The following is a 60,948-nucleotide window of genomic DNA, read 5'->3' as shown; positions in this document are numbered from 1 at the left end:
ACGTCCTCTGGGTGCCCCAGTTGGTATAAATGGGAATCTATCAACACCCTGCCCCCACGCTAAGGTCCTGCTTGGGGAATCTATACAGTTCCTTTTTGAACCTGGGGCTTCTCCCTTCTTCCCAGTCATCCTGTTTTAAGACCAAAGGGTAACCACCCATGGCCACCTGAGCCGGCCTTCTCCTTTTTATTTTTTATTTTTTTTCGGCCTTCTCCTCCTGAACTGATGTGGCAGGTGTCCAAACCTCTCTGGAAACCTGGGAGTCAGCTCTTCAGCCTCCATTCCTGTTCTGTCTAATCCTGGATGGGTCCTTCTGATTTTTGTGGTCCTTTTGTCCCTACACGTGCCTGAGACATCTGTTTCCTTGAGATCTTTGTCTGTGGGCATCCAGGCCCATTTCATACAATCTGCTGCCCGACTAACGGATGGCAGCTGAACAAAAAGTCCTCTGGACAAAGAAGTTTAGAAAAAGCTCTGCTAAAAATGTTTTTCAGGTTTCCTTTTTTGTAGGATTATATCTAAGACTTTAAAATACTGATATGCATCTATAGAGGTGAAAATATACAATTTTTCCAAATATATTTGTTAAAGGACTATTTTTTCCAAGGATTTCTTGAAAACCTAGAACAAAGATTTACAAGAACTTTTTGGCCAATTCAGTGTTTTGGAGAAAAGTGATCAAGGTAGAAAAATTTGTTTAGTTAATTCTGTCCAACGAACAGAGAAGCACTGTATTTTATTTACTGGGAAGTTCTTTTCTGTGATGGAGCAGGGAGAAAGCAGAAAACTAACATTCTTTTATTTATTCAATCATTGTGAGAATATTTATTGAGACTACAACGTGCTAGTCATTATTCTAGATGCTGGAGTGTTAAAGGACAGATAAGATCAGTGCTCTCCCTGCCCTCGGGAATCTTAGAAACCTAAAGCAAGCCACCTAATATCTTCACTCTGAGTTTGTGCATCAAAAGTCTCATTTTTAATTTTATATTAAGTTTGAGTTCTTAAAGCTTTAAGTACATCTCTTTTTGTAATAAACTGGATTCAGGTTTGTCATTCCTTTATAATTAAAGAAAAGTGGCAAAGTACATAAGCAAATATGCATAAGCACATAAGCAAATATGCAGAAGATATACACAGAAATACTTATAAACTGTATACATAGATATGACCAAGATAATTTATCTAACATTAGAAATAAAATGCTATTATTGACACACACAACCATAAATATATATATATATATACACACATATATATGGATTCCTCAGAGAATTATCCAGAACACTTACATTAAAATAAGCAAGGGTAATTGTGAAAATGCAGATTTGCACTCCAAATATTCTGATTCAGCAGGGCTAAGGAATATGCATGTTAAACTAATGCTACATAACATACTTGTGCACACTAACATTCAAGGATTTCTGATACTGAGACTCCAGGATGGGAGAGAGCTGGAGCTTGTCACCACATGGCCCTAGATTGGATAGAGAGACTCACGTTGCAGGGGCAAGGTTGGCAGGAAAGAAGGCAGGCACCCAATCTCCCAGTGGGGTTAGGTACAGAAGGTACCTGATCAGTAAGTGTTCCAAGAGTGTTCATTTTCTTTCCTCTGACACACCTCAAATATAACACAATCAACAGCTGAGCATGCCTGGGGGCTTCTTACCGTTCCTCCTCAGTTAGTGTATTTTATTTTGTCTTCACATGACCTCGCTTGGGAGGAGATCCCTAGATTTTCTCCTAAGAGATGGGAAAATCCTTGCTGTTGTTCAGTCGCTAAGTTGTATCCGACTCTTTGCGACCCCACGGACGGCAGCATGCCAGGCTTCCCTGTCCTTCATTATCTCTTGGAGTTTGCTCAGACTCATGTCCGTTGAGTCAGTGACGCCATCCAACCATCTCATTCTGCCTAGTCTAATTTACACGTTGATTTTATTAATTGTTTTAACGTTAGTTAGGTACTAATAAAAGTTCAAATACCAGGGTACAGAGGCTTGTGGGATTTACTTCTCACGTTTCACAAAAAATTTAGCAGCCTGCTGGTTTCAGATCAAAACTCTAGAAGCCTCCATCACCACATTTCCTGTTTGTAACTGAACAAAGTACACGCAGAAGATTTTAAGAAGAGAGAAAAAACGGAGGTACAGATAAAGTTTACTGACACTTCTCACTTAACAGAGCAGCATTACTTAGAAAAAAAAGCTTGCGGGAGTATTTTTAATTCATACATTTGCCTATGGCTACATAAGGATTTCTCAAAGAAATAAAGCATGGCAGGTAAGTGGCATTTTAAATTTTGCTCAATTCGTGTGCCTAAGAATTTACATAATAATGTCTAAGCCTCTAGCAAAAAGATACTTAATAAAGGTTTGGAAAGTAATTAAGTTTACACAATTATTTTAAAAGTGTGAGATGAACTTTATAATAATTAGAATGTATTTGAAGTATATTAATGAGCATAAATTGCCTACTTTGTCTTAAAAAGTTGGACCGTATTTTATAATATAAGGTGAATTGTAGCTATTGGTATGTGTTCCTTGATGCATGCTAAGTTGCGTCAGTCGTGTCCGACTCTGTGATCCTACAGACTGTAGTCTGCCAGACTCCTTTGTCCGTGGGATTCTCCAGGCAGGAATATCCTGCAAGGGTGGGTAGCCATTCCCTTCTCCAGGAGATCTTCCTGACTCTGGGATAGAACCTGGTCTCCTGCATTGTGGGCAGATTCTTTATTGCTGATCCGCTGGGGAAGCCCCTGTTCCTTGATACTTGTCCCATTCAAAGTACTTGTTCTTTTTAGAGGGTCTTTCCTTGACCTTGCATATTCCTTTCTACAGTTTAATTATAAAGCAAGAGAAGCATCCTGGGGTTGACATTTATGCACTGCTATATTTAAAATGAATAACCAACAGGACCTACTGTATAGCACAGGGGACTCTGCTCAGTATTATGTAACAGCCTAATCAAGGAAGGAATTTGAAACAGAACAGAGACATGCATACATATACCTGAATCACCTTGTTGGACACCTGAAACTATTAATAACATTGTTAATCAACTACACTGCAACATAAAATAAAGCAGGTTAGAAGTAACAACATTCTAATTCCTTACACTTTAGGCATTATATTATCTTCCCAGAAATCCATTCAAACATCAACTTTTAGAAAGATGACAATTTGCAAAGGCCAGTGAAAATACCATCACCTTTGGGTTGAACGCACATTTATTAGCTTAATTTCTGCTCAACGTTGACTATCATTCCTCCTTTATTCTTTAATGTACTTTTAATTTCTTTAAATAAATGTTATAAGAGAAAAGTGACAGTCACTCAGTCCTGTCCAACTCTTTGGGATTCTATGGCATTCTCCAGGCCAGAATACTAGAATGTATAGACTTTCCCTTCTCCAGGGGATCTTCCCAACCCAGGGATTGAACCCAGGTCCCCCACATTGCAGGCAGATTCTTTACCAGCTGAGCACAAGGGAAGCCCCAGAATACTGGACTGGGTAGCCTATCCCTTCTCCAGCCTATCTTCCCGACCCTGGAATCGAACCAGGGTCTCCTGTGTTGCAGGCAAATTCTTTACCAACTGAGCTATTGGGGGAAGCCCCATTATAAGAGAAATATGTGTAATATATAAAGTGGGAGAAGTGTGGAATACAAATGAAAACATTTAGTTCCCATCACTTTAGGAAATATTATGCTGTGTTTCCTTCCAGCTTTTGCTTCTGTGTATTCTGCTTGGTTTGCTTCTCATAACGAAAATAATAATGTTTATAAAATCATATGTGCAGTGTTTTTCACTAACATTATCACCATCTCCATCTTCACAGTAACTTCTGCTTAGTTGTTTTACAAAGACGCACAGTGACATCGATTGAGTTATAGTTTACTTAGCCATTTGTTTATTGTTAGACATTTATGTTGCATCCAGTCTTTTTATATTTTAAATGACAGAGGGATGAACAACTCTGTAGATTTTTCTTTTCTTTTTTTTTTGGCTTTTCCTAGTTTTTTTTTATTTTTTAATTTTTTTCCATTTATTTTTATTAGTTGGAGGCTAATTACTTTACATCATTGCAGTGGTTTTTGTCATACATTGAAATGAATTAGCCATGGATTTACATGTATTCCCCATCCCGGTCCCCCCTCCCACCTCCCTCTCCACCCGATCCCTCTGGGTCTTTCCAGTGCACCAGGCCCGAGCACTTGTCTCATGCACCCAACCTGGGCTGGTGATCTGTTTCATCCTAAATAATATACATGTTTCGATGCTGTTCTCTCAAAACATCCCACCCTCGCCTTCTCCCAGAGTCCACAAGTCTGTTCTATACATCTGAGTCTCTTTTTCTGTTTTGCATATAGGGTTATCGTTACCATCTTTCTAAATTCCATATATATGTGTTAGTATACTGTAATGGTCTTTATCTTTCTGGCTTACTTCGCTCTGTGTAATGGGCTCCAGTTTCATCCATCTCATTAGAACTGATTCAAATGAATTCTTTTTAATGGCTGAGTAATATTCCATGGTGTATATATACCACAGCTTCCTCATCCATTCGTCTGCTGATGGGCATCTAGGTTGCTTCCATGTCCTGGCTATTATAAACAGTGCTGCGATGAACATTGGGGTACACGTGTCTCTTTCAGATCTGGTTTCTAGCTTTTTCTATATTAAGGATATTTTCGTAGGAAATAGTCCTAGACACAGAATTACTGAATAAGAAGTTATGAACATTTTCAGTATCATTATTGTCAAATTGCTTTTCCAAGGTTGTTGTCAATTCACTCTCACCCTAGAAGTGTGTCTCCTTAACAAGCTGGCCTCATTTTTATAAATCTTTAGTAATTTGATAAGCACAACATGCTAAGCCATTTTTTAATATGTATTACTCTGATTATAATGAAAATGAACATTTTTATATGGGTTTTTAAACTGCTTATAATTCCATCTTTTGTGAATTACCTGATTACATCTTTTGCTTTTAATTGTGCTAATAATATTTTAATATCAATATGTATGAGCCATTTGCAGAAGATAATAGATATTATAATATCTGTGAATTTGCTTCCCAGGGTTTTGCTTGATGGATTTTAAGATCGAGGGATTGGATTATTCCACAGGGAACGTAAACTGATGTACGATTTTCACAATTCTATTTATCTTTCCCAGGCACATGTATATAAATTAGCAAAGAACGAAAACAACGGTGCCCATTTTGCTAGTGCCCTGTAGAAATGAGCATAGCAATGCTATGAATAACTGCTATGAGCTGACAGTCCTGGGCAACTTGGCAAGTGTGGGAAGGCTCAGGGCAGTGAATATGACATTCAACTGTTTCCCATTAATTAACTTTAAATTTGGAGGAGAGGATAAAATTTTCTCCTTAGGATTTCATAGTTTATGTTTAGATTTTTCCAGTGTAATGCAGGAACTCCTCCATTGACAATTAAGACCTAAAATTCCACAGAAGATAAAAATACGTACAGTATTTGCCATTAAAGCCTCATAGATCTTAAAAGCCAAGAAACAAAACGGAACATGCTTAATGTGAAAAGAGAGACTCAGAATATAGTATTTTTTTTAAAATTAGATAGGTGAAAGGAGAAAATAAATGTGAACACAATGGAAAAGTGAGATGATTCCTAGTTGAGTAAAAACAATGTATGAAAAGTAAAATCCAAAGTTTCCCTTCTCTCCTACCTAAATGGCTTGTTGGTAAAGAATCTGCCTGCAATGCAGGAGACCCCAGTTCGACTGCTGGGTCTAGAAGATCCCCTGGAGGAGGTCACGGTAACCCTCTGCAGTATCCTTGCCTGGAGAACCCCCAGGGACAGAGCAGCTAGCGGGCCGCAGCCGCTGAGGTCACAGAGAGTCGGACACGACCGAGCGGCCAAGCACAGCACAGTCCATGCAGCTTTCATTTACTCCCTGCATCAGTAAATGCGCCAGCATCCAGATCCTCCCGTGCTTCTGTGTCCACACGTCAGCATCAGCCGAACCAAACAGCAAGAACGACTCCTTTGGGCTGCTATTAATTTAATTTAAACAATGATTCACTCTAGTTACACATTGCTATTTTTTGAAGGAAAAAAAAAAAGATTTTCATTGTCTGTACTCAGTTTCTTTTCCCTGGTGCCTCAGTCATCTTTTGAGAGCAATGAAAGCTTGTCTTTCAGAGACCAGATAGGACTCATTTATGAATCTTTTGAATGCAGATGTTCTTTAAAAGCAGGTCCAACACAATCATTTAATTAGGTAATAATCGACAGTGATCTTAAGAACAGTTAACCCAGCAATGATTGTCACGTAAAGCTCACAACTCTAAGAAATAAACACCTACAAATTGCTAGTTGATAATTAATAAATATTGATCTCTTTTCCAGACATTTTTTTTCCATTAAATTTTCTCAGCATTCCTGACTTAAACAGGAAAGAAACAATTAACGGTCCTTCTTAAAACATTAAAGAAATGTAGTGGTCACAGTATTTTGTTGGATGAAGTTGCACACACATATGCCATCTTCAGAGGCTCTTGCCAAAGTGGTTCTCCCATAGGAAAAAGCACATATACAAAATGGAGCAGCGAAAAGTACAGAAAAATACAGATTCATCTACAGCAGGGATTTCAGCAGACTTCAAAATCCCAATAGGTCTTCCCAAGTTTACCAATTCTGAGCTTAATTAGGAAAGAAATGATGAGTCTAATACTAGAGGAATCATAACATGCTGTCTTAAAATCTACCCTCTGTCTCACTCTGCCATGTACACGTTCCTCAGGTAATCAGTAGGCATTGGTTAAGAGGAATCATGGTGTACTAGAAAGAGGGGACCTTTGTGTCACACAGATGGTCTCTGAACACCAGATTTATAGTTGGCTTAGTATGCCGGTCAGGCTTCCCTTGTGGCGCAGCTGGTAAAGAATCCACCTGCAATGCGGGAGACCTGGATTTGATCCCTGGGTTGGGAAGATTCCATGGAGAAGGGAATAGCTACCCACTCCAGTATTCTGGCCTGGAGAAGTCCATGGATTGTATAGTCCATGGGATCGCAAAGAGTCAGATACAACTGAGCGATTTTCATTTTCACTTTATGGCGAGGGTCAGTGATCTGCAGAAAGTCACACCTTCTGCCTTTTTCCCCATACACTGTTCCAAAACAGATGCTCCAAAGCTTCATATTGCTAATGTTCCTCTTCCTGTCATGGCCCCTTCCTAACATGTATCATCCACTTTTCAAATAACCAATTCTTAATGGACACATTTAAGTTTGGCAGTTTTCAATTTTTGCATTTAAAAGTTTCTTATTTACTTGAAAGCCTGGGACTAGATTTGAGAATCTCTTCCAGTGATCCAGTCCGTGACTCTAATGCCTTTCATTGGTGGGATAACGCGTATGGACAGTAGTGGCAGAGGCTGTGTAGGCAGTGGCAGTGTGCAACAAACAGTCATCAATAATGTGCCTAGTTTGCAACCAAATGATCACCACAATCAGAAACGTTCGTTTCATGAGGAGAAGCCATGGGGACTGTAATATCAGAACTTTTATGTTGAACTATCAGTTCAGTTCAGTCGCTCAGTCATGTCCAACTCTTTGCGACCTCATGAATTGCAGCACGCTAGGCTTCCCTGTCCATCACAAACTCCTGGAGCATGCTCAAACTCATGTCCATCGAGCCGATGATGCAATCCAATCATCTCATCCTCTGTCATCCTCTTCTCTTCCTGCCTTCAATCTTTCCCAGCATCAGTCTTTTCCAAGGCGTCAGTTCTTTGCATCAGGTGGCCAAAGTATTAGAATTTCAGCTTCAGCATCAGTCCTTCCAATGAATATTTTCTTTAGGATGGACTGGTTGGATCTCCTTGCAGTCCAAGAGACTCGCAAGAGTCTTCTCCAACACCACAGTTCAAAAGCATCAGTTCTCTGGCACTCAGCTTTCTTTATAGTCCAACTTTCACATCCATACATGACCACTGGAAAAACCATAGCTTTGATTAGACAGACCTTTGTTGGCAAAGTAACGTCTCTGCTTTTTAGTATGTTAAGTTGGTCATAGCTTTTCTTCAAGGAGCAAGCATCTTTTAATTTCATGGCTACCGTCACCATCTGCAGTGATTTTGGAGCCCAAGAAAATAAAGACTCTCACTGTTTCCATTGTTTCCCCATCTATTTGCCATGAAGTGAAAGGACCAGATGCCATGATCTTAGTTTTATGAATGCTGAGTTTTAAGCCAACTTATATTTAAACTACTACTATCAGCCCCTGGTGGGTTTTCCTGCTGGCTCAGCTGGTAAAGAATCTGCTTACAATGTGGGTACCCGGGTTTGACCCCTGGGTCAGGAAGATCCCCTGGAGAAGGAAATCACAACCCACTCCAGTATTCTTGCCTGGAGAATTCCATGGACAGAGGAGGCTTGTGGGCTATCGTCCATGGGATCACAGAGAGTCCGACATCAGTGAGCGACTCACACACACACATTAGCCCCTGGTGGTTGAAAGCCAGTTAGAAACTTCAGTCACAGTTTACCTACCTGACATCACCTCACTGATAACGTATCAAAACTTTTAGTTTTTTAACAGTATAGGTAGCTAATTTAAAATTGTATAAGAGGACTCTTTAAAAAGCTATATGCAAGTAATTACAATGAATAATGGTACTAAAGATTGCATTTGTCAGGCAAGAAATTTTAGGTACTTTGCACATCCGCTGCTATAAGAAGCACTGTTAGTATTGAATAGATACCCACACGGGTATACTGCATACGGAAAGTAACTCAGTAAGAGGAGGTACAAAGTATGTGTGAGTCTGTATATGTGAACATTTACACAAAACTACCATTCAAGTTGAAAATCTTCACCATTTGGCTATTCAATATCTTCTCATCTCTGGTTTTTGTTTTGCTTTTCAAAATAGGGCATTTATTGTTGGCAATCAAAAGTTTTGAAAGATATCAAGAGTGTTATGCAATACAAAGCTTCCAAATAAAAACCTTCCTAACTTTAGCCCGTATCACATTACCAAAAAAAAAAAAAAAAATCTTGGGAAATAGAAGGGTTACACAGGATTCATAGACTCCTAAAATCAGGGGAAAACTAGAGACCATGTGAAACAAATCCCGACATATTAGAATTTAACCTGTTTTAAAATGTCTGCAGCTGATCAAAGCAAATTTACTGTTCTAGTCAATGACAAAACCCAGCCCTAAAGGGATGTACAGTGTGGTCCAAGTTCTTTCCTTGGAGTTGCTGATGTATTTCATGAAAATTATTAGTGTTTTCCTAAAGCCGTTAGTGTAAGTGTAAACTTGTGATATTGCTTTGGCTATTTCTTTGCTGCTCAGAGCAGAATTATCTTCTTGTAACAATTAATGGACTAAGGAAAGTTCATAAGTGAAATATATTTTTGTGAATGATAAGAATTTACAGCTAGAATCAGTGTAATTTTAAAATGAAATTAGGATTTTCTGCTTGCTGCTTTGAAGTACACCTTTTCCTACTCTGCTGTGTTTTATTTACACAAAGCACAACTATTTACTGAGTATATACTAAATACTAGATTCTGTGGGAAAGGGAAAGGGAAAAAAGGTAAGTACAAAGGAGACTGATTTTGTTAGTTCTCCAAAGGATGATTTTATTCGTCCTCCCAAGGGTGATAAATTGTAGAGTTATTATACCTTCAGTGTATTTATTTGCTCTCTTACCTTCCCCCAGAAAGAGAAGCACTAGTACATAGAACAGTACATGTAAATAGGACATAGAATAGTACACAAACAGCAGAACCACAGAAATCAGCGCAAAGAGAAAAGGAACAAGGGGTACAATTAATTCACAAAAGTGAGCGGCATATAATCCTATTGCGTGTCAAATGATACACAAGGTCAGACAGGTGACCACTGACAATATTGACCAGTGACAACATTCACATGGATTATTAGAGTAAACACTTATCCTTTCTCGAGGAGATCCTCAGCTTCTTATACCTTTTGTAACGTGGTCTGAGTTACCAGCAGGAAGACTTTCATTCAGAAGCCTTGTATTTCATTCCATTTTTGATACCAGTGATGTATTAAACAATATCTTCTAGTCCATAGCATCTCTATAATTAATAACTTCAGCAGCAAGTTTCATACAGTTGGTTCTTTTTCTTAAAATAAGTTTTATTTTGTCCTGATAACAAAGGCAGAAGATGTAGAAAATGGAAGAGGATAAAAAGAGCAATAAAGAGTTAATTTTTATTTTCTGACCACAACCTGAAGTTTAGCTCTGCTGCTATTTACACAGGTCATCACCTGAGATGGAAGCAAGTTCTATATTCTCTTAAGAAATCTTGGGAACTTAACTAGGACATGTCCTGGTGTAGAAATAATCAAAGCCTGCATTCAGAGGTTGACCTAGGGAAAATATGCAGGGAGAGTCAAAAAATCTCCCAAAATCTGTTTTGCACCTTTTAACCATGTGTATAAATGAATGATAAAATCCCTAAAATATATGACATGATGATTAGATGCAGTAATTCTAGATGGTCAGTGTGATCAATGCAAAGATATAGAGGAAAACAATAGAATGGGAAAGACTAGAGAGCTCTTCAAGAAAATTAGAGATACCAGGGGAACAATTCATGCAAAGATGGGCACAATAAAGGGCAGAAATGGTATGGACCTAACAGAAGCAGAAGATATTAAGAAGACGTGGCATGAATACACAGAAGTACTATACAAAAAAGATCTTCATGACCCAGAAAACCACGATGGTGTGAACACTCACCTAGGGCCAGACATCCTGGAATGTGAAGTCAAGTGGGCCCTAGGAAGCATCACTACGAACAAAGCTAGTGGAGGTGATGGAATTCCAGCTGAGCTATTTTAAATCCTAAAAGACGATGCTATGAAAGTGCTGCACTCAATATGTCAGCAAATTTGGAAAACCTAGCAATGACCACAGGACTGGAAAAGGTCAGTTTTCATTCCAATCCCAAAGAAAAGCAATGCCAAAGAATGTTCAAACTACCACACAATTGCACCAAAACCTCACATGCTAGCAAAGTAATGCTCAAAATTCTCTAAGGCAGGCTTCACTGGTATGTGAACCATGAACTTCCAGATGTTCAAGCTGGATTTAGAAAAGGCAGAGGAATCAGAGATCAAATTGCCAACATTTGCTGGATCATTGAAAAAGCAAGAGTTCCAGAAAAACGTATACTTCTGCTTTATTGATTATGCCAAAACCTTTGATTGTATGGATCAGAACAAGCTGTGGAAAATTCTGGAAGAGATGGGAATACCAGACCACCTGACCTGTCTCCTGAGAAATCTGTTTTCAGGTCAAGAAGCAACAGTTAGAACTGGACATGGAACAACAGACTAGTTCCAAATAGGAAAAGGAGTATGTCAAGGCTGTATATTGTCACCCTGCTTATTTAACTTATATGCAGAGTACATCATAAGAAATGCCATACTGGATGAAGCACAAGCTGGATTCAAGATTGTCGGGAGAAATATCAATAACCTCAGACATGCAGATGACACCACCCTTATGGCAGAAAGTGAAGAACTTAAGAAGAGCCTCTTCATGAAAGCGAAAGAGGAGAGTGAAAGAGTTAGCTTAAAACTCAACATTCAGAAAACCAAGATCATGGCATCCTGGTCCCATCACTTCATGGCACATAGATGGGGAAACAGTGGAAAGAGTGACAGACTTTATTTTCTTGGGCTCCAAAATCACTGCAGATGGTAGTCACCATGAAATTAAAATTTCACTGCAGCCGTGAAATTAAAAGACGCTTGGTCCTTGGAAGAAAAGCTATGACCAAGCTAGACAGTATTTTAAAAAGCAGAGACATTACTTTGCCAACAAAGACTGTCTAGTCAAGGCTATGGTTTTTCCAGCAGTCATGTATGGATGTGAGAGTGGACTATAAAGAAAGCTGAGTGCTGCAGAATTGATGCTTTTAAACTGTGGTGTTGGAGATCCAGCCAGTCCATCCTAAAGGAAATCAGTCCTGAATATTCATTGGAAGGACTGATGCTAAAGCTGAAACTCCAATACTTTGGCCACCTTATGCGAAGAGCTGACTCCTCGGAAAAGACCCTGATGCTGGGAAAGATTGAAAGCAGAAGGAGAAGGGGACGACAGGGGATGAGATGGTTGGATGGCATCACTGACTCGATGGACATTAGTTTGAGTAAGCTCCAGGAGTTGGTGATGGACAGGGAAGCCTGGCGTGCTGCAGTCCGTGGGATTTAAAGAGTTGGACACGACTGAGTGACTGAACTGAACTGAATTCTAGATGGACCATTTCTAAAGCAAGGCTATGCTGTGCTAAGTCACTTCAGTCCTGTCTGACTCTTTCTGACCCTGTAGACTGTAGCCTGCCAGACTCCTCTGTCCAGGGGATTTTCCAGGCCAGAACACTGGAGTGGGATGCCACGCCTTCTTCCAGGGGATCTTCCTGACCCAGGGATTGAACCCGCAGCTTTTGAGGCCTCTGCAGTGCAGGCAGATTCTTTACCACAGGGCCACTGGGGAAGCCCAAGCAAGGCTACAAGTCACCCCTAATTTTGGCCAAAGGTAAATTATTAAAACATTTATTAAATTCTTAATTTTAAGCAGTGCAGCTTTTCGGTTAATATGCTATATTCTTAGATAAGTTATACTATACTACACTATATTATTTTCTAGGCCAAAAATAAAAATAAATCATAAAGAACATCTGTCAAAAACTTATTTGAGTTTTAAATGCAGGAGTTAGTCTTCCATTATTCTCTGATAAAGAATAGACAAAACAACTATTTCATGAGGCAACTCTTGGTTTATGTAGATAGAAGCTTGTTGTCAGCTTACAGGAAGACATCCATTTTTCTGTTCTCATAGTAGGAAAGTGTACATTTGATACATAACAGTAAACATATGAAGTTTTTAAGGTAAAGGTTGAAGAGAAGAGAATGAAAGCACATCCCCATTTCATGCTTCTCAAAATGATTATGTGGTCTGTGCCGATTGTACTCACCCTGACTCGTGTTTTATGCAAGCATCCCAGTTCTATGCAAGTGTATGTGTCCTGGGTTGCAAGAGAGTTCACAGCTTAGCTCAGCTAATGGCATTTTCTAAATTCCTTTTTTCAGCAGATTTTAATGGACACTACTCAAACTCCTCAAAGACTGATTTTTTTAAACAAGAAAATAAAATATTACCTTTATAGCTGTGACCACCCATAAATCTAATCAGATAGCCAGCTGTTAGCACCAGCTTCCTTGTATCAAGTTTCCTAGGATACAACTTATAGGTAGATTTTTTGGCAAATGCAGGTTCAGGGCAAAGAGAATTAGGATGGTATATGGATGAGCAGTGTCACCAGAGCGACAATGAGTTACTCTTTCTCATGGTCTGTTTCCTAGCTGCTGGGAAATAGGTCTTCTTCTCAATAGTACTAGACAAATGTAAGAGAATCTTCAATCTGTCTTTTCCTGGGTTGTGTATGTGTCTGGAGTTCATACTTGAGCAGAACCCTTCTGCTGGCCCTGGTTATTAAGTTGCCCTCTTCACTTTACTCTTCATTTAGTCAGTTGACACATAATTAGTGATCACCTACTTTGTGCTGAATAGGAAATAGAAATAATGGTAGGAGTCTTACTATTATGTGTGTTCAGTCGCTAAGTTGTGTCCAGCTCTTTGTGACCCTGTGGACTGCAGCACACCAGGCCCCCCGTCCCCCACTGTCTCCTGGAGCTTGCTCAAGTTCATGTCCAGTGAGTTGGTGATACCATCCAACACCTCATCCTCTGTCGCCCCCTTCTCCTTTTGCCTTCAATCTTTCCCAGCATCAGGGTCTTTTTAAATGAGTCAGCTCTTCACATCAGGTGACCAAAGTAAGACGATAATAACAATAGCAATAGCTACCATTTATTGAGCGTTTTATTAGTGAGAAGCATCATTACACAAATCTCTTTATATGTCTTTACTCAATGAGTCCTATTAACAATAGGTGCATTGAGGAAATTGAAGTGTGAAGATAAAAGATCAATAAGACACTCTTTCCCTCCTTTGGGAAGTTCAGTCCAGCAGGGAGGAGTTTTCATACGTAAATGATGATTCTGATGTTTGTTGAAACGGAGAGGGATAGATGAGTTGTCACGTGGTGAGGGACAGGCAGTACTGCGTGAGTGCTTCAGAGAGAAGGCACTTTTGAAGGGAGACTAGGGATTTGTCAGATGGCCACGGAGAAAGGTATTTCAGGAAGAGGGGCAAATGTCCAGACGTAAAGTATGGTCTCTATTGAAAATTACAAGCGCTTCAGAATGACTGGAGCATGGTCTGTTATTGGGTGTGTGTGGTAGACAAGTCCTGAAAGGCAGACAGAAAATTTAAAGTAATATTCTGTAGAAATAACTGCCGACAGAGGTCTGTCTAGTCAAAGCTATAGTCTTTCCAGCAGTCGTGTATGGATGTGAGGGTTGGACCATAAAGAAGGCTGAGCACTGAAGAACTGATGCTCTCAAGTTGCGGTGTTGGGAGAAGACTCTTGAGAGTCCCTTGCACAGCAAGGAGATTAAATCAGTCCATCCTAAAGGAAATCATCCCTGAATGTTCATTGGAAGGGCTGATGCTGAAGCTCTCCAATACTTTGGCCACATAATGGGAAGAAGCCAGCTCATTGGAAAAGACCCTGATGCTGGGAAAGATTGAAGGCAAAAGGAGAAGAGGGTGACAAATGATGAGATGGTCGGATAGCATCACCAACTCAATGGACATGAACTTGGGCAAACTCCAGGAGACAGTGATGGGCTGGGAGGTCCGTCAGGCTGCAGTCCATGGCATTGCAAAGAGTCGGACATGACTTAGTGACTGAACAACAACAAAGACAAAACTCATGGTAAAGAAAGAAAAGGGATCCCCAGGCGGCCCAGTGGTAAAGAATCCACCTGCAATGCAAGAGACGTGTGTTCAAACCCTGGGTCAGGAAGTTCCCCTTAGAAAGAAATGGCAACCCACATCAGTATTCTTGCCTGGAAAACTCCATTGACAGAGGAGCCTGGCATGCTACAGTCCATGGAATCACAAAGAGCTGGACACACCTGAGCACACAATATGCACAGAAAAGTGTGATGTCCTCTATGTTTAGGGCGGAGGTAGGACCAGCCACCTTCTCCTGAAGGCCCTAAGTCACAGGCTCCAGAGAGAAAATAAAGGGACAACTTTCTCCAGAAACTCTGGAAAAGAGGAGTGTATGGGAACAGTGTGCATAAAGATAGTAGTTGGGTTAAGAGCGGTGATTGACGGAGCAAGGATTAACACCAAGAGCCACAAAGTCAGGGCCAATTGAACTAATGGGAACAGAGGCCAAACTGACCTGAGAAGGGTCTGCTTAGTACTCTGTTTTCAAACACTGGCCGTCAAGATGGCAAAATTCTTTGATCCAGTAATTCAGATTCAGGAATTTTTACCTTAAAATAAATTAAGATTGGGTGTATAGTTTTGGTTAAAGATAATCATCACAAAATTTCTTACATAACTAAAAATTAGAAGCAATTTAAATGTCTAAAAATAAGGGATTGATTAAATTACAGGAAATCCATACAGCGGAATATAGGGCAGCTAAAAGAAATGAAGGGATATTTAGCTTCTAGGAAAAAAAGCGTGCTGTATAATTATCAGGGGGAAGCAGATAACAGTATAGTCAGTATAAGTAAATCATATGCCTCATGACCAAAACAGCTTCCACACAGAAAATAAGTTTGAAAGTGCATTAACCAAAGTGTTCACAGTGACTGTCTCTTGATAGTAGGATTATAGTTGATTCTTATCCTTTTTTAGCTTATCTGAGTTTACTAATTGTTTTTAACTTTGAACATGGATGATTGTATAAGTCTGGCTTTTTTGTAGCAATTAAAGTTAATTTATTTAAGTGTCACCAGACACAGTGAGTGTAGAGGGTGATGATGAGAGTCTACATTTGGCTGAGTGAAGAACCTGAAATGATAGTTGTGACATACCGCAATAGAAAAGACTGTGTGCGCTCAACTTGCTTTAAAATGTGGAAGAATTGAGACTGTATCTAGGCTGTGGTCCTAAAGGGACATATACAAGGAAAAGAAAGGAAGAAAAATCTTTAATAATAAAAATCATTATTTTAATAACAGAAATCAGAAGTTAATAACCCTGTATTGTGACTGTGGCAATTAAAGCACGGGCTTCCTAGGTGGTGCAGCGGTGACGAATTCAGCTGCCGATGCAGGAGACATGGTTTCAACCACGGGTCGGGACGATGGCAGCCCACTCCAGGACTCTTGCCTGGGAAGTCCCCTGGACAGAGGAGCCTGGTGGGCTATGGGGTTGCAAAGAGTTGGACGCAACTCCGCACATACACACACATGTTGGGACAGCGAAGAAAGAAACTGAGAGGCATCTGGCATGAGAGAGCTTGCTGGTTCCATTGTTCATTACAGTTAAACCAACCACCTAAAAGGGGTTGTTATCAAAAGGAGGTGGGGAAGAATCAAGCTCTGAAAGTTTGCCTTAAAAATTTGCTTTAACCCAGCAATTCTACTGCCAGGAACCTTTCTGCAGATAAGCCCGCATACGTGGAAAATGTCCATCCAATCGAGTTTCTTGCATTATTGTTTATAAATGAAAAATGTTTTAAAAAAATCAGAATGTCTGTCTTAGAGAATTGGGTATGTAATTTACATTACTGCAACACTACTGAAATTCTATGTAACCACTAAAAGTAACATACTAACATGGTAAAAATCTGCCAAACACACTGGTAGGATTTTTTTAAAAGGCTACTAAGTATGATATTAGTGTCTTGCATGCATGTATGCTCAGTCATGTCTGACTCTTTGCAACCCCATGGACAGTAGCCCACCAGGCTCCTCTATCCATGGAATTTTCCAGGCAAGAATACTGGAATGGGTTGCCATTTACTACTCCAGGGGATCTTCCTGACCCAGGGATCGAACCCACATCTCTTATCTCCTTCATTGGCAGGCAGGTTCTTTATAACTAATGCCACCTTGGAAGCTCACTATTTATGTTTTAAAGCTGTTCATTTGCTTAGTCATGTCCAACTCTTTGTGATCTCCTGGACTGTAGCCTGCCAGGCTTCCCTGTCAATGAGATTTCCCACACAAGAATATTGGAGTGGTTTGCCATTTCCTTCTCCATTATGTTTAAATAGAGGGCCTTGAATATTATTCTATATTTTGATAATCAGACTTTTAAAAACTTGTACTCAATAAGCGCCTGTTTTTTTAAACCATTAGACATAAAAATCAAATGCTTCTAAAAATATATGCAGTATCATGAAATAACTAGAATTTCTAATATACTTAAGATAATTCACTATGTTATAGAATTCTATAAATATTTGTGGGATTATGTGCATGATGAATAAATTAGGCCCCTCCAAATCTCAGTGTTTTTAACCAAATTAATTTGCAGAAGACTAAGTCTATTAAACTAGTGCAGAAGACTTTGTCTTCTCAGTTTTCTGATACTTTATGAAATATAAAAGTTCCCATAAAAAAAAATGAAACCACACATTTCACTACCATTATCAGTTAACTTTTCCTATTTATCAATTCTTGAAAAGATTTTATAAATCCTATATGTACTATATGTCTGGCACAGCAGAACAGAAGACAGAAATGGCCCTCTTTTGTGAGACTTGTAATATTTTGAGCATCTAATTACATAATACAAAATTAAAGAGATAATAGACATTAGTAGACAGAGTTCCTGGTGTGCTAAAACATCTGCAGACTAGTTCAAACAAAAGCAATGTATAGATGAATAAGTGACATGCAAATTATATGTATATGTACATCTATATCAGAAATGTATATTATATATTTAATCACCTCTATGCCTAACCATTGGAGAAGGAAATGGCAGCCCACTCCAGTATTCTTGCCTGGAGAATCCCGTAGACAGAGGAGCCTGGTGGGCTGCTATCCATGGGGTCGCACAGAGTCGGACACGACTGAAGCGACTTAGCATGCATGCATGCATTGGAGAAGGAAATGGCAACCCACTCCAGTATTCTTGCCTGGAGCATCCCTTGGATGGAGGAGCCTGGTGGGCTGCCGTCCATGGGGTCGCACAGAGTCGGACACGACTGAAGCGACTTAGCATGCATGCATGCATGCATTGGAGAAGGAAATGGCAACCCACTCCAGTATTCTTGCCTGGAGCATCCCTTGGATGGAGGAGCCTGGTGGGCTGACGTCTATGGGGTTGCAGAGTCGGACACGACTGAGGCGACTTAGCAGCAGCAGCAGCAGCATGCCTAACTATGCTCATTTAAAAATAAATGATTCTGATAAATAAATAAAGCAACTCAAATACACAGAAGGCAGTTCAACAACCATTGCAAGGTCAATAATTTGAAGGAAATTAAACAATTCAAATGTCAAATCTGAGATACGAAGAACAAGTGAACTAGAGCAACACAAAGGGCATCTGTGCTTGGGAGTCTTTATTTGATGGTTTAAAGGTAGGTTCAGGGCGTAGAACTCATTTTCCTCCTATTAAGTTTTTGCCTCTACTGTTTATTGTGTTTAACATCGTGGTATTTGGATTTCTCTGAAGGGGCTTAAAATGTTCTAGGGAGTCACAGAGAGAAAGAGAGTGGGGACTATGAAGGAACATAATCTCTATTTTGCAACTGTTTTTTCACACTGCATTCCTAATTATGTGTTTACACAACCATGTCCCCAACTAAACAGAGTTCCTTGAGGACAAAGATTCTGTTTTATCTTTGATTCCATAATATAGGGCACAGTTCCTGGCACAAAGAAAGTTTAATTGATACTGAGTGAATACACAAATATGTAGTATTATAGAATCACATGCTATTTTTCTGGGGTCAGTATTCACATGGGTGTAGGACTACTAAGATAATTAGTTGAATTTTATACATGTATGTAAATATATCCCATTTATATTTTATATTTGTAATTAAGCTAATTATCTTAGTAGTTACTCATCTGTGTGTCAAGATTGGCATAAATAACCCAGGGCAGCTGATGGTCAGTATCTCACAAAACGCCCGTTATAGCTCAGGAATAAAGAAAGGCCTTCACAGAGGGGAGGGAGGAGCTGTAATCAACCCACCATTATCTCTCAGGGCTCCAAATAGTATGAGAAAACCCCTCACGACTAGTCATGACAAAACTGGGTACTCTGATTCCAGTGTTATTGTTTTTATCCCAACACACAGCACCCTGTAGTACTGGGATTAATAGAAGGTAATAAGTGATCCTCCACAGTAATGAAAGCATTACGACTACACAGAGGATTAAAAAAGGGGGATAAGTGCAGCCAATTATGATTCTGCTTAATTTGAAGTTCTTGATTTAGAACGGAATCTTTAGTAGCTAGACTAACAAATGCCAGCTTATTTCTTGACAGATTTGTCCTTTGTTCTGAATAAATACAGTGGTTTTGATTTTGGGAATACCCAGTTCCGAAAAAATGAGTAAGCAAGTATTACTAAGCATCTGTTTGCTTTTGTTTGCAGGAAGCCCTGAATGCCACTTTTCTGTCTGGGCAATTCTAGCCTTCTTGGGCTTAGCTCTGACTATATCGCTGATCTTCAACATTTTCCACTACGTGGAAAAGCAGCGACAAGGTAAGACATTGGGAAATAGTCATATGATACTTGTTTTGGAGATGGAGTCACTGGAAAACCTGTGGAGTAAAATAACTTTATGAAATGTTATTCATAATATGTTTTTATCTATAGAAAATCTATTTGATATGTTTTTTTCACGCTGAGGGTTTGCTTAAGCATGTATTCATGTTAGAAATGTAAACAGAGTCCCAATTTTAGCTCTTTAAGGTCCCACTCAAGTCTACTCAAGCTTCTCTGTATTGTTCAGGACCTCTAAAGTGCAGCAGGCTTGCCTGGAAGATCAGAAGGGAATGGAAAAGCGATAGGTTGAACCACAGGCTTGTTATCAAACACTCCCAGGGTCAGCCACCGACAGCTTCTCTTTTCAATAAACTGGGCAGAAGTTTTACCCATGTGGCTTTCACTCTCTTGTGCCATGATTGAATTAAGGTGATGCCCAGTAAGGAGCACAGTATTCGCACACAGTAGGCACTCAGTGTAGGTGTGTATGTTGAATACAAGGATGGGTGGATGGAGGAATGAAAGTTCTACTATTTCTCAGTGCTCTTGATATTCTAGAACCAAAACACTCTTGGAAGTGGGACATTTAAGTGATAAACAGAAAATGTAAATAGTTTCTTTAAACAGATGAAAATAAATAAAGCAAAGTTAACAAAACTGCAGAGAAGGCGATGGCAACCCACTCCAGTCCTCTTGCCTGGAAAATCCCAGGGACGGAGGAGCCTGGTAGGGTGAAGTCTATGGGGTCGCTAAGAGTCGGACACGACTGGGCGACTTCACTTTCACTTTTCACTTTCGTGCATTGGAGAAGGAAATGGCAACCCACTCCAGTGTTCTTGCCTGGAGAATCCCAGGGATGGGGGAACCTGGTGGGCTGCCGTCTATGGGGTCGCACAGAGTCGGACACGACTGAAGCGACTTGGCAGCAGCAGTAACAAAATTGAGTTAGACACATGTGCTCGAGGAAAAGCACATGAAGCTAATTGGGAACCGTGGCCAGTTTCCAGGGAGTCCCCTGTATTGGCAGGCAGGTTCTCTACCCCTAGAGCTACCTGGGAAGCCCACTGTCAACCTATGCAGTCCCTTATTTCAGCCCTACGACTGCAGGGCATTGTGGCGAGTATCAGTGTGTAGAATCACTTTTCATCAGCATGATAAGATCAGGACTGGTCCAGTTTTACTGACCTGTTACTGCTGCGCTGTCAGCGAACGTTTAACAGGAGGATCCCTGCGGGCTGTTTTCTGTCCCTCATAAATCCTCTGTTCCTTACCCGTTCCTGGTAACAGGAACGAGGGGAGCCCTCGCCGCTCCCAGGACTGGGGTCATAGGATGAAACACATGCGTGGATTTCCTTCAGTAAACATCTTCCTTGCGACAAAACTGCTTAGTCACGACCCTCTCTCTTGAGATATGGGTTGTCTTCTGACCTTATGACCATTGTTGATTCCTTGTTCCCTTGATAACAGTTGCTGCATGTTTGGTTTTCTGATTTTATCATTGTCGAAACAAATTCGACAGAAAGAAATTTCTATACACTTACAGAAAGATCATTAAAACACCCTTGCTCCACCAGAGACCTGGGTCCCCGTGTCTCTCTCTCCCTCCCTCCCTCCGGCTAATTCTCTGGGGCGTGGAAGCCTGCGGAGCTCACTCTCCTTCCCCGGGCTTTCAAGACCTCTTCGAGAGGGCGCCCCATGCCTCTGTGAGCGGTGCAAGCCCTGTCCTGGGGCTTTATTGGTTCTCTGCGTAACCAGGGAACGTTAGCTTCTTTCTCTTTCACTTTCTTATCGTCGGCTCCGGACCACCAGGTTCCGGTCCATTAAAGGACCCCGACACTGCCCCAGAAGTATTTGGCTGTGCTAGTCTTTTACAACATGATGTGAATAGATTTTTCCAGTTCTCATTTTTGGTTGTGTGCTGGAATTTATTAATCCATATTCACACCATTTTCCCACCATACAAACTTTTTCCAGGAGTTGTTTATGATGATTAGTTGGCCACGGTTAAAAGGCAGTTGCCTAAACTTAAAAAAAAAAGAAAAAAAGAAAGAAAAAGAAAAAAACCACAGGTTTTTTTAGAAAACAGACTTTTTTTCCCCTTATAATTGCACAATCCCTTACCACCTCAGACATGCTATAAATGGCTCTTGCCTAAAATCAGCAGAGTGGGAAAGAAACACTTAAAAAGAAACAGAGAATTGTTAATTACATTAATGTACTTTAAAAAAATCAATTTTGGTTCCCTCAATTGTTTTTAAAATCATGACTTCTGAAATCAAGGTGACCTGTATTAGAACTCTGCTACTATTTACATGAGAGATCTTGTTGGAGTAACGTAACTTCTGAATTTCGGATTTTTTATCTCCAAAGTGTAGGAAATACTATCTAGACCATGGGTTTTGTGAGAAGTACGCAGTCACCTTAGCGCGGTGCTGGGGGTTTAGTAGGTGGGTCCTGAGAAAGGCACGGCCCACGCACCGCTCTGGGGCTCTGGGCCTTCCTTCCACAGATGCTTGCTGTTTCACTACGGCTTCACGGTACCCCGCGTTTTCTCTGGGTGTAGTCGCTTTCCAGTCTTGTGTTGCTTTCTGCTGCGCAGTGAGGTGGATTGGCCACGTGCTGGGCTGTGCTGAGTCGCTCAGTCGTGTCCGACTCTTTGCGACCCCATGGATGGTAGCCCGCCAGGCTCCTCTGTCCGTAGGGATTCCCCAGGCAAGAATACTGGCGTGGGTTGCCTGCTTGCAGGCAGATTCTTTACCAGCTGAGTGAGAATCATTTATCTGGGTACCTATACCCCCGCCCTCTTGGACCTCCCGTCCCGCTAGTTCAGGCAGAGCGCGGAGCTGGGCCCCCTCGCCCGGCGGGGCGGAGCTGCTGGAAGCAGCTTCCCACCAGCTCTCTGTTTTACGCTGGGTGGTGCATACATGTCGATGCTACTCTGCCGGTACTTCGTACCCTCCCCTTCCCCTCCTGGGCTCACAACTCCATTCTATCCATCTGCATATCTATTCCTGCCCTACAAAGAGGTTCTCCAGTACCGTTTTTGTAGTTTCCACATTACATGTGAATATCATGTTTTCCTCTTTCTGACTTACTTCATTCTGTATGACAGACTAGGTCCATCTACATCTCCACAAATGGCCTAATTTCACTCCTTTTTACGACTGAGTAATATTCCTTTGTGTGGGCATACCACATCCCCTTTACCCATTACTCTGTTCAGTGAACATTAGTTTCTCTGGCTTCGTCACCCCTCCCAGCGTCCCCACACTCTCCAGCTGTCATCCCAATTCCTGCCCTGTCTCTTATTTAACGTGTCTGTACAATAACCTGACTTTTAGTGGTAACAGTTTGTTCAAATCAGATACAGGTTCATTTCAGAGAATTGTGTGTAGGCTTCTTAGAATTGCTTCCAAATATCAACCTGCCTCAAATTAATGTATTTGAGCGGTGAAGAGCTAAAGACTTCCGGAATGTGTCCCTCTTCTGTATCCACACCAGTTCCTTCATGGTGATTTCAGGCCTTGCAGATGTGTGCGGCCAGTGGGCTGCCCTGCTGCAGACTCTGTACCGCCCTTTCTAAGGATGGAGAGAAAGGGAGACCCCGGGGATGGGGAGAAACAGACACCTGGGGGGGGGGAGTGGGGCCATGCCAGAGTACCCCAATCCTGCCACAGGCCCCTGATGCTCAGGCTCCTCAACGCACCAGTGCCCCATCGCTTCCAGCCGAGGACTCTGCACCCTCCCGAGGTCTGAGCCAGGTCCAAACTGTCTGACTACTCCAGGCAGGATGAGGTTTTCAGAAGGGGCATCCCAAGTTTCAGCACAGGGTCAAGTTTACACATGGGTGTTACCTCACACCATTATGTGCACCTTCCCATTCTTAGATACCCTCCTTCTCCCACACCCGCTCCACAATCCCTTAGACCTGCAATCTGCTAGAAATTATGGTATCACCCTCTTCCACCAAGGCTTGGGTTGAGTCATGGATACACTCACCCCTGAGCTCATGGATCCAGGAAAAACAAAAGACTTTTTTTGTTTTGACTTTACTTGATCTTCGCTCTTTAGGAGGAGCATGTTACCCTGGGTCTTGCACTTTACCGGTGTGCAAATCTAAGATTAACCTTGGAACAGTGTTTGTGGATGTTCTTATCCCATCTCCCCCTTTTCTCTCTGTAGCCCACTCCCAACCACTGCGGTATTACGAATGATCACCATCCTTTCTACTTCACATGAGCAAAGAACACTATCTTTCTTTCTTATCCAGAGATTCCAGGTGGATTTGGGATTAGTCCTGCAAACTGATTCCTTGGCAGCCAGCCTGAGGATGCTCCCTGACTTGTTTCTCCTGGACAGACAGACAGACTCCCAGAGATTCTATCCTATTTAGCCAGCTTTGCTGTCCCTCGGTCTCTGTACACAAAGCTCCTGCATCTGGCCTCATGTAACTTTTATTTCTACATCTCTGTGCTATTCTTTGTGGCTAAGAAACTTGCAAGATATGACTCCACCTTGGCGAACAGTTAGTGAATAAAGTTTTCTGGTTGTATTAAATAGCTTGCAAAAGAAAATCTCTGTTCCAGCAACAATGCAGTATCTACACATTCAATCAGATAGACAAGATAAGCCCCTCCTTGATGTTTTCGGTAGCAGGCAGGGCTCCGTAGAAGCTTCGAAATGGAGTTCTCCCCTCCCCCCAAGTAAATCTCTCATTTTTATGTGATTCTTTGTCCAAATGTGTTCTTTAGGAGGATCACATTTATTTCTCTTTCTAATAGGAATGCATCCACCTTTTCTTCCTTTAAGCCTAAAGAATATTCTTTAACCTTTCTTCTCTGTTTTGAGAAGGATAAACAACTGTACGGTTTGTTCATACATCAAAGTCCTATCAGTGTATCTCCTGTTTGCTAGAAAATTACGGCACATATTTCACACTGAAGATGTATCATAAAATTTGTATTATGGAGTTAAGCCACATACTCTTGTTTCTTATTGTTCCGTGTTGCACACAGAAGGGTGAACACAACAAAGGGGAAAACAAAAGCAAATGTCAGCTCACACCCTTTCAACCATGAACCTGACCACAGCGTTTATATCTGAATCACAGGACAGGATTATGAAAACTCACCCAGCTTTTCTCAAACTGAGTCTTGCAAACATACCTGCTTTATAATGAAATAAAAACTGTCTTTTATTAAATATAACTGAAATGCTTAAGTAGCTTTTAAATCATGTCATTTAAACCTATAAGCACTCATAACAGGGCAACCTCTTTTCAGGAGTCTGAACTTACTGATCTTTTTCCTTTGCTGTAACCTCTAAACCTTTTATTGTAGTACCCCTATTTAAATAGATCATATTCTATCACACTTCTTATGATAAGCATTGTAAGACTAAAAGGACATAAGTACTGATGGTCTCGCTTCAGATAATACATTTAAATTTTAAGAATAGTGTGATATGGTGACCTTGAACTTTTAATGTTTCCTTTCAGGGTGCTTCTTCAGTATGATTTGTTCTGATGTACAAAGTCCTTTACCCATTACTTATTTTCTTCTTCACATTGTTTTAGTTCCCTTTCTCTTTCCTTTTTTACACAAAACTTTTTGGTCTAAATCTTTGTTTTGCTTTTCTCTGCTGCTAATACATTGAACTGCATTTTCCTTCTAGAGAGCTATCCTTCTACATATTACAGCAGGGTATTTTCCAGGCACCATCATTTACACTCTAAGCACCTCCAGTTGGAAAACCCACATCATCTTTAAGAAGTATTAGTCAGGTTGGAGAAACATTTGTACTCCACACCTATTTCTTTTTCTCATTCTATTTAAGTACTGTCACTATTTTTGTTTAGTTTTAATCTTTTCTTTGAATTTACTACTCAGTTGATGACAATCTTCTTCCCAAAAGAAGACTACATCTCAAGTCAAGATTTATTTATAAGTCTTCAAAATAGCATTTAAATTATATTCTATCAAATACTTTTCAGCTAATCCATTTAATCTGAAAACTTCCCAAATTCAAGTTAGCACAATTAAACATGGCTTGTTAGAGGATGTGGACTTAGAACGTAAAATATTGATAACCGACTTTCTATAATGTTTTTATACAAATTACTTCATTTATCTCCCACATCTACTCCATGATATAGGCATTATTAACTCTACTGATACACCAAGAATGAGTTCTACAATGATTTGCTTGTTCATATGCAATGAAATACATTGAAGAGCTGGCACCCAAATCCAGTTCTGATTCCTAACCCTGAATCTGTTCCATGATACATCAAAGCTACAGTTTGACTAAATTCTTAGGTACGCACTTTAGTTTCAGACAAATTTGAATAATAATGACCTGAATATAAACATGTACTTCATATAAAAAGAAATCAATACATACTTTATATTTTCCAGTTAACAATTTTCTAGTCTATATTAACTAATTTTTGTTTCTATGCTTATTGATCTTATTTACATTTTCTCAAGCTTTCTCATTTTGTTGGGCTTCCATTAACTTTGGGTACCATGCAGCAGTAGGCTTCTCCAGGCTTCTCCCAGCATCCATGTTACATTCATATTCACAAGACTAATCTGAAGATAGTTGAAAACAGCTACATCTTTCAGATGCAGTCCATGGTAAGACATTTACTGTGGGCTAAAGAAGCATATTTGTGACAGATCCCAAACAGATTACATTCACCACTTCTGGTCCCATAGCTGCTTGATGTTTGTGATTTGCAAAAAATTCCCACATTTGGTCCTTAACAGAATTCTTCCAAATATATTGACATGTGGCATGTCTATTTTACCCTCCAACAAGGTGATTTTAATAATTTGAAACATTATTGAATAATATTTCTCTAACATGTAATGACTTGTCTGGATAATAACTTTGTCATACATAAATCTAACTAAAAATAATTTTTGTAGTTGTTTGGTGACTTGTTCAATTATTTGGAAAGGTTTGTTAGTTTAATACCAACACACAGTTGAGTCACTGTCAGATAGATAATACTGGGCTTCACTTTCATATGATAGCCTTTGCAAGATTTTGGTTTTTATTTAATGCCAGGTTAATAATATGCAATCAAAATATAAAAGATATCACACTATATATATCTATCCAGTTCAAAGAAATTTTGTTGATGATTAGATAATTTTTATGTGATTGTCACACACCAAGAAAAGTTAATGAGCACTCCAAAATTAGATAAATAGAAGAGTCTTCTAGGGACTTTTTTTTTTATAAGGAAGAAAAGCCTATTCAAATCTGTAAGGGCAAAGAGGGCACTTTGTCAGTAAGAAGCAGAGCTGTTTCGTGGAACCCGAGGCAGAAAAGTGCAGCTGTGCCCCACAACAGGCTGGGACCACAGAACAGGCAGGCACAGGGTTCCCCAGGTCTCAGCCTGGCCTTTCCCCTGCGTGAAGTGGCCGCTCACTGAGCTCTGCTTTGTCTCCAAGATGTTTGCCTGCCAGATTACAAAGAGGGAGCGCGACTGGCCCACGCCAGGGAATACCTTTACCCCTAGTTAAGTGGCTTGATTAAAGATGTTAACTGACATTGTTACTAAGCTTCTCTCAGAACATGCTCTGAAAGGTTTAACACATGTCATATTTTCTCTTGTCTATTTTGAATATCTTTCAGAAAAAATATGCGCATACTCCGACGACTACTTTCCCAGGTACGTAGAAAACAAGTCGTGGATTATGATTCCCAAATAATACGGAAAGTAACTAGTGTTATATTGCTTTATAGGATTGACTTAGGAATGTTTCACTTGGGTTAAAATAAAAGATGAGTTTTAATTACTTTTACTTCCATCTAAAGAGTAATAGACATTATCTACCCTAGTTATTTACTCTCCCTGAGTCAATGAGAGAGCTAGATGAAAATGAAACTAATCTGGTATATACAGAATCCTCGTTAATTTTGGAAGAAGATATCCTAGATTATGATTCAGTTCAGACTGTAAGAATGTAGTATAATTAAATATAGAATTGTGTGGTTCTTAAGAATCCAAGGTGGAAGGAATCTGGCAATACCTAATACAATTTAAGATGTGTATGCAGATAGACAAGAATGCTTTGTGCTGTGCCATTTTAAGGGTATTGCCAATAAATAATTAATATGTAGTTATAGGTGTAACATAATCTCATATTTATTAAGCAAGTTGCAGATAAATTTGTATAATACTTTTTTAAGAGAAGATTTATGATGTCACAGTAAAGAAGTTTCATCTTCTTAGACAGTATATTCTGACCCAAGTGTGTCATTAAATTGGAAATTTTTCTTTTGGGACAAAAAAATCTAAATATAGAAAGTTTTATAGAGGATTCTCTAAGACCTTTTTGAAATGGTAAACTGAAAGGTTGAAAATGCCTTTCAAAAACATAGAGCTTTCTCATTGGTATAGGGTAACACTGTAAGCTTTTTATTGTCCTCTAAAACGTCCTTTAAAAAATTCTTCTCCATGTGGAAATGTCTCTGGAAGGTTCAGATCTGGGCTACAGGCAGACTCACACAATGAAGAAAATCTATATTTTATGATTATTTTTAACATTATATTTTACAACATGAGATAATTTAAGTCATTAGTTCATATCAGGAGTGATTTGCTGATTCAGTTACAACCAAAAAAAATGTGACAAAAAGAATCCTACATAGCCATGCAGAACTTAATCTGACAATTGATTTTATACTCTTCACTTGAAAGGTAGTTAAGATGCATTGTTATAGAAAGTGATGTGATACAATCATCCTACCAAAGACAGGAATGGTGGTTTTTGAATTAGGATGATAAGAATTCAGAAAGGAAAATTGGTAAAATACCCATCTCAAAGCAAGCAAGCTCTTGGCTGCAGGGAAAATTCAGAAAAAAAGGCTGGTTCTTTTATAACATTCATTCCTTCAATAAATATTCATTTAACAAATAAGCATTTGTTAGACAATAGAGATACAAAGATGAAAAGATGCAGATCCTTTCCTCAAGGATTTAATAATCTGTTATCAACTGTAATAAATCTCCATTTAGGCAGAATTTGAATATACAGTGCAGACTGTATCTATAAAGAGGCTATCTTATTAATTCACAAGTTTGTGTATGTACTTCACAGCTTGTCTATTTCTCTGATTATGTAGTTTGAAAGCCAAAGTCACCTTTATAGGAGAGCATGGAGGCTTCAGGGAAAAACCAAAAAAAAAAAAACCAAACTATCTCCCGTCATTAAGGCATTAATATTAAAACAGCAAGTGGAAATAAGGGCTCTCTTTCTTTCAGTTCAGTTGCTCAGTCATGTCTGACTCTTTTCGACCACATGGACTGTAGCATGCCAGGCTTCCCTGTCTATCAGCAACACCCAGAGCTTGTTTAGACTCATGTCCATCGAGTTGGTGATGCCATCCAACCATCTCATCCTCTATAGTCCCCTTCTTCTCCTGCCTTCAATCTTTCCCAGCATCAGGGTCTTCTCCAATGAGTCAGTTCTTCACATCAGGTGGCCAAAGTATTGGAATTTCAGCTTCAGCATCAACCCTTCCAATGAATATGCAGGACTGATTTCCTTTAGGATGGACTGGTTGGATCTCCTTGCAGTCCAAGGGACTCTCAAGAGACTTCTCCAACACCACAGTTCAAAAGCATCAAGTCTTTGGTGCTCAGCTCTCTTTATAGTCCAACTCTCATATCCATACATAACCACTGGAAAAACCATAGCTTTGACTAGATGGATCTTTGTTGGCAAAGTAATGTCTCTGCTTTTTAATATGCTGCCTAGGTTGGTCATAACTTTTCTTCCAAGGAGCCAAGTGTCTTAATTTCGTGGCTGTAGTCACCATGTGCAGTGATTTTGGAGTCCCCAAAAATAAAGGCTGTCACTGTTCCCATTGTTTCCCCATCTATTTGCCATGAGGTCATGGGACTGGATGCCATGATCTTAGTTTTCTGAATGTTGAGCTTTAAGCCAACTTTTTCACTCTCCTCTTTGATTTTCATTAACAGGCTCTTAGGTAGGACTGACTCTTCCTAGGTAGTACTGACTTTTCTTAGGTAGGACTTAGGCAGGTGTCTTTCTTAGGTAGGGCTAGAGTTGTGGCTGTTTCCGCAGTTCCTTATGTGGTTTGAGGCCAGTAGAAGGGAGGCAAGCTTCCCCCACCCTGGGTTCCCTGCTGCCCCGTCCCAGCTCCTTCTCAGCACTGGTTTAGGTGGGAAGCTAAGCTGGAGGGGAAAGAAATTTGCCTCTCTGATCTTCTCCTCCTGCGTTAGTAAGTCAGGAACATGATCACTTCAAGGACAGCAAAGTGTCTACATCTAATAGGAAGTTAAATGCCTGCTTCCTGGTATTTATCCCAGGGCACTTTATTTTTCCTTTAAACTAATTCTGCACAATTCTTGTCTTATGATCAGTGTTAAGAGGATAATGCAGTGAGAATAACATGGGTTTGAGATCCAAACAGTTCTGGATTTTAATCAAATGCTTGCAATTACTAGGTTTGTAATCTTGGGGAAATGAGCATTTCTGAAGCTCATATTCTGAAGCTCAAGTATTATAACATAATACTACACTTACAGAGAGTAGCTGGTAAAAAAAAAAAAAAAAGCTGACTATAGGTCTAAATTAAGGTCTTTTTTCATTTGCTTTGGAGCCAAAGTTTCTGTTCCTGGTGGTCGGAAAACTGTGCCTGCCGGCCAACTGACTTGAAGGAAAACTGTGGTATGGAGCTCTGCTTGAATTTTTTTTTTTTTCTTAATTGAGTATCATCAGCTTACTTGTCTGGCAAGTGCGGGAGCCTGGGGTTGGCCTGAACTCTGCCAAACAAATACATAGTGTATTTAATGGTTAAACGCGGGCCCTGTGCCTTCTTGCCACGCCCGTGTTGTCACGTAACCCCCAGAGTTATTTATTTTCTTCTTTGTCAATGTCAGGCTCATTTGGGGTAATGTGATGACTATTTAGGTTTACATGACCCTCCTCACCTTTTCCTACCCCCAAATGTGTATATATACATATATATGTATATATTTTACCTATATAATATATATATACACACACACATATATGTATCTATATTCCTTTGTTTCTTTGCCTGCTGAAACTAGCTATAAAAGGGAGCTGCCTTCAATATACAAAGTATAAGAGTGTCAGGGAGCATCATAATGAAGGCTTTTGAATATGAATTTAGATCATTTTCATTAAAGATGAATTTTCTCAGTCTTTTCCTCACAAGAGGGAGTCCCAATTCCCTAGACACCTCCACGTGCTTGCTGTGTAAGGCCAGCTTTGGCTAAACTGCCACACAGGAGCTGACTGGTCCTACCTGGTTTTAGTAGAGGGTCCTCTTATTTTTCCATTAAAAAAAAATGTCCTCATAAAACTGGACTGGAAGGATGAATGGCAGGGACTTGTACCGTTCAGCTTCCAATACTTGGAACAGATTGAAAAGGGAATTTTTAAATAAAAATTTATAAAAATATTAAAAAAAAAAAAGAAAATACCCACCCATTTGGATTATATTTACCCCTTAATTAAAGAAAGCGGTTCAGATAATCAGGAAAGCAGTTCAGATTTACATTAAGCTTATTATAGCTCCTCAGTTTTCAGGGTCTGTCTCAAGGACTTGGGACAAATTTCTAGCAACTGTTGCATGTTCTCCTCCTGCATGGCACTGAAAGGTGCTTTTATCACAAAACGTATCTCATCTCAGTTATTCTTCTACCTAAAATGATCTCTTGGATTTCTAGAGCTCTGCAGGTTGAGGACCCCGCTTCAGTTCCCCTGAGATACTGACCAGGTGCCCTGGAACAGACTTTCGTCTCAGCTGTCATCTCCACCTTTCCCAGGGTTGAACATCCTGATGATAGTGGAACTCCTGGGTAGCCTTCCCTGGCATCAGATTTCCAAGTAGATACTCAGAAGAGGCCCTCACTATAACCACTGCTGCATTTGGAACCAAAACATCTCCATGTTCTCCAGCCTTCTGTTTGTTTTAACGTACAAGTAACCATAATCCCAACTCCAACCCTATGTGAATGCAAGAAGTCCCGTCCCGTGCCCAAGTCTCTGTGAGAATCTCCCGAAATGCACCTACAGGTTCCAAGATCTTCTTGACTGTCTCTGTGCCACTGCTCTGGGTTTCCTTCCCATCTCTTTACAGTTCTTCGAGATGGCAGAACTTTCCAGTCTCCCTTCTCTCAAACTTTGAGAAAAAAAAAACACTTTTAAAGTGTCCTTTAAGTGCTCCAAATCACTGGCAATACAAGCTTCTGTGTTTGACTTTATTTAAAAAAAAAAAAGTGGGCATTATCAGAAGAGAACTTGAACACTGATCAAAATTAAAATTTAGAATTAGATATCATGTCTCTGAGACCCTATTAGCATCTCTCCTCAGAGGAAACACTGCTGGTTCTTAGCTAACCCTAGCCATACAAAAATTGCTAGGGCTTACCTTTTTTTCCTGGACCAAGTGTCTACCTTTGATGTTCACTCATGCCAAGTTCAGGAAACCCACACTCATGACACAGTCCCTATCAAAGTGCACATTTATCGAGCGTATGCGCAGGAACAGTTGCAGCAGCAACTTCCCCTTTTCTCTCCCGCGTCGTTGCTTTCTCTTGGTTTCTTTGGTCTGATTCCGATCAGTGTATAAACAGACAGTGACACCTCACATCTTAAAGAAAAGCTCGCTTGACACCAGGTTGCCTGTGGTCACCGCTCCATTGTTCTGTAGTCTTTACAGGAAAACTTGCAAGTTCCACGTCCATTCTGTCTGTATTTGCTGGCTTCTCTTCCTCTTCTTTCTTGAACCCACTCTATTCAATTCTCTGTCCTCAATAATCCACTGACTCAGCTCCTGTCAGGGGCACCGGTGAAGTATGTGTGGCAAATCTTAGTCTCATATGTGGTCCGTCTGCAGCATGACACATTGTCATTCTCTGCTTCTGGTGTGTGTGCTAAGTTGCTTTAGTCCTGTCTGACTCTTTGTGACCCCATGGACTGTAGCCCGCCAGGCTCCTCTGTGCATGGGACTCTCCAGGCAAGAAAACGGGAGTGACTTGCCATGCCCTCCTCTAGGGGATCTTCCCGACCCAGGGATCGAACCCGCGTCTCTTAGGTCTCCTGCACTGACAGATGGGTTTACCACTAGCGCCAACTTTGAGACACTTGCTTATCCAGGCTCTGAGGCCGCCTCCGTTTTAGCTTTCCTCCTCAATACCTGCAGCTCCTTCTGTGCTGGCTCCTGAACCATAGATGGCAGAGTGCCCCGGGCTCACCTAGTGAACCTCTCCTCTATCTGCACTCATGTCATTAGTAATCTCATCCTCTCTCACGGCTTTAAGTAACACTTATACACTGGGCAAAGACCAAGCGTTTATCTGCCTACTCAGAGAAAGTGAAGTCACTCGGTCGTGTCCGACTCTCTGCGACCCCATGGGCTGTAGCCTAGCAGGCTCCTCTGTCCATGGGATTTTCCAGGCAAGAGTACTGGAGTGGGGTGCCATTTCCTTCTGCAGGGGATCTTCCCAACCCAGGGATCGAACCTGGGTCTCCTGCATTGGAGGCAGACGCTTTACCCTCTGAGCCACCAGGGAAGTCTTTCAAACAAATATCTATTAAACAAATAAAGTTAATCGAAACCAATGTCTGACAGACCCCTAAGCTTACTCTTTCCTCAATCTTTCAACTTTCCAGACCCTTAAAATAGTTTTACAGAAATGTTTTTCATTTTTGTTTGGATGTTGAAACCCACATTTATGTCTTAGAATTTGGAAGCTGAAAAGAACAACATAGGGAATAATTTAATATTTCTGTTTTTTAAATCAGGAAATTTAAACTTCAGGAATTTATGTTCAAAGTCACCCAGGCAAAAGTAGTGATTTTTTAAAAATTGAACTCACTTATTTAATCTTAAATAATAAAGTATAAGACATTTTCTTTAAAAGGACTTCACAATAAAAATGATAAAGTATGAATAAGAACTTTAAAAATAGAGACAAGAGAAATTTACGTGAAAGTGGAAAATCTGAACCTTAAAGATGTAGATTGAAGGTAAAAAAGCGGGCAGCAGAGGATGAGATGGTCGGATGGATGGATGAGGTGGTCGGATGGATGGATGAGGTGGTTGGATGGATGGATGAGATGGTTGATCACTGACTCAATGGACATGAGTTTGAGCAAACTCCAGGAGACGGTGAAGGAGAGGAAAGCCTGGTGTGCTGCAGTCCATGGGGTTACAAAGAGCTGGGCATGACTCAGTGACTGAACAACACAACAATCACAATATTATTTTAAATTGTGGAGTGTCAGTAAATGTACTAATTGGTTAGAGGATCATTTCAGACATGTTGAGAACAATAGAGAAAGTGATCTGGCCCCAAACTCAGAGGTGCACTAGCCTCTGGGCATATTTATTAATTTACTCTAAATAGTAATGTCTTCAACATAAGACACTGCCAAACATTTGTGCTTGAAGTTTATTAGATTTTTGCAATAGGCTGGAGCTATTTGGCATTGCCAACTAAAAATATACTTATTAATTTGTTGGTTAGACTGCTTCTTTATAATAGATTATTTGTGATGATTAATCGTTTGAGACCTGCCTGCAGATACAGGCCACTGCATTATAAATCACGTCCTATTTTCTTCACAGGGAATGAAATGATGTTCATTTTCTGGACATGATTTATCATTTGCAGGTTGTATCCGCTATTCATGTGTGCTGGGGAAATGGATGGATTGTCTTATTAAAAATTCCTCACCTTTTGCTATTTTATTCTCTGCATAGCTAGAGAAAAACCATTAGCAGGGACTTAACTTTGTATCCCAGTATTAAGCTGTAGTGAATTACCAACAGAAAGGGTATGAACGAGTTTTTTGTTATCAAATAAGGCAAATACATACCAGCAACTGGACTTTTCAAATAATTTCATACAGGTATCATTTGATCTTTTTTTAAGGATACACTCTTGATATTTAAGTATACGGTCTTCTTTCAGAAGCATGGGACTATAATATAGGCTTTTCCTTTTGATGCAATTCCCTCCAGCTCTCGGCGATATATAATCTCAAAGTTAAAGCAGTTGCTGCTATTTTATGATATGCCGCTCACTGCCTAAAATGTTCTTCTGCTCCCAGCCTGCTATTGTGAAAGCTGGTCACCAGGGCCATTGTCACTGCCTGTGACAATAGTAGTTGTCTACTGTCATCCTAACAGGATTATTCAGATGAAGCAACAAGGAAATTTAATCAAACACCAAGAGCAAATAATATTTAGAGCTTTAGGACCAGACTTGCATTACAGTCCTAGCATGGTCAGTTACTATGTGTCTCTTGACAATTTGCCTCTATAGCTTGCAAATTCCATATGTCCACAAATGGGGAGTTTTGGAAAATGAATCTGGTAGGGCTGTCCTGAGGGGTGAATGAGCACTGGTATGAAGAAAAGCTTCCATGTTTGCTATTTATTGCTGATATTACACGTAAGGTTAGGGAAAATATGTTAATCTATCTGAAAAGTGGGAAATGATATTTCTGTAGAATTTCCCTGTGTTTTTTATATAGTGTGTGTAAAACAGCACTGTATTTGGGTATAATAGGTAATCAATCTTTTTATTGCATCTGCCAAGCTGAGTCTACAATATTTCTCTGGCCTCTCATTTTTTAATCACTGTCAATATTTAGTAAACTGTGTTAGGGGTCTGTTCTGAGTGATATTATTGGCAAGCAAACAGGAAGTACAGTGTAGAGTTTAGTGCACAGATAATCCATGTTCTAATCCCAGCACTGCCGTTTCCTGGTTCTGTGACCTTCAGCATATTATATAACCAATCTGTGTCTCAGGTTCCTTATCTAAAAGATGGGAATGCTATAGCACTGTCTGGTTAAATTATTGTGAGAAATATAAAAGGAATGAATATATATATAATGCACTTCAAGTAACTCCTGACACACAGTAAATGCTAAATAAGAATTTGCTATTATTCACTAAAAGAAGATCCAGAATACACTTTTCAAATTCATACACACACATGCATGCACACTTGTATTTACTGACTCACTTGCATATCTACCTTGGGTTGTCAAGGCTGGATAAGAATGTGCAATAATTTACCCAATACAGAATATAGCTGAGAAATTAGATATGAACTATGTAGATTCTAACAAGGCAAATTATTTCCTTTTTATAGGGAAGATGAGTATGATCTTGAAGATGCACCAATTTATGGTAACGTAGATAATGTGGCCTTAGGTAAGTTTTATTTTTACAAAAATTAAATTTACCTATAAATCAATTTCCCCCTCATAATTCCACAAAGAATTTGAGGTACCTTATTTCTTGTCACAATCATATTTAAATATCCCAATGGTAACCATACATTTGAGTATATTTAGCATACCATTTATTATGTATTTTCAAAGCTGCATATTGTAAGTTGTATTGCAACATTCAGTGTGAATCAACATCCTGTTTTTCTATATTCTCTTTATTTCACTCTAGTTTGTAGTGAGAATACCGGAAGACTCAATTACCATGAACTCTGACACACACAGATTTCTATGAAATAAAGCTATTTCTAGAACAGAAGATTGCCCAGGGAGACAGTGCTTTATGCTCTGTATACAAAAGCATATCTACAGTGAATAATTTGGAACAAAGAACAGATTCTCTGGTTTCCTTTGTTTTAACTGGTTCTTTTAAAGTAGGGGATCTAGGGTTACACTGATGACAATTAGGGAAGGAGAAGAGCCAAACCATCACTGAGTCACGGGTTGTACACCTTTTGTTCTTTAGTAACAAGTACTCTTCAATCCCCAGCATCCTTTATTCCTTGAAAGGTCCCACTCCCCCACAACTAAAAAGCCCCTAAGTGTCTCAAAACAAACAGCTGTGATCTGGTCCCAGCCCTCTGATGAGGGAAGCTGTCAGACCAGGGCTACCCATGATCTCTACCCGCGCCCTGTAAGTGCTGAATTCATGACTGGTGGAGGGTGGGTAGGTGGGTTTAACTCCTGCTAACTGGCATCTCAAACACAGATTCCCAGTATTGGATTAAATTTACCTGAATCTCTATATATCAAGACAGTATGAAATCTCCCAAAGTTAAACACATGAGAATTTTATAGGAGTCAAGAATTTAAATAATCTTTGTCCCCTCCCCCCACCATTGTAAAGTATCCTTTAATCCTCTGTGCTCTGAGGAATCAAAACTATTTTTCAGGAATAGACTATTAAGAATTTTTCTTCCCGTTTCCCTTTGCGGAATTGTGGTGCCCACTTAAACCATTTGAGGACTTGAATTTCTTCTGTATCTTGGTAGCTCAAAGCCCACCGTATCTGCAGGCTTCACGAGCAGTGAGCCCAGGTGCCTCTCTTACAGGTTCTGATTTAGTAATTCCACAGTAGGGCTCAGGAATCTCCTATTTAACAAGCCTCCTGGGTGATTCTAACTCATGTTGCCCATGGTTTATGCTTTGAGAAACATTACTCTATGGGCCAGTTCTCTACATTGTTTTTCAGAAAGGGTTGGAGGATTACAAAGTACCTGGTATTACAAACACATCTTTTCCTCTGTGGGGTCGAATTGGTGCAATCAACATTTCTGCAAGATTACTCTCTATCCTACAAGTCATTAGCTCTCCTTCCTCTCCCTTTTAAATAGAGTTTCTGGGGAAAGAGAGGTACGGATGACTCAGTAAGCATCCCCCACCAGAAGCAAATGGGTTCATGTCTGTTGGCCGGTGGACATGGCCAAAACCCCCCAACAACTTAGTATCAGCATTACATACCCCACTGTATATCCCTCAAAACAGCCTGGATGACCTGTCCTGTCACTGATATATGGGACAACAAACATAATCTAAACCCTCTTTTTCAAAAAATAGTATAGGGTTAAAAAGGCCCCTGAGTAAACTATCTTTCTTATGGAAAAAATTACCAAATTTTGATCATCAATATGTGTGCTCTGTGCTTTACGCCACCTGCACCATCTGTAATCATACTTAAATAGAAGGGCTCAGGCAAGCCTTTCACTCATGGGATCCCCGGGACATATAAATGGTAGTTTGAGCTGAGACTGTCATGTCCTGCGATGGTATAAAAAGAGTAAGATGATCTCATCTTTATCCAAGTGACCTTCTTTTGTCTAATTGTTAACACTGTGGGGCAACAGGCTTCTCAGCAGTCTGACCTGCAGAGTGCAGTTTGTCCTTCCTTACCTTTGCATGGCCACAAAAATAGACTAATCAAAAATGACCCTCGCAGGTTTCACATTTATAGCTAAGTGTTGTTTGGGTCATGTATTATGATTTGTGCCAGCATTTTTAAAATTTTTCCATTGTAAATCTCTTCTCAACTCCCCAGAACCAGTGGATGAAAACTGCTACGAACAGATGAAAGCACGACCAGACAGATCTGTGAACAAACTGCAAGACGCCCCACGTTCACAGGTAAGTTTTGTTTTCTGTATCAAGGGCCAGATTCAGCCTAGGTCACAGCACAGCTGCCTGTTTCAAGAGCATAAAGGCAGCACATTCTGATAAACATCAGAAGCAGCCTGTTAGAAATTTTGCATTCTGAACCGCTGTCAAATTCTAGAGCCTAAGCTCTAACGAAAAACTCAGAAGGCAAATAAATAGTTTTCAGAGCTAAACTTAAAGAGTTAAAATTGTGTACAACTACAAAGGCAGTAGATATCAAGGGAAAAGTGGATTCTCTTCTTAAAAAATTAAGCTTTTTTTCTTTCAGAGCAAAAAATAGTTACATGTATCATAGAAATAATTATGAAAAGTGACACATACAGAATGCTCAGAAGACCTAGATATCAGGAATGGAGGGTGGATGGGGAGAGAAAGACCTTAGTGAAAAGAAATTAACTATAAAAGAACAGACTTCTGTTTTATAAGGAAAATGAGCGTAAATTTAATACAAACTCTATGGCTATTGTCTTATGGCAAGATTTACAGGTGGCTTCTAAAGCATAAGCAGAAAGAGAAAAACCCAAGAAGAAATGGGTAGTTTATACTTTTCCTACGCACCTCAGTTCAGCCCCCTCAGACATAGCGACTGGTGACAGTTCTTCGTGTGTGTGTGGTTGAAGTGTTATAAATCTCAGTTGTAATGGTTCTTTCTTCCCCTTCCCTACCCCATCCCTTTTGTTATTTGCTCTCATGCTATTTCCTAGAAACAGGCATAGGACCAGCATTTCCTATGTAGTCGTCATGCGTCAGACTGGTCTTACGTGCTTTATAGGTATTAGCATTTTAGATTCCTATGAGGGAGGCAGCATGATTATTCCCAGTCGACGGAGATGATATAAAACTTGCCCTAGAGACTCAGAAGCTAAGTGGGAAAACAGAATCCAAACTTAGTCCCACTTGACAGAAAACCTTTTCCTCCCAAAGATGGGTCAAAACTTGGAAACTTCCCATTAAGATAGAATTTCCTTTTTCTTTATAGGAGCCTTCTAAAAATCAAATTCTTAATTTTTTTGTTTTTATGAAAACAAGATGTGGTGAGGTTTAAGCAGAATGTAAAGTAACTCTCTCATGGGCAAATCTGCCATGTGACATTCAATTAATTGTTAAATGTATTTTAGATAAAAGGTATGAAAAAACTGCTTGTTATAATATGATTTGCAAAATTCACAGTAATAAAAAGACAACCTTTTGAGAAATACACCTGAAATACAGAGATCCACAGCACTTAGTTATAATAGAACCGAGACTTCTGTTGCTGTTTAATACATGTAAATTAAATAGGCCAGCCTTATTTATGCTGCATCTGGTTTACACTCAAGAGGAAATTGTGCAGTGCCTTAAAGTGTCTTTAAAAGTCTGCTATTTTATAAATTATATATATAAAGACACTTCTAAGGGAATTAGTCTGTATTCTTCTCACATATTTAATTTCACAAATTAGAATAATCTCTACTTTAAATTAATTTTTATTGGAGTATAGTTGATTTACAATGAAGTGAATCGGCTATGTATGTATATTCACTCTTTTATAGGTTCTCTTCCCACATGGATCATTACAAAGTATTGAGTTGAGTTCCCTGTGCTATACAGTAGGCTCTTATTAGCTATCTAGCTTACATATAGTAAGCAGTGTGCAAAGATCAATCCTAATTTCCCAATTTATCCCACCAGAAGTAATCTCCTTAAATTTGCTCAATTCCATTTTATTAGAGGGCTTTCCTAGTAGCTCAGTTGGTAAAGAATCCGTCTGCAATGCAGGAGACCGTGGTCTGATTCCTGGGTGGAGAAGATTTCCACTGGAGAAGGAATAGGCTACCCACTCCAGTATTCCTGGGCTGCCCTGCTGGTTCAGCTTGTAGAGAATGCACCTGCAATGTGGGAGACCTGGGTTCGATCCCTGGGTTGGGAAGATCCCCTGGAGAAGGGAACGGCTACCCACTCCAGTTTTCTGGCCTGGAGAATTCTATGGACTGTGTAGTCCATGGGGTCACAATGACAATTATCATCAAAACACTGCCCAGTTAGCTACTATGGTACTCAGTTACTTTGGTCAGTTACAAAAGTGTGAAGAATCCATAATGCAATACAAAAAAAGCTTGGAACCAGGAAAAAGCTCCTTGTCCTTTGAAAATGATGTGTACAGTTCAAAAGTTGCAATTTCGGTCTATGCTATTAACCAGGAAGAGTTGACTGGGAAATCTAGTGAAAGAATGGATTCATGAGAGTTCCCTAAAAAATTTGAGGGGCACGAATGTGAACTTATTTTTCTCTTATCCTCACATCAAAAGCTCACCCATCCCTCCTTTCCCTCCATGTCAGAAGCATCCTCTCCCCTTTCCAAAGCCAATAGTCCTACTTGGGCTCTTGACTATTTCTTCTACTTCTTTCAAGATCTTACACCTTCAATTATTTGTCTCCATTTCTTTAAATAAATGAAGGATTTATTGACTTACAAATATACCCAAATCTCTGCAATATTTAAAAAAACAAAACTTTTACTTCAACCTGTTTTTGTCTCTAATTCCTAAACTGGTTTTTACTTTTCTCCAGTTTCCATTTATAGTCACAGATACACATATTTTTTTATCCCTGTCTATATATTTTCTGGGCTTCCCAGGTGACTCAGTGGTAAAGAATTCGCCTGCCAATGCAGGAGACAGGAGACACAGGTTTGATCCCTGGGTCAGGAAGATCCCCTGGAGGATGAAATGGCAATTCACTCCAGTATCCTTGCCTGGAAAATTCCATGCACAGGGGAGCCTGGTGGACTACAGTCCATGGGATTGCAAAGAGTCAGACACAATTGAACATGCATGAGCATGCAATGCACGTATATTTTTCACCCATCTATTCAACTGAAACAATACTTGGTAAATCACAAATGACCATTACACATACAGTTTGTGGTCTTTTCTCAAGACTCACATTCGCTGAACTCTGCAGGATTTGACCAGTTGTTGACCAAACATTTGGAATGCTTTCAATAATAAGTACAAAAACTCAGTTCAAACTATATCATCAAAAGGAAATCACTGGCTCATGTAACTGAGATACGAGGGTGTCTTGTTTTTGAAATGATTGAATATGAGGGCTCCTCCACTTCTCCCTACATCTTTGTTACTGACTTTATTCTCTTCTGTTACCAACAGGCTCTTCCACTGAGGCTGGGAAAGCCACAGGAGACCCAGATTTTCTTTCTCCCAAATCCAGGGAAAGATATCTTTTCTACTTCTGCACCTGTACCTCAGTCCCTCAAAGGCCATGTAATTGGCTCTGCTGAAGTCATATGCCTGCTCTTGGCCCAGCTTCTGTAGACAGGAGGATGGATAGTGTAATTGGTTCCAGCCTGGGTCGAATGCTTATTCCTATGCTGAGATGGGATACAGCATTGTAATTGATAGGCTCTCCAGGACCAGATGGAGGAAAGAAATTTCCTAAAACAAAGTGGAGAATTTATTAAAGAAAGAGAATAGAACAAAGTGCTAGACAGTCAAAAAAGTTACCCACCCCTTTATATTACTGAATGCCTTTTGGTAATTTTGCTAACTTCACTGACATACTCTCTATCTAGGCAAAAGCAAAGCAGGTCTTAAGGCATGATGTATGTTTAAGAAAGCAGTGAAATGTCCAGTTTGCTTAAAATACAGAGTTTATGTAGGGGAGTACTGGGAATCAAATAGAAGGTGTGAATTATGAGCACAGGAAACCTTGAATGTTATGCCATAAAACTCAGACTCTAGGCTAAAGTTTCGGAGCCAGGATGGTAAAATATAAAAGTTATGCCTTAGGAAGATAATTTGAAAATAGCAATATGAGCTAACTGGCAGAGTATAGAGATGTGATGGCAATGATACCAGTTACCTATCTACAATTATCCAGAAGTAATTTTAGAAATAAAGTCAGACCAAAGATACCAGAGAGGTTGTAAATAGAAACATCCCCCTGCCTGGTAGAGGAGATAAGACTTTTAACTTTTAGCATGAAAACAAGTGGCAACAGGGAGAAACTCATCCATGCATGGGGCGGGAGGGGGGGGGGGGTTGTTAATCCAAATGTTGCTTCTTTACCCAAACCCCACAAATTGATATAACTTTGGCTTACTCTGAATGGTAAACCCTTATTTTTGTTTATTCAAGGGCTGTTCTAAAGTTTTAGCCTACAGCTCTGATAATTATAATACCACCATACCTTGGACCTTATCTTGGTTTGAAAACCAGGTTTGAACTGTGCAGTCTACTTAAACATTGGGTTTTTTCACTAGATGCATACTCCAGAGCTATACAGCAAGGGGCTAGTTGAATTTGTGGGCACGGAACTGTGGATATGGAGGGCAGACTATAAAACTATATGTAATATTACATATAAATCATATGTATATTCACCTGCTCAAGGGCGTGGCATCCCTCACTCCCACATTGTTCAAGGGTCAACTGTAAATTACCTCCATTTGCTAATAACATTGTAAGATGTGTGTTAAGTCACTGCAGTCATGTCCAACTCGTTGCAATCCTATGGACGTAGCCCGCCAGCCTCCTCTAGCCATGGAATTCTCCTGGCAAGAATACTGGAATGGGTTGCTTGCCCTCCTCCAGGGGATCTTGCCACCCAACATTCTAAGATAGGTATTCTCATTTGATAGCCAGAGGTTAAAAATATTGATAATTTAAAAAAAAAATGCCCAAGGTCCCATGATCAGAATGTCACAGCTGGAATTCAATCCTAAAACTTTCAAACACCAAATTCAAGATCTTGTCTTCAGGCTTATTGCTTTCTGCAAGTTTCTCTAGTCTCCTGCCCTTCTTAATCTAGTAATGACCCAGCTTTAGGCCAGAGAGGACCACCAGGCTTTCTTGGATGCAAATGAATCTGAGACCAACCTAAAATGAGCTCAAAAAGGATCTGGGGACAGGTACGCAGGAAGGAAGTAATAGGGAAAAATGGGAAATGCAACTCTTGCCAAATGCTGGTCATATAAATGGTTGTTGGTGGTTGTTTAGTTGCTAAGCCATGTCCAACCATTGCACGCCCATGGACTGTGCCTGCCACGTTCCTCTGTCCATGAGATTTCCCAGGCAAGAATACTAGAGTGGGTTGTCATTCCCTTCTCCAGGGGATCTTCCCAACCCAGGAATCAAACCTGGGTCTCCTGCATTGCAAGTATCTTCTTTACTGACTGAGCTATCAGGGAAGCCCCAGTAATACAAATAAACCCTGTTAACCTTATACTTCTGAGTCTCAAATGTAGAGAAAGTAGAGACTTTTGTGGGTATCAAATAGTCAGTTATTAAACATATGTAGAGCATATTTGATTGGTTATATTCCTTCCTGTCATGCTTTGCTCCCAGTTTAACAAATCAGAGTTTTGTTACTTGGTAGGTGACGTACAGGGCAGTCACTCCCTGAGGTGAATGCAGGGGGAGAAAATGGTTAAAAAATCCATCTAAAAAGTTCACATGTATTCTGAGTATAAGAAAGAAAACTGTTTTCTTTTAAGCATTTTCCACTCCAAAATCTTGAATTTACGATTTGTAGTTATCAATCTAATTGACAAATTTGGTAAATAAGGCCTTGAAGACCAGAAAACAAACTTGTGTGTTTTTGGTAGGCTTTACAGTTTCCCAGAGGTCAAAGTTAAAGAATAGCTAACAGTGAAAACTCACCATGCCTTTCTCTTTCAGGAAACTGAAGTAAGGGTGTGCTATGCCTCACTAGATCACAACAATGAGGGGAAGCGAAGAAAGCCCAAGAAACAGAAAACTCATTTGTCAGACAAGGATGGAGAGGGGCAGATGCATGCAATGGATATCAGCCTTTCTAAGACCACTTTGGTGGACAGTTTCCCACCGGAAAGCGAGGCAATAGAGGAAAACATTCATGACGATCCCATCAGGCTGTTTGGATTGATCCGTGCACAGAAGGAAAGTTTACACTCACTGGACTACGATCCAGCTCAGTGAACTGGCTCTTGCTGGACGCGTTTGTCAAAGAAATGAAGACCCATTCGACACAGCATGACTTGTCAGGGTGATGATCTGATTGTCTGTTGGTGGGATGGTCGCGTACCTTTTATCCAGAAGTTATGTTATGCATGCCAAATGGAATGCCATACACATTAGCTATTTAGTTATTTGAATTCAGTTAAAAAACACCTATGTAGTCAAATGTGAATAAAATAAAGTTTGCAGATTGATCCTGATAGAAGCTATAACTTCAGAACAATGCTCAGTGATATAAACCTGCCCCGAAAAAAGGTTTTAAGCATATGTTCTTGATCATGTTGAAAGAAGTCAATATTTTTTGTTTTTAAAGTTCTCCTTTCTGAATGTGAAATACCCCATAATTGGAGGAAATTTCTGATTGAGAGGCATGAGAGGCATTTAAACTTATTTCTAAGAGTAGAGGGGTAGGCTTCTTAATATTTTCCACAAATGGAAATTTTAGTTCTAGAAATTATAAAAATTAATGCATACTCCTTATAACAGTAAATAGTATCAAAAATAATTTAGATATTCCACTAGCCAGAGATAATTGCTGGGATCAACTTTCTATATATTCTTTTAGATATTTTTCTCAGTGTGACCATACATATACCCATATATAGGCCCACTAGTTTTTTTTTTTAAACAAAATAGAAAAAGGGGGAATGATGATTGTACAGATATTATTTAAACTTTTTTCACTTAATATATCATAAATTTGTTTCCACTGTTATTTTTAACTATAACTATAGTTAATAATTTTAATTTAATGACTGCAGAGTATTTCATTGATGATTGTACCAAAACTTAAATAATTTTGAAGTACATTTAGCTCATTTCCAATCTCTGGGTTTTTGCTTTTACAAATAACATTTTAATGAGAATCCGTCTTTGCACATGTTTGGTACTGGTCTGACTTTCTTGTGGCTAAATGTCTAGGAAAAGGATTGCTGCTTTAAGAGGTGTGCATTGTATAAGGCTCTATAGATTATATTTCTGAAAGGCTAAGAGTTAGGTCAAAGAGTGTGCCCTATTTAAACGCTAATAAGTGCTCTTAAATTGCTCTCCAAAATTTTTTTTCTAAAATGCTTTCTCTCTTGCTCCATTTGGAGTAGACAGTTGGGTCAAAATCACTGAACAAAAACATTATACGTGACAGCTATTGCTCCTGCCCTCTGACTAGAGCTTAGAAGATTTTAGTGACTCTTCAATTATCTGTGGCGCTCCTGTGGCAGTTGATGCTGTCAGTTAAACAATGATGATGGAAACAGGCTCCGCACCCATTGAACTAGGCTAGGATAGAAGATGAGTATTAGGTTAAAGAAAAGTGTGAAGTGAAGTGAAGTTGCTCAGTCGTGTCTGACTCTTTGCGACCCCATGGACTGTAGCCCACCAGAATCCTCCATCTGTGGGATTCTCCAGGCAAGAATACTAGAGTGGGTTGCCATTCCCTTCTCCAGGAGATCTTCGCAACCCAGGGATCGAACCCGGGTCTCCCGCATTGCAGGCAGACGCTTTACCATCTGAGCTACCAGCGAAGCTCAAAGAAAAGTGTAGCTACTAGTTTAAAAAAAAAAAAAAAAAAGAGAAATACTATTAAGAAAAAAAATGAGAGATAATAACAGCGAGAGGGCATCTCTGAAGGAAGTCTTAGTTCTGAGAACTGAACAATGAGAACGAACCACCCACATAAAGAGAGGAAGGAAGAGCACATTTTGGGTAAAACTTCTATCCCTATTTGGAAGTACCTACTTCTATCAGTAATTATTTTCCATTATGAATCTGTAGAAAATTAAATGCTGATTACAAAATATTTCAAGGTGTCCAAATGCCATAGAAAAGGCAAGAAATATTAGTATCTAAGGTCAGAAGAAGTCAGGTTTCTGATTCCAAAGAACCAAAATGGAGTTAATAATACATATTGACTTTGTGTTTCATGTTTAATTTAAAATAAAATTTTTGCTATCATGTTTATGTTGTTACATGTTTATATATTACTATGGCTCAATAAAAATAAAGTTAGATTGTGTTTACAGCAGCTATTTTTTCCTGTAACTATGCCACAGGATTCACTTGTATTATTTACCTGGCATCTAGAAATATTTGAATTTTTTTGCCTCTGGTTTATATCATTTGAATTCCAAAATATTTTAAAGTTTTGTGTACCAGATATATCTGATGCCCATTAGGAAGATTTTTAGCTACAAATTCAAATTCTTTTATAAATACAGGGCTCTTTAAGTTACCTATTTCTTATTGTGTGATCTTGGTGAACGTGTCTTTTGGGGAATTTGTTAAATTTATCAGAATTAAATTGTTCAAATACTCTCTATTATTTTTTTAATATCTGTAGAATTTGTCATGACTTTTCTTTTATACTGATAATTTGCTTATTTTTACTCATCTAGAGGTTTATTAATTTTGATTCCCTGAAAAAGTCATTGTTCAATTTTCTATTGTTTTTAAATTTTCTGTTTCATTGACTTACCCTCTGATCTATATTACATCCTTTCTTCTGTCTATTTTATGTTTCATTTTTTTTAAAAAAACATTTTAAGGTGGAAACTGAGGTCATTAATATAAAACTTTTTTAATCTAAAGTAGGCATTCTCATAAATGTCCCCTTTCTAAAATATTGTTTTGCTATATCCCACAAATTTTATTCTGTTTTCATACTCATTCATTTCAAATACTTTCAATTTCCCTTTTGATTTCTTTAACCAATGGGTTACTTATCAATGTATTTTATAGTTTCCAAATATTTGAGGATTTTCCAGATACTTCTGTTGTTGACTCTGAAATTAATTCTATTGTGGTCACAGAACATATGACTTGAATCCTTTTATATTTATTGAGGCTTTACTGTCAGAATATAGTCTATCTTGGTGGATAACAGTGTGCACTTGAAAAATGTATATTCTATTGTTGATAGAGTGTTCTGTAAGTGTCAATTAGGTCAATTTGGTTGATAGAGTTTTTCAGGTCTTCCAGGTGGCACTAGTGGTAAAGAATCTCCCTGCCAATGCAGAAGACACAGGAGCCGTGAGTTCAATCCCTGGGTCAGGAAGACCCCCTGGAGGAGGCCATGGCATCCCACTCTAGCACACTTGCTGGGAGAATCTCGTGGACAGAGGGGCCTGGTGGGCTACAGACGGTGAGGTGGCAAATAGCCGGACACGACTGCAATGAATGAGCATGCACACACATGCGCATCCTCACCGATTTTCCTGTGTTCTATCAATTATTGAGATTGTTGAGATCTAAACTGTATTTGTACATTTGTCTCTTTCTCTGTACCATTCTGTCAGTTATCGCTTCATGTTTTTTCAAGCTCTATTATTATTAGGGCATTCATGTTCAGAGCATTATTTTGAGATGAATTTAATCTTCATCATTATGAAATAACCATCTTCATCCTTGGTAGTATTGTTTTCTGTGCAATCTACTGTGTCTAATATTGTTATTCTAGCTCTTTTGACTAATGTTAGCATGATATATCTTTTTATACCTTTTCAACCTAGTTATATATTTTATACTTAAAGGGAACTTTTTGTGGACCACATATAGTTTTGTTTATTTAAAAAATCCGGTCTGAAAATCATTAAATTGGGGCATTTATTTTCATTTAGTGCAGTTATTGATACTATTGGGTTCAAAGCAACACTTTTGACATGTTTATTTGTCCCATTTGTTGTTTTCTTCTTTTTATGACATCTTCTAGATTATATCAGTATTTTATGATTCCATTTTATTTTCATGGCTGGATTATTAGTTACAAATCTGCTATTTTAGTATTACGTATCATTATAAACTTCCACATTTCAGCTGAAAAAATGTAAAGAAAACAGAGAACATTTTGACTCAAAAAACAGATGAATTCCACCATCTTAAGATTTTCACTGGAAATGTCTTAAGGTTCCAAAAAGTTCAACTCAAATCTCAAGAGCAGAAGCAGTAACTAATTTTCCTTTGGTATTAAAGGACTTATTTCTAGCAGATTAAAGGCAGTATGATTAGTTTTGACATATACTTAAATCTCTGAGGTTTTGCCTTCATGTGATAAAAGGAATTGATAATTTATAATAAGACAGTGAAAAACAAGAACATTAAAGTTTACAGAAGATAATAAGACAAATTCAACAGATGCACTAGTAACGATGCTTGTGTTCCTTTAAGCTCTTTGAAGAAGCCACCCTGCCTACTCACAGCTTCTACTAAGTCATGGCTGACTGTACCTGAAGTGGGTACCTGAATCAAGATAGCTGTCTAATGTATAGACTGGTGAAGAAGATGCACTATCAGTGGGGGCAGAGCCAACAGGATGCTTCTAAAGAGAACTTGGTGCTTGGTAAACAACCCGGGAGCTGGTGATGGACAGGGAGGCCTGGCGTGCTGCGATTCATGGGGTCGCAAAGAGTCGGAGACGACTGAGCTGAACCGAAACAAAGCACTGTTGCCAGGGGGCAGAAACTAAGAGTAAACACAAGAGGATTGTTGCTAAAGAATGGAATTCAAGACTGTGATCAGAGAATCATAACAACTCTAATTTATTAAGAACTTACTAAGCGTGAGACACTGGGCTGAGTACTTATCTGCATACCTAATTTAACCCTGTAAAGATGGATGCTATTATCATCTTACACATGAGAAAACCAAGGCTGATAAAGATTAACTTGCCTAATATTTCACAAATATATTATAGATTCAGAATTTAAATAGCAGTCCAAGTGCAGAACTGGATAAGTTGAGAATTTGATCCCTTCAGTTAGTTAAAAGCACCTTAGGCCTAAATTTTGGATTGTCCCTACATCCTACCTATTTAATCATAATCATCTCTACTTTAAATATCCTAGGTTTCTCCAGAATTGAAAGAGACACGTGTGCCCCAATGTTTATTGCAGCACTGTTTATAATAGCCAGGACATGGAAGCAACCTAGATGTCCATCAGCAGATGAATGGATAAGGAAGCTGTGGTGCATATACACCATGGAATATTACTCAGCCATTAAAAAGAACACATTTGAATCAGTTCTAATGAGGTGGATGAAACTGGAGCCTATTATACAGAGTGAAGTAAGTCAGAAAGAAAAACATCAATACAGTATACTAAGGCATAAATATGGAATTTAGAAAGATGGTAATGATAATCCTGTATGCAAGACAGCAAGGGAGACACAGATGTATTGAACAGTCTTTTGGACTCTGTGGGAGAGGGCGAGGGTGGGATGACATGGGAGAATGGCATTGAAGCATGTAAATTATCATGTGTGAAACGAATCGCCAGTCCAGGTTCAATGCATGATACAGGATTCTTGGGACTGGTACACTGGATGACCCAGAGAGATGGGATGGGGCGGGAGGGGGGTTCAGGGTGGGGACACACGTACACCCATGGCGGATTCGAGTCAATGCATGGCAAAACCAAGACAATGTGATAAAGCAAAATAAAGAATTTAAAAATTTTTTAAATAAAAATAATAAATAAATATACTAGGTTTCTCATAATTAAAATTTAAAAAGGTTAACTAGGACAAATTGGAGAAAAAGTATTAGAAATGTTGAAAAATAAAAATTTATTGTGGTTTTCACATACTAAGAACATCTCTAATTCAGGATGAATCTAAATATATATCCATGTAAATGAGAGTTTACGGCTTTCAATAAACACTAAGACATCTGCCACAACAGGTTCATATTAAAGTGCTTTCACAGGCAAGTATTTTATTAATGCCACTTGCTTTTAAATGCCTTGCCTTTAGCGGTCTTCTATCCCATTTTTAGGGGAAAGAGAGGTCACCACTTCAGTGACTTTGGATGCTAAAGTCATGTCCACACCTATAAAAGACAAAACCCAAAACAAACTTGCAAAAAAATTTTCAGTATTACAGGTAGCACCTGGTTTTGTGCCCAGTTTTGTCTAATATTGAACATGGGTGTGGAAAGCTATCTTATTTAGAAATTTTTATTTAAACCAAAATGGAAAGAATGGAATAAGTGCTTCAGTCAGTACTATCTTTGGCCACTTTTGATATAATTAGCTCTCTTAACAAGTCAGTATCCATCACCAAACTTGAGAGTTAGACATTTGGTTTTCATCTAAATTGATTGAGATAGTAGATTAATTTTAAAAACTGGTCCAAGTATTGAGTAATAAAAATGTACCATTAGCATTTTAACTTAAAATGTATAAACATCTTTTATTAAACCTTTGATGTAGGCCCTAGGCCATTTCTTAAAAAAGTCTATGATGGGAGTTTCATGCCATCTTTCTTATATAAATCTCACTATCCATAAAATAATGTCTATAGCCCCAGTTCTAGTTTCTTTAAAGTGAAATAAGAAACATCTGTGATGAAATATAAGTGCAAAATTCCTCTAGACCTTTTCTTCCAAGATTTTTATGGGAACTTCACCCACATCTAAATTGGCAGCAATTTTTAAGCAAGTCACATTTTTTTCTTTGCAAAACAGTAAGCTTATTTATCATTCAGAAAGTTTTAGACATACTCATATCATTAGGACACATAATAGTTGCCTTATGTAATTACAATAACAAGTATAGCTAGCAAGTTTAGAAGACAAACACTACTGACTCTTGCAGGTCAGGAAGCAAGAGTGAGAACTGGACATAGAACAACAGACTGGTTCCAAATAGGAAAAGGAGTATGTCAGGGCTGTATATTGTCACCTTGCTTATTTAACTTACATGCAGAGCACATCATGAGAAATGCTGGGCTGGATGAAGCACAAGCTGGAATCAAGATTGCTGGGAGAAATATCAATAATCTCAGATATGCAGATGACACCACCCTTATGGCAGAAAGTGAAGAGGAACTAAACAGCCTCTTGATGAAAGTGAAAGAGAAGAGTGAAAAAGTTGGCTTAAAGCTCAACATTCAGAAAACTAAGATCATGGCATCCAGTCCCATCACTTCATGGCAAATAGATGGGGAAACAGTGGCTGACTTTATTTTGGGGGGCTTCAAAACCACTGTAGATGGTGATTGCAGCCATGAAATTAAAAGACGCTTACTCCTTGGAAGGAAAGTTATGACCAACCTAGACAGCATATTAAAAAGCAGAGACATTACTTTGTCAACAAAGGTTCATCTAGTCAAGGCTATGGTTTTACCAGTAGTTATGTATGGATGTGAGCATTGGACTATAAAGAAAGCTGAGTGCCGAAGAATTGATGCTTTTGAACTGTGGTGTTGGAGAAGACTCTTGAGAGTTCCGTGGACTGCAAGGAGATCCAGCCAGTCCATCCTAAAGGAGATCAGTCCTGAGTGTTCATTGGAAGGACTGATGTTGAAGCTGGGAAAGACTGAAGGCAGGAGGAGAAGGGGATGACAGAGGATGAGATGGCTGGATGGCATCACCGACTCGATGGGCATGGGTTTGGGTAAGCTCCGGGAGTTGGTGATGGGCAGGGAGGCCTGGTGTCCTGCAGTTCATGGGGCTGCAAAGAGCTGGACACAACTGAGCGACTGAACTGACTCTTGGGAAGTCTACAACCCTGATGGTGGGGCAAATTTCAGCTGACTGTGTTATCTATAGGCTGTTATCACACAAGCAATAGCAGCACCTGAAAATCTACTAACAGAAAGATTAGTCTCTGAACTAAACGCTGTTGTGTTTTTGCACTCTTCAAAAGAACGGAGCGAACGCTACTGAGCCAGCAGAGACAGACTGCCAGCAGTCCTCCAGGTTTCATGATCCCACTTATTCTTTCTCGATACAGAATCTTGGTATTTTTACTGGTGACCAAGCGGGCCTTAGGGCTTTCCAGTTTGCTCAGTGGGAAAAGAATCTGCGTCCAAAGCAGGAGACACAGGTTTGACTCCCTGGGACGGAAAGGTCCCCTGGAGGAGGAAATGGCACCCATCCCAGGATTCTTGCCTGGAGAATTCCACGGACACAGCCTGGTGGGCTGCAGTCCACGGGTCGCAAAGAGTTGGACACGGCTGAGCAGACATGGAAACAGGCCTTAACACACCATATCCTTTATATGTGGGATCTGAAATACGAGACAAATAAGTGTACAAAACCAATCATAGACACAGAAAACAAACCTATGGTTACCAGAAGGGAAGTGGGACGCGGGTGGTATAATCTGGAGTTAACAACAAGGTCCAACCGCATAGCACAGGGAGCTATCTAACACCTGTAATAAACCATAATGGAAAATATGAAAAAGTATAAATATGTATATATATATGTATGTTTACATATGTATGTATATATAAAACTGAATCACTTTGCTGTACACCAGAAACTAACACGATGTTGTAGGTCAACTCTACTTCCATTAAAAACATGTGCTGGATGAATTTAAACAGCCGTGTTAGATCACAGGATGGATGCCACAGGCTAAGGATGGCAGCCAGAGAAACAACAGAAAGCAGCTAAGCCTCTGATACATGAGGCACCGCTCCAACCTTGGGCCAACTATATCCAGCTTTCTTAACGTGAGAGAAATTTGTTTTATTTAAGCCGTTGCTATTTTGAGTTTTATGTTACTTCCAGGCGGGCCTTATCTAAGTCATGCATCCACAAATACCTTGGTTTCACTTTTTAGCTAACTTTTCTCTAGGAGGAAATAAGGAATGCTAAAATTGTGTCCTTTAGGGTGCAGGGAAGCTTGTAAAATGAGATCCATTGACATACATCCATGGTTAGTATCTGTTTTGTACTATTCAGAATAATCTTAGAGTTCATAGAAAAGCCAGTTTTTAGGAATCAAAATGCATATTGAAATTCCTCACATATGCATAAGCTTGTTTCTCCTCCTTTTAAATTTATACTATTACATACGATTTTTAAAACTACACTTGCATACCTTTATTGGTTATTACAAGTTCAGAGGAAACACAAAAGAATTGCGCCTTAAGGAGATCACTGAAAATTCAGCAAGACATTTACACACATTTTAAATAGATATTAAACAACCAGTTTTAAAAGGCCAACAATTATCTCTTAACTGATTATGCTTCATCGACTGTAAATCTTACTGTAAAATTGTTAGGACAATAACAGTTTGACCTAATTCAGTCGGCTTAGCTGGCTCTGAAAGACAAGGTTCCAGCAAAGATGTAAATCAAGTGGCCTGCAGAGTTCAGCTCTGATCCAGGTCAGAGCAAAGCAATGGGGATGCGAGGTGATCAGATTCTGCCAAGGAGGCAGGTCTGTGGCCTCTTGCAGGGCACTTGGGCAAGCAAGTTCCTTCCTCCTCCAGCCGGGAGTGCTGCAGTGTCCTGTGTGCTATAGTTTTGAAACTTTAATTATCCTAAAAAAAGGAATACCTTTTCCTGGATCTGTTGACATTGTCTTGTCCATTTGCCATTCTTGCATACTTTGCACTCAATGAGAAATAGCACATATCTCATTTGCAAAATCAGAATGTGGAAGATTAATGCTGTATGCACCCTCTTTCACTGTTAATAAATAAAATCCCATTCATCTCTTATTCCATTTTTGGAAATAAAAATGAGGTCACAGGCCTGCTCTTTACTTTTTATGCTAGGTAATGAAGTTTACAAAGACTCGCATTAAAAAAGTAGAAGTCTTCACAATTAACAAGAGTCTAAAAGAAACTATGTCCCCTCTCTCCTGAAGTTACAGAAAGAGAGCTTTCTACATCATAAAACAAATTCAAATGGTCTGATTTGATAAAGTATTAAATAGAGAGTATTCACAAGAATATCAATTGTGTTTCCTGTACAACAAGGGGATTTGTGAATATTCATAACTGTTCTATTAATATAAATTTGTCCTTGGAAGCAACATTTAAAGATAAGATTTTTATAAGACTTTGAAGACTCTAGAGCTTATTGCCATGCCCTGTAATAATAACCAAAAGAAATTTGCAGTTTTGATTATTTTACCCAAGCTGACAGTATTATAACTGTCTTCTCAGTGTTTTTTAAGATTGTATTAAGTTGATGCAAAAGTAATTGTGGTTTTGCATTGTTGAACTTTGCAATGATATTGGAAGATGTCCTTAAATAAATGTGGTTATGTTATACATTATTTTAATGCACATTTCTCGCTTTGTTTTTTTTGCTAATGACTTATTACTCGCTGTTTATTCTAGACTATAGAAATGACGTTAGACAAAAAGAAAATTTGAGCAATTTCCTTAGTGGAATTCAAAATGGGTTGCAAAGCAACAGAGACAAATTGCATCATCATCAACAACAACATCAACAACAACTGGCTCTGGAACTGCAAATGCATGTACAGTGCGGTGGTGGTTCAAGCAGTCTGTAGAGGAAATGCGAGCTTTGAAGAGGAGGAGCACATTGGCTGGCCCCTGGAAGTTAGCAACGACCAGCTGAGAGGATCATCGGAGCTGATCCTCTTACAGCTGCATGAGAAGCTGAAGAACTCAGCGTTGACTGCTGAGCAGTTGTTCAGCATTTGAAGCAAATTGGAGCGGTGAAAAAGCTCAACAAGTGGGTGCCTCATGAGCTGACTGCAAATTTTAAAAATTGTCATTTTGAAGAGTGTTCTCTTATTCAATGCAACAACAATGAATCATTCCTCAACTGGATTTTGACATGCAACAAAGGGTATTTTACATGACAACAAACAATGAGCAGCTCATTCCCAAAGCCAAACTTGTGCCAAAAGGTCACAGGTCACTGTTTGGTGGTCTGCTGCCAGCCTTATCTGCGACAGCTTTCTGAATCCTGGTGAGATCATTACATCTGAGAAGTGTGCTCAGCAAATTGATAAAATGCACTGAACACTGTAATGTCTGAAGCCAGCACTGGTCAACAAAAGGACCCAATTATTTTCCATGACAACGCCCAACCACAGGTTATACAACGAATGCTTCAAAAGTTGAACAAATCGGGTTACACCTCATCTACCATATTCACTTGAGCTCTTGCCAACAGAGTGCCACTTCAAGAATCTTGACAACTTGTTGTAGGGAAAATGCTTCTACAACCAGCAGAAGGCAGAACATGCTTTCCAAGAGTTCAGCGAATCCTGAAGCATGGATTTTTACACTACAGGAATAAACAGACTTATTTCCCGTTGGCAAAAATGTGTTGATTGCAATGGTCTCTATTTTTATTAGTAAAGATGTATTTGAGCCTAGTTGTGATTTAAAATTCATGTCCAAAACTTCAATTACTTTTGTACCAACCTAAAAAATACTTGTTGTATTAGTAAGTCACATCAGGATATAATCACTAGCATTTTCCAATTTTGTCACAATTGTGATCAAAAAACTTAGAGCCAATGACTGCAGTTTTTCTTCTTTTAACTAGGACAGTGAGTCAACTAACTTATCAGGAATAATATTTTACAAATATTTTGAGAATGGAGGAATAATCCACCTATAAATGTCCTACAAGTAATATATCAAAAAAAATGATACAAAAGTTGAAAATAAAGATTAAAAACAGATATAATAAGCAAATAACATAAAATAAGTTGACAGTTACAATAGTGTTAAGCAAAACAGACATGAAAACAGAAAACAATAATAAAGCACTGCAGTTGGTAAACTTAACATTTACTAAGAATATATAGTGTTTCTAAGTCATATGTACCTAATATCATAAAGCCAAAATTTACAGAACCAAAAAGAGAAAGTATAAAAATAAGACTCTGAAGAGGAAATTCTTCCTCTACTCTTACTGGTTCTTTTGGCTGGTGTAATAATTGAAATAAAACAGATTAATAGAAGAAAAGCCAATTTAGCTTTGTAACTATCAGTTCAATTTAATTGCTCAGTCGTGTCCGACTCTTTGCGACCCCATGAACCGCAGCATGCCAGGCCTCCCTGTCCATCACCAACTCTCAGAGTTCACCCAAAATCATGTCCATTGAGTCGGTGATGCCATCCAACCATTTCATCCTCTGTCATCCCCTTCTCCTCCTGCCCTCAATCTTTCCCAGCATCAGGGTCTGTTCCAATGAATCAGCTCTTCGCATGAGGTGGCCAAAGTACTGGAGTTTCAGCTTCAACATCAGTCCTTCCAGTGAATACCCAGGACTTATCTCCTTCAGGATGGACTGGTTGGATCTCCTTGCAATCCAAGGGACTCTCAAGAGTCTTCTCCAACACCACAGTTCAAAAGCATCAATTCTTCAGTGCTCAGCTTTCTTTATAGCCCAATTCTCACATCCATACATGACCACTGGAAAAACCATGGCCTTGACCAGATGGACCTTTGTTGACAAAGTAATGTCTCTGCTTTTCAATATGCTGTCTAGGTTGGTCATAACTTTCCTTCCAAGGAGTAAGCATCTTTTAATTTCATGGCTGCAGTCACCATCTGCGGTGATTTTGGAGCCCAGAAAATAAAGTCAGCCACAGTTTCCCCATCTATTTGCCATGAAGTGATGGGACCAGATGCCATGATCTTAGTTTTCTGAATGTTGAGCTTTAAGCCAACTTTTTCACTCTCCTCTTTCACTTTCATCAAGAGGTTCTTCATAACTTCGCTTTCTGCCATAAGCGTGGTATCATCTGCATATCTGAGGTTATTGATATTTCTCCTGGCAATCTTGATTCCAGCTTGTGCTTCTTCCAGCCCCACGTTTCTCATGATGTACTCTGCATATAAGTTAAATAAGCAGGGTGACAATATACAGCCTTGATATACTCCTTTTCCTATTTGGAATCAGCCTGTTTTTCCATGTCCAGTTCTAACTGTTACTTCCTGACCTGCATACAGGTTTCTCAAGAGGCAGGTCAGGTTGTCTGGTGTTCCCATCTCTTTCAGAATTTTCCATGGTTTATTGTGATCCACACAGTCGAAGGCTTTGGCACAGTCAATAAAGCAGAAATAGATGTTTTTCTGGAACTCTCTAGCTTTTTTGATGATCCAGCGGATGTTGGCAGGTTGATCTCCGGTTTCTCTGCCTTTCCTAAAACCAGCTATGGGGTTTCCTAAAAACCTGAGACTCAGAGAAGGTACCAAAGCAAGAAGGAAGCTTTCATACATTTTAGGTAAAGAAACAATAAATTTGTGAGGAACTGACAAGGCAAAGAAAGCTTAGGTCTGAGTACTAATTAGTGAAGAATCTAACAGAATTTGTTTACACAGCCTTCTCAGCCCTAACTGCCTGTCTCTGGTGATAAGGATGTCTCTCTACTTCCCGCTACAGGGAGGCTACCTTTCACATGGGAGATTTATCTCCTACTTTCAGGGGAACAAAGGGAGGGGACAAAGAGGGTCAGAGTGTCCTTCTGGCACTGGCTGTGTTTCTTAAATATCTTTAAAATAATCAATATGCCACTTTGGCATATTTTGTCATGGCCTGCCCTGAGCCACATGAACTTAAACACAATGTTTAAGTAATTTATGGATTAATACACAAAGAAATCAATACAGATTTGGAAGATGCAGAAAATATAGTTAATATTGACTCAGTGAAAAACTTACAAGCCGCTGCGCTCCGGCAAACTGTTATGCTGTGAAAGGGTTACAAGTTGGCCCAGATCTTAAGTCTCTCTGCCCTAGGAGCGCTGACAGTAGGTGTCCTGAGCCTCTCAGCCCAGTCTCATCTGACCTCAAGTAACCTCAGTCATTTATGCTACTAATAAAGGATATGAAAAATCTGAGGAACTGAGACAGTGGGCTTTTATAGAAAACTATATTCAGTAACCGGACATTTTTAGGAACACATAGAACAGTTACGAAAATTATTGACCACATTCTAAGCCATAAACTAAGCCTCAGTATATGTCAAAAAAGCAGAATTACAGACACATTGTTTGACAAATTAAGATAGAAGTTGATTTTGTTAAAAAATAAGTTTAAAAAGTAAGTAAATTTGGAAATGATAAACACATTTTTAAATGTCCCATGGATAAAAGAATAATGAAAGTTAAAACTGAGAGGTAAAACTGAACTATGATTCCACCTACTTGTGGGTTGTTTTAACTGCTACTTAGAAGGAAATGTAGTCTTAAAAGCTCATGTTAAAAAAACAGGATGAAAAGCAAGCCTTAAATATCAACTGTAAAATGTTGGTGATAAACATAAGTCTAAATGGAGAAGTAATCTAAGAGCAGCAATTAATTAGGAAAAGATACAGAATGTGCAAAGCCGAAGTTAATTCTTTGATAAGGTACACTGTCAGTTCTTTCAAACTTCTAGATCAGTCATCTGCAACTGAGAGCAATTTTGCTTTTCTCCTCTCCCAACCTTTCCCCAGGGAACATTCGGCAACGACTGAAGACAAACTGTAATTGGAAATACAACCCGGAGTGGGGTGTGTCACTGGCATGTCGTGGGTAGAGTCCAAAGGTGATGCTAAAAATCCTGCACGCGGGCTCCCCTGGGGATCAGTGGTAAAGAATCCGCCTGCCAATGCGGGAGACACAGGTTCAATCCCTGATCCAGAAAGAGTCCCGCTTGCCACAACTAAAGCAGTGTGCCTCGACTACTGAGCCTGTGCTCTAGAGACCCAAGCTGCAACCGCTGAAGCTCATGTCTCAAGCCCCAGCCACTGAGCCTGCACGCTACAACTACTGAAGCTCAAGTGCCTACAGCCCGTGGCCTCCAACAGGAGAAGCCACTGCGGTGAGAGGCCCGCACACGCAACGAGAGCAGCCCCACTCACCGAGAACTGGAGAAGAGCCTGGGCAGCACTGAAGACCCAGCACAGCCCGTCCATCGAGAAATAAATTTTAAAATCCTGCAATGCACGGGACAGCTCCTATTAACAAAGAATCGCTGACCCGAAATGTCAAAGTTGACAAATCCTATTCAGCTAAATAGATTAAGAATAGGGAGAAGCCATTAATACACAATACTAGGAATGAAAAGGGGCTCATGTCCCCCAATATAGAAAAATATTAAGATAATTAGAATCGTAACATTGGTGACATAAGATGGAGGGGTAGAAGGATGTATGCTCACCTTCTCCCGGGAGAACTCCAAAACTACAACTCGGGCTGAACACCTGTCGACTGGAGAATGTTGGATAACACCAACAAAAGATACCCCACGTCCAAGGGCAAAGGAGACGCCCCAGCAAGACGGTAGGAGGGGCGAAATCGCATTTAGAATCAAACCCCTTACCTGCCAGAGATGCTCAAGGGATCAAACAAAGCTTGTGTGCACCAGGACCCAGAGACCCCACAGAGACTGAGCCAGACCGGTGTTTCAGTGTCTCCTGCAAAGGTCTGGGTCTGCAGTGGCCGGCCGCAGGGGCAGGGGCTCTGATGCAGCAGACCTGGGTATGGCACAGGCCCTCTTGAAGGAGGTCACCATTAGCCCCACTATAGAGCTGCCAGAACTCACACAGGACTGGGGAAACAGATGCTTAGAAGGCACAAATAGAACCTTGAGCACCAGGACCCAGGAGAAAGGAGCAGTGACCCCACAAGAAACTGGCCCAGACTTGCCCGCGAGTGTCCAGGAGTCTCCAGCGGAGGTCAGCAGTGGCCTGCTGCAGGGTTGGGGGCACTGAGTGCAGCAGTGCCTGCTGGGACCTTTTGAAGGAGGTGACATTATCTTCATCACCTCCGCCATAGTTTGGCCTCAGGTCAAATAACAGGGAGGGAACACAGCCCCACCCTTCAACAGAAAATTGGATTAAAGATTTACTGAGCATGGTCCTGCCCATCAGAACAAGACCCTGTTTCCCCCTCAGTCAGTCTCTCCCATCAGGAAGCTTCCATAAACCCCTTATTCATCAGAGGGCAGACAGAATGAAAACCACAGTCACAGAAAACTAAACAAACTGATCACATGGACCACAGACTTGTCTGACTCAATGAAACTATGAGCCATGCTGTGTAGGGCCACCCAAGATGGTGGTCATGGTGGAGAGTTCTGATAAAACGTGGTCCCCTGGAGAAGGGAGTGGCAAACCACTTCAGTATTCTTGCCTTGAGAACCACATGAACAGTATGAAAAGGCAAAAAGATAGGACACTGAAAGATGAAATCCCCTGGTCGGTAAGTGCCCAGTATGCTCCTGGAGGTCAGTAGAGAAATAACTCCAGAAAGAATGAAGGGAGGGAGCCAAAGCAAAAACACCACCCAGCTGTGGATGCGACCAGTGATGGAAGCAAGGTCCAATGCTGCCAAGGGCAATATTGCGTAGGAACCTGGAATGTTAGGTCCATGAATCAAGGCAAATTGGAAGTGGCCAAACAGAAGATGGCAAGAGTGAACACTGACATTTCAGGAATCAGTGAACTAATATGGACTGGAATGGGTGAACTTCACTCAGATGACCATTATGTCTACTGCTTTGGGCAAGAATCCCTTAGAAGAAATGGAGTAACCATCATAGCAAACAAAAGACTCTGAAGTACAGTACTGGGATGTAATCTCAAAGACAACAGAATGATTTCTGTTTGTTTCCAATGCAAACCATTCAATATCACAGTAATCCAAGTCTATGCCCAACTAGTAATGCTGAAGAAGCTGAACAGTCTAACACCCCAAAAAGATGTCCTTTTCATTATAAGGGACTGGAATGCAAAAGCAGGAAGTCAAGAGATACCTGGAGTCACAGGCAAACTTCGCCTGGGAGTACAGAATGAAGCAGGGCAAAGGCTAACAGAGTTTTGGCAAGAGAACACACTGGTCATAGCAACACCCTCTTCCAAGAACGCAAGAGAAGACTCTACACATGGACATCACCTGGTGGTTAATACTGAAATCAGGTTGATTATATTCTTGGCAGCCAAAGATGGAGAAGCTATACAGTCAGCAAAAACAAGACTAGGAGCTGACTGTGGCTCAAATCATGAACTCCTTATTGCCAAATTCAGACTTAAATTGACAAAAATAGGGAAAACCACTAGACTATTCAGGTATGACCTAAATCAAATCCCTTATGATTATACAGTGGATGTGACAAATAGATTCAAGGGA

At 39.7% G+C, this 60,948-nt stretch overlaps 1 protein-coding gene and 1 non-coding gene across 3 annotated transcripts; one reads left to right on the top strand and one right to left on the bottom strand.

Moving 5' to 3' along the window:
- Positions 1-2,064: 2,064 nt before the first annotated feature.
- Positions 2,065-46,433, top strand: TRAT1 (T cell receptor associated transmembrane adaptor 1). Of its 2 annotated transcripts, XM_020905888.2 has the most exons (6): positions 2,066-2,280; positions 19,525-19,635; positions 27,286-27,322; positions 35,822-35,883; positions 37,996-38,081; positions 43,790-46,433. In XM_020905888.2, the coding sequence occupies exons 1-6, from the start codon at positions 2,274-2,276 to the stop codon at positions 44,066-44,068; spliced, it is 582 nt and encodes a 193-aa protein (XP_020761547.1). In that variant the 5' UTR covers positions 2,066-2,273; the 3' UTR covers positions 44,069-46,433. The 2 variants fall into 2 exon arrangements, with proteins under 2 accessions (XP_070311026.1, XP_020761547.1); XM_070454925.1 differs by lacking the exon at positions 27,286-27,322 and having other exon boundaries at positions 2,065-2,280.
- Positions 33,155-33,226, bottom strand: TRNAW-CCA (transfer RNA tryptophan (anticodon CCA)). Its single transcript has one exon. It is a non-coding gene; the product is annotated as a tRNA-Trp (tRNA).
- Positions 46,434-60,948: the final 14,515 nt, after the last annotated feature.

Source organism: Odocoileus virginianus, chromosome 25 (assembly GCF_023699985.2).
Source record: "Odocoileus virginianus isolate 20LAN1187 ecotype Illinois chromosome 25, Ovbor_1.2, whole genome shotgun sequence".
Classification (NCBI taxonomy): Eukaryota; Metazoa; Chordata; class Mammalia; order Artiodactyla; family Cervidae; genus Odocoileus; species Odocoileus virginianus.
This window is presented reverse-complemented; position numbering and strand designations above follow the sequence as displayed.

Bases quoted from the DNA above. Each gene is read 5' to 3' on its own strand.
- TRAT1 (XM_020905888.2), top strand. The intron at 19,636-27,285 runs GTAAGACATTGG...AATATCTTTCAG, and splicing joins CGTGGAAAAGCAGCGACAAG to AAAAAATATGCGCATACTCC. The intron at 38,082-43,789 runs GTAAGTTTTGTT...TTTCTCTTTCAG, and splicing joins AAGACGCCCCACGTTCACAG to GAAACTGAAGTAAGGGTGTG.